This window comes from Cynocephalus volans, chromosome 5, assembly GCF_027409185.1.
Source record: "Cynocephalus volans isolate mCynVol1 chromosome 5, mCynVol1.pri, whole genome shotgun sequence".
NCBI lineage: Eukaryota > Metazoa > Chordata > Mammalia > Dermoptera > Cynocephalidae > Cynocephalus > Cynocephalus volans.
In genome coordinates, this window is record NC_084464.1 from 118116025 (window position 1) to 118174488 (window position 58464).

Below are 58464 nucleotides of genomic sequence, written 5' to 3' on the forward strand. Positions count from 1 at the left end.
CTCCCTTCTCCCTTCCCCTCTCCCCCCCAACAATGTCCTTTCTGTTTGCTTGTTGTATCAACTTCAAATAATTGTGGTTGTTATATCTTCTTCCCCCCCCCCCGGTTTGTGTGTGTGTGTGTGTGTGTGTGTCTGTGTGTGTGTGTGTGTGAATTTATATATTAATTTTTAGCTCCCACCAATAAGTGAGAACATGTGGTATTTCTCTTTCTGTGCCTGACTTGTTTCACTTAAGTTGTATCTTTTTAAATAAAAATTATTTCTACAGCTAATAATTAAATAAGAGGACTTTGAAAATATTGTATTTGTTCTCACTATTACTTTTTGCTCCCCTGTCTTTCCTCAGGGTTCTTTTTTCTTCTTGCTGAAATATATCCTTTAGTAATCCTCTTAATGAGGTTCTGTGGGTGGTAAATACCCTTAGTCTTTACATGTCTTTATTTTGCTCTGTCCAAATACGGTTTAGCTGGTACTAAGCACTCTGAAGTGTTGTCTTCTGGTCTCTATTGTTATTGATGAGAAGTCTGCTGTCAGTGTATGTTATTCTTTTGTAGGTTATCTGTCTTTTCTTTCTTGTAGCTCTTAAGAATATCTATTTTCACATTCTCCAGTTTTACTTTGATGTGTCTAGATGTGAATTTATCTTTATTTACACTTCTCAGAACAACCAGCATTCTTCTGGTGTGAGAACTTTTCTTTGATTCTGCAAAGTTCCCAGTTATTTCTCTTCAAATATTGCTTCTCTGCGTATACCTTCCTATCTTTTTTTTTTTTTCCTAGAACACCTATTAATTGTGGAGTTGCTTATGTCTTTTATTTCCCTCAACTGCTTTTAAAAATATATTATTTTATTTCTTTGTCTTTTTGTACTGCATTTTGAACGAATTCCTCAGTACTGTGTTTCAATTCGCTAATTATGTATTTAACCATGTCCAATTAACAGTTTATTTGAGAGAGAAATTTATATTATATTCACTTTTTATAAGCCCAACCAAACCTACTCTAGTTTTCTTCATATAGAAGTTGTACAATATTGTACAATAAATATTTGCTGATTAAATAAACATAAAAAACACCTTACGTTTCTTGTTTATGGGTACATGAGGGTACTTCAAAAAGTTTGTGGAAAAAATAGAATTGAAAGATAATACTAATTTTTTAATGAACTTTTTGAAGTACCCTTGTATAACTTTATTAAAAAAAACAAATATTACGCTTTCATATAACAAAAAGATACCATATAAACAAATTTGTAGCTTAAATTTTAAAGCAGCACATAGCAATATTCTGTCAATACAAACAAATTTTAAATTTTTATGCAAAGTTAGAATGTTTTTGTTGTGATTTGGCTTTAGGGATATCTAAGCTTGTTCTTTTCCTTTGGGAAATCTTTTAGGATCTTCTGGCAGAATCCTTAGTTTAGGGATGTTCCAGCCAGCCCTAAATTTTGGATTCCTCTAGTATTTAAAAATTTCCTCTACTCTCTAGACAAAATCCTGGTCTAGTACAGGGTAAGAATGTCTCTGTTTTGCTTCCAATGCTTTATTTGCTGGTGCTCTGCGTTTTGTGCCATGCAAAGCAAGCACATGGAAAGATGGAGACAGTTTGCTTGTCAAGAAAGCCGTCCTCTTTTTAGTGGGAAGATATACTGAAGAAGTTTCCCTCTTCACTTATGCCAGATGAATCTCTCAGTTTCTTCCAGCTGTAATCTAAAGTGAATTTATTAGCTCAGGATTCACAAAGTACACAAGGAAAGATGCTAGAATCCTTTAAACATGTAAGGATGTTGGGTCACTTCACCCAACCAGTTAAACCAGTAAGATCCCATAAAATGGTTATAGCTGGTGGAGTCTAATGATCAGAAAGGGCCACAAGCTGATCTGTGTTGGAGCTTCCCACGATGAGCCCAGCTCTCAACAATATTATATCTTCTCTGCAGAGAAGTGGAACATTTATCAATTCTTTAATTGCGGCTTTGACTATTGGTGGACAACGAGTGTTCTCCTCTTTCACGTTCAGCTGTCCCTGTCAGGCTGGGAAAAATTTCTATTATGGTTCTGCTTTTCTCATCATTCCTGCCTTGATCTTTCTGATTGCTGGTTATGCTTTGAGAAGCCAAATGTGGACAATGACCAGCGAATACTGCTGCAACTGTGTCCCTCCTCGCCGGAGAATCAGCCCCCTGGAGCGCAAGCTGGCTTGCCTTAGGTTCTGCAGCATCACCGGGAGGGCACTTGTTGCTCCGTTAACATGGCTGGCGGTGACTCTGCTGACAGGCACCTACTATGAATGTGCAGCAAGTGAGTTTGCCTCTGTGGACCATTACCCAGTGTTTGCTAATATCAGCACCAGCAAACGAGAAGAGATACTAGCTGGGTTTCCATGTTGCAGATCAGCTCCTTCTGATATGATCTCAGTAAGAGATGAAGTAGCTCTTATGCACAGATACCAGTCCCAAGTAAGTTGGTTTTTGTTTGTTTTTTCTGCTGTGCTATCTCATAGTAACTACAGTTGCTGGAAATATTTCACATTCCTTCTGCTTCTCATATTGTCTGATTATAGAACACAAACTAGATGCCATTCATCAAATTGAGTTCTACTGAGCAGCTGTATCAGTATAGTTATGATGTTGAGCTTCGGAGTCAGCAGACCTGGGTTTGAGTTTTCTTTGATGCTTATTAACCTGCAAAACCTTGAGTAAGTTGTATAATTTATCCTTGCTCCACTTTCCTCAACTGTAAAATGGGGATATTAATAGTATCTACCACACAGGGTTGTCATGAGGAATAAAGGAGCTAATACATCTAAAGTGCTCAGTACTGTCCCCAGAATCTATAAAAAAAAAAAATGAATTTTAGATATTATTATGAATATTATTAGTACTATATTACTAAATCCCATCTTTCTGCATATATGAGTATATATGCTTAAATATGCATTCTTATATAATAAAATCTCACCTAAAATTACAGGAAACTTGATTTTGATTTAAAAAAAGACTCTAATGGTGATTTCTAAATTTAGTGTCCATGGACAGGTTTGTGTCAGAATGTAGGGTGGGAGGAAAGCCTGAACCTACTACACTTACAGGTTAAATTTTAAAAGCGCCATTGCTGTTTTGTCAGTTGAGAAAGCTATTGGTTTTCATTAGTTTCTCCAAGGGATTTGGGGGAAAAATTCACTTTTAAACCACTGCAATAAAGCAAAAACACATTATTTTTTAAACTACTTATTGCAAAGGCATATGTATTTTTTGATCTCTGACCTTTCAGCTATTAAAATTTAGAAATGCTAATACTACTTAGTTGAAAAAATTACTATCAAGGCACAGCACACCAAATGGTGCAATATGGCCTAATTTAAGAAAAGTTAGAAATCCCATAAAGATATGCTTTGCCTCAACTTTTAAATACCAGCCCTAAAGCTCAGGCAGAGGACCTATGTGCAGGTATGTTAAAAGTCAAAAAATCAATGGGACAATTATAACTTTCAAAAATGTTCTTGCTTAAGAAAAACTAAAATGTAATACACAATGGTAAGATTTTCTTAAAGTCTAAATAAAACGTTTTATTAAACGTATACACAGACATCTGTGAAAAGACAGTTTTACAATTCTGTGTACCATCACTGGTAGATATTTTGCTTTTGTAAAACAAAACATATCTATTGAGATACTTATCATATACTGTGTAAATATCTCATATCTTAACTTTATTCCTCATAATAATGAGAGGCAGATATTATTAACTTCATTTTACAGATGAGTAAACCAAAGCTCAAAGAACTTATGGAACTTATGTAAGTTCATAGAGCAATTAATGGCTGATAAGATATCCAGAGATTATGCTGTTTCCATTTCACTAGGCCATATTCTCAACTACCTTGAACTTCAATCTCATTGGAGGAATATGAGGGTACTTCAAAAAGTTCATGGAAAAATAAATTTAAAAGATAACATGAATCTTTCCATGAACTTTGTATTCAGTTTTTCTGCTGGACTTTCCTGGGTTGACCACAAGATCTTCTTTGTGCATGCCCCATTCTAAAATATCTTCTTGACATAGTTTCACCCCATTTCAACTTGCCTTCTACTCACATGCCAAATGCATTTTTCTAAATACAAATTGGATGATGAGATTCCAACCCCCCCACCCCCACAGTCCTTCAATGATTTTGTACCAGCTTAAGCACAAATCTAAATTCCTTGACACGACATACAAGGTCCTTCAATATCTGTCCCTTGACCACTTTTCCACATGACTCCCATGACCCTGGAAATCCAAATTTCTTGAGATTCTCCGAACTCTTCATGCTCTTATTTTTCTGTCTTCTTTTATTAGAATTCTTCTCGACTTCTTGCATCTGAACTTCCTTTTACTAAATTAAATCTGAGCATAATCTCCTCTAAGAAGTATTTCTTGAGGATCCTCTCCTTAAATCAGTTCATTTCTCTTCCATTGTGCGTCCTCAGGTGCTGTGTTTACTCGCATCAGAAACTATCACATTGCACCATATTTTTTGCCTTGCTCATTTTTCTCCCCCTTCAGGCTTAATGACTGTAGAGAGAATGAATGTACCTTAAAATTATTTACATCTCAGTCCCCATTACCAAGTACCAAACACTGCATATAGTGGAAGGTAAACCTGGAGCTCAATAAATGATAATCGATGAATTAATGGGCATCTAAAATTACTTTTCCTCCACCATATTGGCCTCTATTAAGTTAAATGGTAACGAATATCACTTCGCAGGTTTTAGCCTCCATAGAGTGCACCTCTCCCACTGTGCACACACTGCTAACTCCAGGCTTGCTGGGGAATCACAAGACGCAGAAGAGGCCTTTGCTGCCCAAACTCGCTCCATACTGTTGGCTTCCCTACATGTGTGGAACTTTTCTCTCTCACTTAACATAACAACCACTAAATACTGAAAAAAGAGTAAAAAAGAGACAAAAAGGATTCTAAGACTAGAAAACAGCCATTTACATCAGTCTTTAGAAGCTGACACTAAATAGTCTCAGGTAAAAACTAGTTCATTTTCCTTTCAAAGTATGTTTCAAAGACATGTAATAAAACTGGTCAGCAAATTACCATTTGAGGGGGAAGGCAATGGAAAGGAAACCAATAGGTACTACAAGCCACGGTGACTTTACCACCAGTAATACATTTAGAGACCTGAGTCTGCTCATGACTTTCTTCTTTGGCTGCAAAACATAAGAGAAAAGAGCAACTCAGGAAGAAATATCAATAAATACTTGCTGGCACATCATCGAAGACACCTAAGGAGGCTACCATTATTACCTATCATATAATCATTTTCATCACCATCATTATCAAATATTTATTAGGCGCCCAAAGAGTGCATGGGCCTGTACCTGATAATTGAGAAGTAAGGTTGAGCTAAAAGCAAAGAACACTATTTATGTATCTTATGTAAGGTTAATTGGTAGGTTATAGCATCTGTCACCTAAAACAAAAAGGACAGTGCTTAGAATCCATTCCAAAAATCCATGCCCAGTTAACTGGGCAAATTCCTTTGTAATCCAAAATCCAAGTTGAAATGCCTGGGCCTATAACCTCCATTAGACCTATTTCCACATCAAATGAGCAGCAACTTGTTAATATATTAAAGACTAGAAAAACACATTTCTTATTCACATTTTAGTTCTCAGTTTTGTAGGAAACCCTCCTACCAAGTCTGTCTCTTGAATATTTGATGTATTGATGCTTTCTGTTTTTCTTTTAATAATTCTGTGAAGATGCTGGGCTGGATTTTGATCACCTTGGCAACCGTCACTGTCCTGGTGTCCCGCTGTGTGGCGAGGTGCTGCTCCCCCCTCACCACCCTGCAGCATTCCTACTGGACCAGGCACCTCCAGAATGAGAGAGAGCTCTTTGAACAAGCTGCAGAGCAGCACTCCAGGCTCCTCATCCTGCGGCGCATTAAGAAACTATTTGGCTTCATTCCTGGGAGTGAAGATGTCAAACACATCCGAATTCCTTCACGTCAGGACTGGAGAGAGATTTCAGCACCCAGTTTTCTGTGCATGGGTGATGACTTGCAAGGTCACTATAGCTTCCTTGGAGACAGGGTGGAGGAAGATAATGAAGAAAACAAACCAGAAGGTATTGAATTAAAACCTTGAGAATATCACATTTTGCAATTCAGGTTACTTAACTGATACTTCGTTTTTATGATGATGGAGTTTCAGTGTAATCTCTTCATCTGTTTCTCTCTCTTTGATATCTGTTTACTTAAGTCCATCCAAAATATTATTTCAAAAATCATTTTATCTGATAATTGTGCCAATAACTCCCTCTTTTTGAAAATTTTTTTTGGTGGTCTAATAATACCTCTAGTGTCATATTGGCCTAATTAAAAACAATATGGAACTTGAAGTCATGTCAAAATTTGCATCTTAGTTCTGTTCCTTATTAGCTGTGTGAAAAATAGTATTCCTGAGTGCATTTTGTCATCTGCATAGTAGCTGCCTCATAGAGCTGTTGTGAGGATTCAATGTGATAACAAGAGTTTAAGCAGGTTTCAGCACAGTGCCTTTCATAAAATAAATGCCAATAAACATTACCTTTTCCTTTCCTCTTTGCATTCCACATCTTCTATCACTATTTTCTCTCCATCTAATTTCTAGTTTTCTCAATTTCTACCTCCATACAATATCCATGAACTTTTCACTGCCTCCTCCTTTTTCTTCTAAACTGGTAACGTGTGCAAAGAGGTCTTGAATCATTCTGCTGTAACCAGAGGAAGATGATCCATTATTGTATCACCATTAGTATCATAAATGTTATTTGCAGCACCTCCATACTAGGAGCATTTTTATAGCTACTACACATAAAGTGTATTCTAGAAAGTGTATTCTAGAAAGCTTCACCTCTGTGTCCACTACGGGGATACTATCTGTGCCTTTTTGTTATCAAATTGCACCTTTGCCCTCAAAATCTATTTGGGGAACCAAGACTGCCACCTATACTTGTATATTCATTATCTAGGACTCCAAAAGGGGCTAATATCTGCCCAACTTTTCTCTGCTTAGTTTTGCTAAATGCAACCTCTAGTATTTGATGGTTTTCTACTTATTTTTAATATTTCTGTCATATGTGTGTATATGGTGTCTCATGCCGATTTTTGCCACATTCACCTAAGCAATTGGCTCATTGGCTTAAATAAGCAATATGAGGGCTTTTATTTATTTATTTAGCCAAATGAACTGCCAATGATCAACCCAACTTTCAAGATTCACTTTCAAGGAGACCAAACAACTTGACTATCTAAATGCAGTTGTTACTTGGTAATCTACTTTTACACAATTATGGAAGATTCTATTTTGTGTAAAATTCTGGGCTCTTCAACTTAATAGAAACAAGCAGAAAATGAATTTTTAAGTAAACAAAATGTTTTCAGGTTTTTGTTTCCTGATAGGAAACTGCATAGTGTAGTACTTTGCTAGGATAGGTGGCCTGACTTGCCATCACCATTACTTATTGTTACTTAACCTTGGACTAGTTAGTTCATCTGTCTGGCCTTAATCGTTTCATCTATAAAATAGAGAGAGAGATACCTTACCTGCTGGAAGGCAAGGAACTGAACTAAATGAATTCTTGGGGTCCTTTTTAAATCTAACAAGATTTTTATATTTATGCTTATATGTATACAGATCAATATGTGTACAGCCTTCTGGAATGGTAGTAGGCCCAGCTCATTTATTCTGGAAGAAAAATACCACTGAATTTGACTCTGAGCTTTCTCTAAAGATATTTACTGGCATTTTACTTCTAAAAGAATGTTAATTCATGGATCTTTTTCAAGTGGTCAAGAAAAGCTATTCCAATTTGTCAATTAACTCTATACTAAGTATGATATGTCATAACAAGAAACATGTAAAAACAAAAATAGAAGCACCTTCTGGAAGGCAACTGGAGTTCTAGTTTCACTCTGATATAATGTGCTATATCAATATGGAAGGTAACATTCATTTTGCTCTCTAAAATCTCCTACAGCTCTAAAATTCTATGGCTCTATTTGAAAAATTTTGAAATTCCTGCATTAAGACATACAAGTTAATTGAACACTTTACACAGTGCTCAGAATTAGTTTATTAGTTTTCAGGAACTATACCACAGTTAAGACTCTTCAATAAGATTTTCAGTTAACAGCAAAATCAAAGAACATATGAAGTTATAGCATTACATCTTCTGAAAGAAGATTAAAGTTGTTTATACCCTAATGCCAGGAAACTTTATTTTCACTAGCTTCTGAAGCCCTTTCTACATCAAACTCTTTCAGAGTATGACACATAAAGTTTACATTTTGAGCCAGTTAATCATGATCGTCCACTATAACTTTCTGGCAAAGGATTGTAAATATTCTTTTGCTCTTCTACATGGCTTCAAAGTGCTTTATAGCATCTGTGTGAACATTTAAAGGGTAGTACGTATCCTTGGAATTTCATTGCATATTATCCACTTCAAATCAAATAAATCGAATTCCTGGTCTTTTTTTTTTTCCTTTTTGTCTAGAGTGTTCTTTTGCTCCACAGCCAGCTAGACAAAACTTTTCCATTAAGAACATGGTATTTCCTTTCCTTTATGCCTATGAATTTATGTAATCACAAAACATATAATTAAAATCAATTATGTCTAATACTACCTTATATTTTGCTACCAAATGCTTTTGGCTACCACATCAAATTCTATGGCTTATATAGACTTGTTCATTTTCTTAACTTCAACTCTGTCAGCTCTGCCACTCCCCCACCACAATCTAGGTTGCTTCCTTCCCAGGAGACAAATACAAACCCAATGTTTAGATTTGCTCAGCTTTCTTTATGTTTCCCAAAGTTGAATGGCACAACTGCACTTATACTGTTATCCTCTTTGTCTCTTTTCTGTGTTCTCAGTCTTTAATTATTTTTTAAAAAATCCTAATGCATGATTGTAATAAGAAACAACTATGTGATTTTGCTAAGTGTTTTCTTGCATTTGGCTTATAGCACAAAGGGAAATCACATTAACACTAAAACTTTTAAGTATCATAGCCAACCAAATGCAAGTCTGAATGCAAGACTAGGTAGCTATTTGTTACCTCAAAAATATAGGGTGTAGAGATATCACTTTAGCTTCTAAATAGATTATACCGAAATTTAGCACTGGTCAGTAAAGAGCAGATATTGGCAGCTGAGGAGAGTAGAAAGCTACACAACTGGCTCCTTGAGCTGGGAGTGGGGGTCACAAATCCATAAATGTGACCCCTCGACCAAAGAGCAAAGACTGGTATTTCCAGAGAGGCAAACTGCATTACTCCTGACCTGAATTATTTTTCTGAACTAATCACCCAGTACAATTAAGCTTCTCTAATCTCAGTGCACCAGTACTCAGAAAGAAAATGGATTTTTAAGTACGGTTTCCTCTGCTGCCACCCAGTGGTCCATACAAGTGTCTTCATTCATGTGTAGTGGAGACAGTGAAGTAAAATAATATGTATGTAGTGCTCACTACACACCAGCCGCTTTAAACTAATTATCCTACTTACCCCTTACAACATAGTCCCAGGTAGAGTCACATATTAGAAAATAACTTTCTGAAACGACATTAAATAACGTAGAAAATGTGAAAGAATTTTGTAAAGTCCTTTACAAATGACAGGCTTTCCTATTTATAAACTGTAATGATTTTATTAGATAACAGCTGAATGACATCCTCTGGATTGAGACAGACCTCTTCAAGGTTGTTTCTTGCACAAGCATCCTATGATTCTATATGCGATGATGTTCCATCTTACACAAAACTGTTGCTCCTGGAAAATAAATATCTATACATAGTATTTTATAAATAAATAAAATATGTACAATGTGTTCTGATATTTTAAGGTGTTCTTAAGTGCAGAAAAAACCGAATATAAAATTTTTATATATTTATAGATGTTTCATCTTAAGCTACAAATGAAAACCATTTAAATATATTTTCCTTGTGTAATTAATTGCCAGTTAGTGGTTATCAACAGAACGTATACTATGGACTATTTGATAATGTAAACATATTTCAGCATTTGAAATGGGGGAAAGCATATGCCAAAGCCAAAAAAAAAAAAAAAAAAAAACCAATCTGGATCTATGTGGTGTTTTATTGATTGTATGAATTTCGTATATCATGAGTAGTTGACCTATTACTGATATGTTTATACCTACCATTCTCTCATGTTGAGATAACTTGAATTTGAGAAAGCTGCGTACAAAATAAGCATCTTTAGCCAATAATGATTCAATAGATCTATGAGGAAGATACACATTTTGTGGGGAAGATAAAGCCCAAAGCGAAAAACACCCAAGTTACTCCTGGCACAGCTGGAGTAATAACTATATAATCAGTTCAGTACTGGCCGCCGTCAGGGCGCCCCACGCTGGACCCCGCCGCCTGGGCTCGTTTCGGCCCTTCTCCGCGCTCCCTTCCTGTCCCAAGTGGCGAGCCCCGGGGGCTGTGACCAGAGGTGCCAACCCCCATCCACAGCGCGGGAGCCGACGAAGTGGCGGCGGGTCCGTCGCTCAGCGCGCTGCACCGCGGCCCGGGGCGCTCTCCTTGCAGGCCGCGCGCTGCCTCTCGGGCTGTCCGCCGGGTGGCACTTCTGCTACGTCCTCGGAGTGCTTTCCACCGGCCTTCCTGGCTCCTGATGAATGGGGTGGGGCTGCGCTCTCCCGGCTTGGTCAAGGACATTCCTTGCGCTGGAATGGGACCACTCGTCCGGCGCCACCCACGGGCACCTCGCCAGACCTCGCTCCTGGTGGACATGTGTGCAGCCAACATTAAAAGAGATCTCATTCTAGTCACTGAGATGCAGTTACTGTGACCTAAAGTATTCAAGAAAAGACACGGTGGGAAGCTGTGTGGTAAATTTAACTGACTAGAAAACAGATGATCATTCACATTTTCCTGCACACTTATGGTAAGATTTGTATTTCTGGTCATCGTCAAGTAGGCACATTTTTTCAGGAAGTCAATGGGAGCCAGTGTCAGAAGCAGCACGAGGGATGATGGAGCTTAAAGAGTGACGATGTGACCAGCATTACATAAATAGTATTAGGATACTGCAGAGGCAAGAAAAACTATATTGTTTCAATACAAATGACAAAAAGCCATGGCATGATGCGTAATAACAGCTCTGCCACTTTTTTTTAGAGCACGGTGAGAGATATGAAATGAGACAGGAACGGAGCATTTGAGAGTAAAGAACACGAAGAGACAGTTTGTCTACCCCAGCAGGAAGAGCTGATGCACAGATGCTACAGAGAATCTTCATGCATGCTGATTAAACAACAAACAAATGTATATGTACCTCTGTTATTTCTTCTAACTCTTCATCAGTAAGTCACTATATCTTTCAGGGGGCCATGAATTTTAAAACTACATTTATTTTTTATTTTTTTGGTGGCTTGCTAGTATGGAGAACTGAACCTTTGACCTTGGTGTTACAAGACTGCGCTCTAACTAGCTGAGCTAACCGGCCAGTCCAAATTACATGTTTAATACAATTAAATAAAATTGTTTATATAAACAAGGGCCCCCTCAAAATGTTTGCAGCCAGGACACTGCATATCTTAAGAGCAACCCTGACTCAACCCTTCATTATATTTTCTTGCAGGAAGCCAAAGAATTGATGGCTTAAATTTCAGTTTTTCATTTTAACTCTCAAGTTTTTCTTGTGTATATTTTAAGTCATTTATATTGCATTTCACTAACCCTATCTTCTTCCATACCTCTTTACTTCTCCATTTTCTCCTCCTTCCCCACCCAGTCCCTTTTAAATCCAAAGCAAAGGTGTGTGTTTGTGTGTGTGTGTATGTGTGTGTGTCAGAGAGAGACAGAGAGGAGGAAGCAGGTAGAAGAAAAGAAGGAAAGTCAAAAAGATCAATATTATCAAAATGGTCATTAGTAGGGTGGGAGAAAAGGAACATGTACAAATTCTATTTCTTGTCTGCCTTCCTCACTTTGTTCTTACATACAAGGTAATGTTATAAGTGTGGCCCACTTAAAACTACGGTTGTCCCTCCTTTGTTGCTGCTGCCCGCAATTGAGGCGCCCATCTGCTACATGGTTCAAGAACATTAGCATCAAGGAGAGTAACAATTCCACCCATAGAAACACTACTCTTATGGCCATGACACCTTGGGTCAGAGAAGTTAACTGCCAGTTTTGAAGTCTGGTTCCACATAACTGGCTCCAATATAGAGCATGATCAGAAGAATCATAGGCTTTTGCAACTGGAAAGAATCTCAGAGATTATTTCATGCAACTCCCTTATTTTATAGATGGGAAAGCTGAGACCCAGTGAGGTGGGGTCTTACCCAAATTCATATAGTAAATTAATAGTAAAGAAGACCTACAACTGAGTCTTATAACCCCCTGGTCCAGTGCTTTTAGAACCATACCACTCCATTGGGTTCATTCATTCATTCATTCAGAGAGTAAATACAAGGGGGTACTTCAAAAAGTACCCTCATATTTTATGAGTGCCTACTCTGTTTTAGGTACTGCTGCATGTGCTAAAATATAGCAGTGAAAAAAGATCCCTGCCCTCATGGAACTTACATTCTATTAGGAGGAGAGAGTGTTATCAACATAAGTCTAGTGTAAAACGCCATGGGAAAGATAAAATAAGGTCAAGGGAGTAGGTAGTACTGAGAAGAGAGTGGTTGTAATTTTGAGTACCATGGTCTGATTCAGGTAGCTTCATTGAGAAACTGACATTTGAGCAAAGACTTGAAGGAGGTGAGGGAGTGAGCCATGTAGGTACAGAAGGAGCAGCATTCCAGGCAGAGGGAATAGTCTTTAGATGAATGTGACCTGCATGTTGGAGGAATAGCCAAGAGGCTAGTGTGGCTTGAGCAGAGAATAGGTGGCATAGTAATAGGAGATAAGGTCACAAAGGAAATGAGCTGCAGGTGAGGGTCAGGGATCCAGATTCTATACGGCCTGTACTGTAAAGATGTGGGCCTATAATCTGAGATGGGGTGGGGGACAGTTATGACCAAAGGAGTTACATGACCTGATTTACACTGTAGCAGGATCACCCTGGCTGCTGTGTTGAGTCAGAGTAGACTGTGGGAGATATGCGAGGGAGCAGGGAGGTCAGTTCGGCGAGAAGGTATTACTGAGATTCACTACCCTTCAAGAAAACTTCTCCTTGTCAAACTCATTTTGTCCTCCTCACTTGTCATTCTTTTCAACAGAACTTCATCTTTCCAGTTGTAGCCAAAAATCATCCTTGACTCCTCTCTTACAATACACATCAAATCCTGTCAGCTCTTACCTTCAAAATATATCCAGAATTTGATCACTACTTCTTCACATCTATTACTGCTGTTCTGGTCCAAGTCATCACTGTCTTTTGCTTTGATAACTGCCATAGCCTCCTAATTGGTGTCCATACTTTCAGACTTTATCCCCCTTAAGTATATTTACACCACAGTGACCACAGTGGTATTTCTAAAGTAGAGTCAGATTGTCACTCTCCTATTTATACACTCCAATGATCCTACATGATCTGCAATCACCTCTCTCTTCTCCCCCAGTTCATTATGCTCCAGTCACACTGGCTTCCAACATGCTAGGTGGGTTTCCACCTTAGGACCTTTGTACTGGCTGGTCCCTCTGCCCAGAAGCTTTCCCGACAACAAATCATAATTCCTCATAATTCCTCCAAACTGAGGCTATCCACAAAAATAAGCACTTTATATTTGCAAAGTTACTTCAGGTATTTTATTTGATTCTCACCATGGTCATGAGAGCTTCCACATTTTTCCCTGAGAGTTTAAAAGAATGCCCCAAATCAACCCTTAATACTTAAAACACGGAATCAATACTAAAGTGTGACTGAATATGTTTGTTTTAAAGTATTCCTCTGCTATAAGTAAAAATATTTCCCAATAAGAGATCAAAATTCCTTCTGGCCCATGGGACATCATCATTTTAACAAGAGAAAACTTCAGAGCATTCATCATTAGGGAGTTTTTTATTTAAAAAGTGTTGCCCCCACTATACAAGTGAAACCAGCTTTAATACACAAAACAAAACAAAGAAAAATACAGAACAGTGGGAAAAATCTTTTAACACGTTAGAGTATAAAGATAAATATAAAACTAGTTGTTTAATATTCTTCTCATAAAAGTACCATATTTATTTAGCCATTTTCTTAGCTTTCTGCCACCATGTTTCTTTGAAAATTTCTCCAAGCTGCCATGAGCATGGAGATGACAGATGTACATATTTTAAATACTACTTCCTCAGATTTATTCTCAGAAGTGATATTACAAAATCAAAGGTTATGAACATTTTTCTGGGTATTGCAATTTTTGCACTGCACACCAAAACTGTCACTGAACTCTACATCCCCTCAACAATTCACAGAAATGTACAATCTCAGGTATCTTTAGGTCTATGTCCAGTCACGTTCATTTCACACATTCAAAAGTGAAGCCTAAAGATCCAAACCTAAAAGCCAGATCTCCGGACTCAGTGGATTTCTCCCCCGGATTGACCAGGACTTTTTAAGCAGTTGGACCAACCCTTCTGAACCAGCCAGACGCAGTAGCAGAGGTTTTGCTCCTCTGCTCACTGGATTCTACGCTGGTCCCAGCCCCTCTCCCAGCTCCGTGGAACCCCAAGCCATTTGGAGTAGAGAAGCGCAGAAACTTCTCCAACACCACTCGGAGACACCACTAGGCTGCATGTCTGCGGCGCCGGGGCGACAGGGTCGCAAACCGGAAACTGGAAAAGGTGACAGTTGGCTGACGTCCTCCGCGGCCCGCCACCAGCTACACAGTCCGGCTTAGGTGCGCGAGGCCGGCCTACAGCCCAGACTCATCGAGCGAGGATGCCGCGCTGAGGGGCTTCTCAGGCTCAGGCCCTGCAAAACCCAGGAGCCGGTTCTAGGTGTCCCTGGCGAATGCCAGACAGGACCCCTTCACCATCGCAGCAAATCCTGAGCAGGCGTGGGGCAGGCGGCAATCAGTGCCCCTCTGGCCAGGCCGAACGAGTCGAACGCAGAATTAGGGAGCGGGCAGAGGCCGGCGCGGGGCTGTTGCTCAGCAGGCCGGGCCTGGCGTTGGGCCCCGGGCCTACCACCCGGGAACTCTGCGCCTGCGCCCGCCCGGCCGCCTCCCGCTCTCCTGGTCTCGGCTGCAGCGCGCCGCCTGGGTGTCTGGGCGATCCATGGGCAGCAGCGAGGGCCACGATGACAGATTACGGAGAGGAACAGCGCAACGAGCTGGAGGCTCTGGAGTCCATCTACCCCGACTCCTTCACAGGTGACTTCCGCGGCCGGGAGCTCGCAGCCGTCTCGAGGTGGAGTGGACGGGCAGGAGGCGCTGCAGCCCTCGGCCTCCCGGATTGGGATGCAGAAGGGGGCAGCGAGGCCGTGCGGCCACCTCCCCCGCTACCCTCCTCAGGGTTTTAAGTCACTTATCAGTAACTTCAATGGCTGTTTCCCCATCTGCGCTTGTTCTCTGAAATCTGAAAGTCGGGTGACGCTGGTGAGGTACCCGGAGAGTGTCAGGCCTGGAATTGAGTCTGGAACACTTTGGTTTTGGGGTAACCCGCAGCAACCCGAGGTTTAGTGAAATACGTGAAAAGGAAAGATTGTCCAAGTGAGATTAGTTTTTCCAGAGCCGCAAAGGTGTCAGTTTTCACATTTTCACCTTTAATGAGGTAGAGGCTGTTTTTCTTACGATGGTATTGAAGTTTGAGGGATTCAGAGTGCTGTTCTCAGAATAACCCAGAATCGGTTTGAAAGTAGCATAGTACCTGATGTTTGTCGGTATTCTTTTTTTTTAAAAAAAAATATTTATGTATATTCTGGCATTCTGCAGAGTGCCTAATGAATGATTTGGCTCAAATTTCTGTTCCTCTGTAGATTCATAGGTTGTTAGACTGGAAGGGATATTAGACACCATCTAGTCTGGGACTCCTGCTACACACAAGGTAGTGGAGGCTCAGGAAAGGTAAGTGACTCCGTCATCGAGTTAGCGGCAGAGCTGGTGCTAGCAATTTGGTCTGGAACTCTCTCTGTTCCTTCACCTTCCAGACATGTGGGACTTGATATCCAGCTTCAGCTGAGATGAGGGGGAGCTGAAGATTACTTGGTAGGTTGGGCTGATGTAAAATATTGTTAATGAGAAGTTCATTAGGTGTGTTTTAAAGTAGAGAATTCTTCTGTATTAAGCCATGCTTCAGATGATTCTGAAAATGCTACAAGATAACTGTATCAATATGGCTTCTCTCAGATTTGAGAAGTGGTCAAATAAAGCCTATAAAAGTGAATAGAACCGAGATTTGTGGGGTTTAACATTCCCCATCCCTTCCTTTGAGTGTTGTCCATCTTTGATTGTCAGAATTTAGTGTAAGGTATGTTACCCTAACTCATAAACTCCAACTCCTCTGCCTTTCATTGTTTAGCTTAGTTTTCTTGGCTCTAGCTTTTGACCACTGCTTGCAATGGTAGCAAATTTTGTTCTGCTTTGCCAACAGGCAGATGTCTCTCAGCTACCCCTGTATAGCTCCAGTCCTGTTCATGTTCTCTCTCACCAGCAGTACAGCTGTGCTGTGAGGATGTTAAGGGAATGAGTGAAGAGGGGTTTGAGAGTGTCATAACTGGGTGAGTGTGTATGGAGTCTGGCTCCCTTCTCTATCCTTGCTTATTTGTCGATGTCTAAATAAAATAGAATATAGGGTCAGTTGTTGGATATATTCTTAACCACGATGTTTAGTCATTTCCAGTACTTTGGAAATATAACAGGTGTGAACACTGTGTAGGGAGAGTCAAGAAAGCATAGGATGTGCTATTTTCATTTCTTTGGACAGAAAGTATCCCTCATTAAATCCTGTGCATATAAGCATGTTTAAAAGTAATACATTTTTAACTTTAAAACAATCTTCTCTGAGTATTTCAAATTGTACTAGGCACTGACAGTTCTGGTATAGTTCAGTATGTAAAATTCTTGTCAGATGCACAAGTGCTTGAGGATTCTGAGCCAGGGTATAAAAGACAAGTTATAAATCTTTTGATGCATTCAAGTATTCTGCAGTATCAGTTGAGCCCATCTGCCTCTAATTCCTGTCAGCATCCCTACAAACTGCAATAAGTAAATTAAAATAAGATGTTATGATTTATAATTCTCAGGGAACTTTGCCTTGTTTGTGATCATGTTCTTTATGAAACCTTGTAGGGAAAGGCAGAGGACTTTGAAATAAAATATTTCCATGTCTGATCTTTTGAAATCTTGAGGATTGGCAAGGTTTGCTGTTTTACAGCCTTCTTTTGTGTTTATGATTCCATACTTTCGAATTTTCATGCCAGGTTTAAGAAAGAGAGCTTGCTTGTGTCAGTTAGCCAAGGAACACTAATAGGAAGTTTTTTAACTTAGTAACATTTAATATTAGATTTGGTAAATGCTTAATGTTATTGATGAAGGAAGTAGACAAGACTTTTTTTTTTTCTTTAAGCGGTATAATTGAATGCTTGACAAAGAAGCATTTGTTAAGTTCACGTGATCCCATGTGGATGCTGAAGAGGCACAGTCCAGCCCATAGACCTAGCCTAATCTCAGAATTAATTGCTTGACTATTTGCAAAGAACTTTTGGTCCAATGTTGCATTTGTTGTGAATTATAACAAATCATAATACAGTTTCTTCTTTTTGCCTATTCTGTAGCTTGATTGCACATTGATCCAACCCTCCTAACAACTAGTCTTCCAAAATATAAATGGACTCTCCTGATACCACACTCTCCTTCAGTAGTGCTTCACTTGACAAGGTCCTGCTAAGGTAGTAGAATTTGGTTATTTCCATTTCTGTATCAAAATTTCTGCTGTGGGGAGTTTTGTTGGAACAAATTGGTTGGCATCATGTTAACCAAAAGCCAAGTTCCCATATTTCTGTTTGCCTTACAAGGAGGGGTACATAATCCTGTATTTGCTGTGTGCATACTTCTAAGTAGCAGCCATTAGCATTTAGCAGTTATAATTGTTTCTTAGAAATAGGGTAGAAATCATCTTGTAAAAGCAGCTTTTCTAAGACATACTTTTTGAAAGGACAGAGACTCCCTAACAGCTAAAGAGATTTGTTTTAGTAAGGGCTCTCTGTTTCTTTGTGAAAACTAAGGTCATTTGTGTACTCCTTTAGTGTACCTTTTAACCACTACCTCCATTATTTGTTTTTGACAAAATTCTTAATTTTGTTAAGTTTACCATCATTTATCCCTATTTCACCTACTATCTCTTCTGCCCTTACACTGGTTCCTTCCACAATGCCCCAAACCTTATTCTTTATCTCAAAAGTATTTTAATTACAATGGTGGAAGTCTAGCATCCTTAGTGAAGACTAATCTTTCCTCTACTTATCCCAACTCACAGTAATGCATTAGAATGGTATTATTCCTTTATCAAAATTCAGGAATCATCTATTTCTGAAAATCCAATTAAGTAACTTTTCCATTTCTATTTTAGTTATTGCCTGACTTTGGAATATTACTCCTTACCCTGTATTATCATCATTATTATTATTAGTAGTAGTATTTTAGGATTAGGTTCAGCTGTGACAGAGAACGTCAAATAACATTCATTTTTAAAAAGGTGAAAGTGTTTTGCTCTTGCACATAAAAGAGAGTTGTGGCAGCTCTGGTCCAAGAATTCCTCAGGAATCCAGGTCTAACTTAGCTCTCTGACATTCGTAATGGTCAAATGGCAGCATTCCCTTTCCAGACAGTAGGATATTGTATTAGTCTGTTTTCTGTTGCTTATGCCTGAAACTGGGTAATTTATAAAGAAATGAAATTTATTTCTTACAGTATTGGAGGCTGGGAAGTCCAGGCTCCTGGGGCACATCACGTTGAGGGCGTTCTTGGTGGGAACTCTCTACAGAGTCCTGTGGTGATGCAGGGTATCTCGTGGCAAGAATGGCAAAAGTGAGAGCACTTTAATGTGCTTACTTGCTCTCCTTCTAAAGCCATCAGTAACCCTCCTGTGGCAACCTACTCATCCATTAACCCATTACTCCGTGATGGGTTAGTCCATTCATGAGAGCATAGTCTTCACTACCTTTCAGCACTGCCACATTGGGAATCAAGCTTCAATAGATGAACTTTTGGGGAACACATTTAAGCCATAGTAGGTAGATAACAAATGAGGATAAAAAGAAGTAAATGATGGTTTCTTAAGGAAATTTCCTGGAAACTGTCAAAGGACACATCTCCTATCTTGTTAGCTGCAACTTAGTCCTTTGATGAGACCTAGCTGGATGGGAGGCTGGGAAATGTGGTCTTTGTTCTAGGTGGTCAGTATGTCAGTTTATAAGGGTATAACTATAACAAGGGGAGAGTGGATATTGGGGGACTATTAGCAGTGTTCTCCAATATCCTTCTTGTACCTAGTTTACATTTTTTTCTCAATAGTGGCAGCATGGTGTAGTGTCCTTGGACAAATCATATCACCTCTTCGAGCCTCAGTTTTCATATGGGCAATAATGTAAGTAAATACTTTATAACTGTTAAACAAATATAAGATACTCTTTACTAGAAATTTACCATCTTAGTTGTTGATTCTTCTAATAATGTGGCTTCACAACTACTGTCTTTATCCACTAACAATTTTGATTGCCACTTCATTCAGCTGCACCTGAGTATAGACATAGGTTGGAAATGCCATCTCCAAAAGTTTGGCCTCTGAAATTCCTTTCTGTCCATAATCTTTGTAGTCCTGCAACTCTTGTTTCTGTGCTTTTACTGAAAATGCCTTTTATCATGATTTCTCATAGATTGATAGTTCATCAGCTTCTTTCTGGTCCATCTTGCCTCCCTATTCTTTCTGCCTCCCAAGGGCAGGCAGTTCACTAATATTCTTGCCAACATCCCTATGTCCTTTTGGTTTCCTCATTTACCAAATATATATTATACGCATTTTTAGGAACTCAGTCTATAGGGAAACAGATGTCATGTAAATTTAGGGAGAGGGGACAGTCCAAGTTGTTTTGGAGAACTGAGGCATGGTGAGGAGCTAACAAGTGGATGACATGGGGGAAAGGGTATTCCAGGTCCATACAGCATGTGCAGAAGCAGGACTCTGAGAGGTCAAAAAGCGTTCAAAGGACAAGTGGTTTGTTATTTCTAGAACGTCAAGTGAGAAGTGAACGTCATGGAAAATGAGACCTGACAAGTAAGCAGAGGCCAGACCACAGAGGGCCTTTTCAGGGATTTAGAAATGATCTTGCAGGACAATGGTTCAGTGCCCATTTTGTTCCCCACCATGTAGCTTCACAGGCAGTGTGGTACACATTGTAGACACTGCCATGTCAGACCCAGATCCTGATAGGGTGGCTTCACAATAAAATAGGCTTTGGGTTTTGCATGTTTTCTAGAGTGTTAGCTACGACTCCACCTCTTTCTCACATCTGATCCCAACCCACTGTGTACAGATAGAGATCTGCTGCTACAGGCAGCTAATGATGTGGTTAAATCTGCTCAGTAGAAAACTCTGTGACAAGAGACAGTGGGCAGGATGGGGTGGGATGGAAGAATCATCCCTCACCTCTTCCCAGTTCTCTCTTTCCTTGATTTTCACAACACTGTTGCCTCTTGAGTTTATTATCTGTTGTGGCTACTACTTTTAATCTCTGGCAGTTTTTCTTCCTCTTACTTTGTTCTCCAAATTGAGGATTCCTTACAAAACTGCTGTTAGCCTTTATTTTTCTCTACTGTGTTTTCTCTCTGATGATCTCATTTAGTCTAATGGCTTTAGCTATCACCTCTCTGTAGATGATCTCAAAATGAATCAAAGCCCAGCTCTCTTTAGCTCCATTTGTCTGTTTCTGACTGCCTACTCAAATATAACATGTCTGATTTTTCTTTTGTATTCCTCATTTGTGTTAGTAGCAGCACTTCCTCAGCCTGCAAATTCAAAATGTTGTCAACCTCTTAGCTTCCTCCATGTTTCCTGCTATTCCCATCACTATCAACCTAGTTCAGAACCTCATTACCTTTGCCCTGATTCTTATAATAGTTGTTTAGTTTCATCCTGCCTAGAGTCTTGTTTTCCTCCTTCTGTTTTATGCACGGTTGATAAATGATTTATCTTACTATGTTTAGAAATACAATTCTGGGTGCCGGCCTGTGGCTCACTTGGGAGAGTGTGGTGCTGATAACACCAAGGCCCCAGGTTTGGACCCCTATATAGGGATAGCAGGTTAGCTCACTGGGTGAGCATGGTGCTGACAACACCAAGTCAAGGGTTAAGATCCCCTTACTGGTCATCTTAAAAAAAAAAAAAAAGAGAAATACAATTCTGACCATATTACTGCTAGAAAACTGTTATTGTCCACAACTAAGCTTTCAACTGTATTTTCAGTCAGGTTTCTTCACCCACATATAGGTCCACCAAATGGAATAATTTGTTATTCCCTTCTATTCCTTTAGCTTTCCCATTATTATGCCCTTGCTGCCATGGTACCCTCAACTACATTCCCCATCTCTATCTCTGTTTGCTGATATGCTGCCCATATCACCATTTATAGCCTACCGAAAAACACTTCCCTGGAACTTCTCAGCTGGGAATATGTTTTTCTTTTTAAATGAAGCTCTATATAGTTTATTCAGTTGTGCTAGTTACTAGCTGTATAGCCTTGGACAAATTATTTAAAAGCTCTGTGTCTCAGTTTCCACATCTATAAAATTGGAGTGATGCTATGCTATGTTTGTTTCTTAGACACATTTTTTATATCTTAACATCTCTGAAATATGAATTTGTCTTGCAGTCGATTACATATCATAGTTTAATTGGCAGCTTATTTTTCTTTCTTAGTAGTACATAAAGTAAGGTGTATCTCATACTTGATGACATCTTAAATTTGGTGAAATGTAGTTAGTTATAGTATAAAATTCTGGTCCAGCTGTCAGAATTAGAGGATTTTCATGTAAGTGCATAGCACAGCACAGGCACAAAGTGATACTCAATAAATGTTAGCTGTTGTTATTGGGTATAGGTTGCCCCTGACCTATAGCCTCATGGAGTCCTAGAAATGGTAACGAGTTGGAGTGTCATTGTGTTGAACACTTATTTCTATAGTGACAGTGTTTTCATTTCATGACATGTAAATGCTAAAGTTGGTCATGAAAGGAAAAAAGAATGAAATACATCAAATATATTTTATACACATTTGTTAAAAAAATAGGTAAAGCCAGTCATATTATGAAAGCTATGTTATAAAGACCTTTCAGTGTCTTTACCAGCACAGGCTGGACTGCCTGAGACCTATTAAAGTATGAGTCCAATGAGTTTTTTATCTTCCTGGCAAACACCTTTCTGGTAATCATAGGTGTTCATCATTGCTTCAATTAAAATGAAAGCATCTGTCTTGAAAATATTATTATATATATATTTATGGCAACTTTAGAAAGTTCCAAAGTAAGAAAAGCTGAGTAGTTTTCTTGGTGACTTCTTCAATGATCCTGCTTTTTCATTTCAGAAAAACTCTCCAGAGCTGGTGCCAAACTTGGCAGGTACCAATGCTTCCCAGGCATGGAGTGAGACATAGGCTTTTCTCATACGCTTAGCAGCCATTCTTGTGGCTCGAAGTTTCCTTGTTTACTCTTCAGATGATTCTGAATACAAGTTTCCTTTGCTATTGTTTTCCTCCTTTCATTCTATTGTTTAGTTCTTCTTTCAGTGAGCCTATATTTATTGAGTTTCTAGATACCTCCAGGCACTCATCTAGGAGCTCTCATAGGCTTTTTATAGTATTTTATGGTGGGGAAATAGATAATAAACAGAGATACAGGTTAGCTAGACATCAGGCTGTAAAATGACATATAAATCTTTCTTATTTATGTAAATGTTGACTTAATGTCTTGTTTAATAAACTTTAAACAATGTGGTGTTTAGACTTATAGCTAATTCATTTTACAATTAATTCCAAGAAAGTTGGGAGAGGCCCAGTAAGTATTTGTTAAAGAATAAAGTTTGGTTCCAGAGATGATATGGGAGAGAAAGAGCAAGAAGACACAGACACTAACAGATCAATATTTATTATTTGTTTGCCATGGAGATTCTGACTTATACCTCAGAATATATAAGTATAAAGATCAGTGGTAACATGAACATTAGTGGGTAGTTTCTGGGGAGTAATGTCAAACTCTTCATTTGACATTTCATTTGGGATTTTTAAGAATGTAATTTTCCATATGTATGTGGAGATTATGAAATAAAAGATAAACTACTTAATTATTTTAATTAATTTGGTAAAACACCAAAAGGATTATCTACTATATGTACTAGTTTCCAGATTAAAGACAACCCTCAATTTCCATGGAAAGTTGATGGACATTTTTGTTATTTCAATGTTGTGCTCAGTCCATATTTGAGGAAAAGGAAATACAGGCAAGGGACCAGTTTCCAGGATTAGGTAGTGATAATTTGCTAATAAAGAAAAGCCTCTGCCTTTGGAAGCATGTTAATATAACTTAATTTCTGTATATATTTTCTTGCAGTATTATCAGAAAATCCACCCAGCTTCACCATTACTGTGACATCGGAAGCTGGAGAAAATGATGAAAGTAAGTCTAATAAAAATACTTGTGGTTTTTCTAAGTACTCTCAGGAATTTCACTCATTCTGTAGCAATTGTGCTGGGCATTGCAGGTATGGAGGTGCTAAGGTGCTGTTAAGAATCTAGTATGAATGTGGTGTATTTCCAGCCAGTATTACTGTGTAAACGTGACTCCTAGAGAAATAGAGAGGAAGTTAATGAGATACAGGCTGGTACAATAAGCTTAGTTTTAAAAAGTGAAACAGAAACATTAACAATACAGCAGATGGAGAAAAGGTAGGAGATTTTTGTTCAAAACAAGACTTTGCATGCAAATATGTTTCAGTGGTTGTGTGGTATTCCACTGAGTGACTATTATTTTTCCATGGCTCTTGTTCTCTTTGGACATTTAGATTGTTTACTGGACATTTGCTGTTATAAATGGGGCTGGATATACACCTATCTGCAGGTCTTTCTCTAGGATGAATATTCTGATGTTTAATATATGTAACTATAAAATCATTACTTTGTGAGATGATGGTTATGTTAATTAGCTTGATTTTAGTAATCATTTCACAATGTAACATGTATATCAAAACATCACATTGTATACCTTAAATATATACAGTTTTTATTTGTCAAATATACCTCAAGAGAGCTGGGGAAAAAATAAAAATGAAAAAGTAAAAAAACTTGTTCTAGCAATAAAATTAGAGATGTGTTAGTAAAGGAAGAAAGAAAAATGCCAGAAGACACCGTATTTTTTACTGACCTGTAACACTGAATCTTTTGCATTCATTGACTCATAAAATTCTTTGTTGACATTATACGTGAAAATTAAAACAAAATATCAAACCTGCTAATTTTAAAGTGCTTTTTCCCCCTTCCATAGAGAGTAATATAGATTTGAGTTACTTCATCAGAATCAGTAGATTTTGATAATTAAATTGTGAGTTACAAGAAAGATGAACTCTAGGAGGAATCACTATGAGTAATAAAAGTTTTAAAAAATGTTTAGCATTACTGCTTAGTTGCAAACTGTCTAGTGGAATTGAGAACTCACTTGGCTGGGCTGTAGAGAGATACCTTGCACTAATATGCCCATGAGAATTTTACTCCTACACAAGTGTCAGATCTTTAAATTGGCACAGGCCAAAAGAGTGAATGAGAGTGTATATAGATGAATCATGTTAAAACTTTCCCAGATAACCTCTCAAACTGTCCAGCGCAAAACTGTGTCCTCCAGCCACCAGTTAGCAATGCCCTGCTGGCATTGTGCAGATATAAGTATAGATTCCAGGGCTATAGCCAGGTCTTCTGAAGCCAGGAACTGGCTTTGGTGGAGGCTGAGAATGAGCCTATGGTAGTACTTTTTCTGTGTGTTACATTTAGTGCCTTTGTTTAACTTACGGAGAGTTTTTTGTTTTTTGTTTTTTGTTTTCTGCACTGGCCAGTACGGGGATCTGAACCCTTGACCTCAGTGTTATAACACCACACTGTAACTGATGTTGGAAGTCGAGTCTGGCGGTGCCCATAGATGGCCTCAACCTACCCTGTCTTCTTACCAGCTTCTTAACTCCACCACAGGAAAGAATTCAAGAGCAGGGTCACAGTGAAAAATGAGAACAGGTTTAATATAGTGAATAAGAGATACAGGTTTCACAGAGAGAGTGTGGCATAGCTCTAGAGACTGAGCAGGGCCCACACCAAATTTAATACAAAAGTAAGAAATACTTAGAGATCAGTACGGACTGCAGGCTGGCTCAGGAGAATGAGCAGCTGCTTGCTAAAAGTAAGTTTGATTCAAAAAGAAAGAAATACTTACTCCACAGGCAGAGTGCAGGCGGGCTCTAAGAGAGTGAGCAGCAACCCCACCTTCTGCTGGGATTTGGCTTTTATAGATTCTCTATCTAATGAATATTCAATTAAGGGGGTGGTCCCTGGTTATGTAACATTTAGTCTTGCACATGCTCAGTCGGTCCCCTTTTGGAGCATGTTCATTGGTCAAATCCTGTCACATGCACCAGGCATATTCAAGAATGTTCTTTGCTCTCTAGCAGCTCTAGTGGAAGGTCATTCAGCTGCCAGGGTTATATGACCCTTCTCTACTGAGCATGCCCAGCCACTAGATTTGCATAAGCCAGCCCCTTGTGGTCTCATTTTCCTGGTGTTGGTGCAGAAAATAGGTCTCATTGGCAGCAGTAACATTCCTCTAGGGGAGGGTCCACATGAGAGGCCTGAGACCTTGGGGAGTGGCTTGAAACCCAGAGTTGTGTCCTGAAGTCCGAGCCCAGGGAAACTGAGCACCTCCTATCATTACCAACAGAGCTAACTGGCCAGCCCTGTCTTAGGGAGAGTTTTAAAAAGGGTGGCTTTTATCCATCCTCTTTCTCAGACATGTAGTATGATAAAATACCAATAAGTAATATAAATGTATTTCATGTGTCAGAAGTAATTTTTTTTATTCCTATGATTTGTTTCACTTATCTCTTTGTGTTATGTATTGCTTATTATTAGTGATTATCTCTCTGGTCTCTTAACCTTAGTTTTCTTTGTAGAAGTTCTATTGTACAGTTTTCATTGACACATTGTAAATTAATTACTGATTCAACAAAGATATTAACTCCTGTACTTCGACAATATTCACATCAAACTCTTATCTTGTGTCTTAGCTGTCCAGACTACCCTCAAGTTTACATACAGTGGAAATTACCCAGATGAAGCTCCCCTTTATGAAATATTCTCCCAGGAAAACCTAGAAGATAGTGATGTCTCAGACATTTTAAAATTATTAGCATTACAGGTAAGGAAACAGTTTTATGTTTTGTAGTGGTTTTATTTCATTGGTCTTAAATATTGTACCTTAATTTTAAGAGTTAGGCAGTGCTATTAAATATGTGTAAACAGTACATTGGCCAAACAGAATTCATGATACATAAGGGGGTGGTCCCTGGTTATGTAACATTTAGTCTTGCACATGCTCAGTCAAAAGTATCTTTATTTTTTTACCATCCCTTTAAAATTTGAGTAATAGAAGTTGTCCTAGTGCCCCTTTTTGAAATTCAGTCAGTCCCATGACTTTTCTGCTCACTCTTAAGTGGTAAAAAGTCCAACAGGTACTTTAAGTTGTAAACACAATTTTGATTTGGCTGTTAGAATGTCTAGTCCCATGTGTAACTAAAAATTTCAGCTTTTTAAAAAAATTAAAACTCACCTCTCCTCTGACTGGTTATGAGCTAGTTACCTATAGTCTGGGAAGAGAACTGGTGGTTGATTCCCCCCCCCACCCCCATCTCCTCCTCCCTAAGTTTACAAACAGCAATAATGTCTTATGACCCCTCTACGAAAGGAGGGTATATGGAAGAGAGAATGGATATTGGAAAGTTCCTACTGAACTAGTTCTGTTATGGGGTGTGCTACTCACACTCTGGGTTTGGCAGGTATTTAATGTTCACTCATGCTTGGGTAGAGAGTTTTCATGGGTTCTTCAGAGTACAGACTAGAGAGGGCAAGTAAAATCCTTATTACTCCACCATCTTAAAATCAGAAGTCCTACTTCTCTTTATTTTAAGAACAGACAGAAAACATGTCTCCACCTTAGATGTGACTTGTATATTCTAAGTCCCCTTGTATATATATAGTCCCCTGAATGCTGGTGTTGTAAAAATATCTGGAGCTATTAGAGAATGAGATGTGAAAGAAGATATATAGGACAGGAATTTTTGCTGACCCTGGGCCCTGTTCACTCTGTTACCTGCATGAAGTTATAATAATCACTTGGCTTAATGTGTTTCATTTTAAAACACTGTAGAGAACCTGGAATGGTTGTGCTATATTCATTCAGTTGCACATTAATGTAAATTACTCAATCTGAGTGAATTTTTCAATGTGTTTAATATTGTATTTATACTCAAACTCTCCTTTCAAAAAGGCAGTTTTGATTTCTTTGACTCTTGCCTGAGATCAGTTGTATTAAGGGAATATTTTTGTATTTTCTCCAAAAATAGTTGTATTGATTTTCAGTTATCAAAATAGTAAATTCATGTTACAAAAACTCAGAAAGCACAGAAAATCATGAAGAGGAAAATAAAGATTATTCTTAATCTCACCAACCAGGTATAATTGTTTATTAACATTGTGGTGTGATACGGTTCCAGACCTTATTTCTTATGCTTATATGCTAGTCCCCCTCTCCCACTCCAAGATAGATTGTTCTATACAAAATGTTTTATAACATCCTCCTTTTCACATAACAATATATGTGGGTATCTATCCATTTCATTTAAACATGATACGAATTATTATTTTTGATAACTGCATAGAATTTCATTGTATATGTAGTTACACATACCTTTTTAAAAAAAATCTTACAATTGTTTCTCATTTTTGCCTGATTTAGTGTATAATTCTTTCAACATTTTTATATATCACTAGTTGTAAGTCCTTATATCAGGTTCTCCTTTGTATGCCTAGTTCCTGGCACAAAGTAGACACTCAAATATTTGTTGAATGAATTACTAATGAGTATACTATTCCAGTGTTTCCCAGAAGTAGGATTGCTGGATTAAATGGTATGCATACTTAAGAATTTTCTCTGTACTGACAAATTGACTTTCAAAATAGTTGTGGCAATTTATGATCTCATCGTAGCCATTGAAGTGTCTGTTTTCCCACATTCACTAACACTAGATATTTTCATTTGGAAATCAAAAAAAAATAGGACAAGATAAAAATGGTAAATAGTTATAATTTGTATTTCTTTAAATACTAGTGATATGGAACTATGTCTTATGACATCTGAATTGTCTAGTTTCCGTGTGAATTTTTTTTTTTTTTGCTTTTCTATTGGAATGCTTTCTTTTATGAAAGGTATCCTACTAGGATTTGTTTTTGAAATGTATTGAGCATTAATTAGGTTGAATTGCCAAGACAAACACCATCTCTAGTCTCAAAGATTTTATATTTTGGTGAGGAATATGGAAATCATTACTTTGCTTTAAAAATGCTGTGATGGGTGAAGTACAGGATTATATGGGTGAACATAGACTTGAGGCAATGCAGAAGCTTCCAAGAGGAATATGAGACCTGAAGGAGGAGTTTGCCTTGCAACTTAAAGAGAGTTGAAGAGTTTCAGAGCAGAGGAACAAGCTTGTTAAAGGGCATTGAGATGAGAGAGAGAGAGAGATTGATGGATTATTTCCTCCTGGAATTTCCAGTCATATAAAATTAATTACCTTAGAATTAGAAGTGTTGGTAGTAAGTGGAGGAACTAAAGAGGTTACTTCCTTTTTAAGAATTGTCTTCTAAACTGTTTAAAAAATATGAACTTGGTCCTGTTTAGTTTGGAAAGCTGCTGAGGTGTTTTAAGCATGAGACCGACTGGCTTAATTTTGTGGTGCTTCAGCTTATAAATTAGATTAGCTCTGTGTGTTTGTGTGTATTGAATGGTCATGGGAGGTTGATGTTGGAGGAGACAAGATCATAGGTTTTAAGAAGACTAGTTAGGAGGTTCTTATAGTATTTCAAGCTGAAAATGATGGTGTCTTGGGCTAGGGTAATAACAGTGTTGGCAGTGAACAGTGAACGGATTTAAATGATATTAAAGAGTAGGTTAAGAGGCAGTGGTAGAGCTTATGATGGGATAGCGATGTTCAGACTGGGTGGATGGTGGTGTAATTTGCAGAATTTGAGAAAACAGAATAGGTTTTGTGGAGAAGATGATGGTTTCAGTGTTGCGGTGATTGCGGGACAAGTCACCGTCCAGTAGACGGATTTAATATGGGTTTAGCACTCAGAAGAGAGATTTGTTCAGTCATTTGATTTAGGATGGTTAGCATAGAGACACCACACAGAAGCCCAGCTGAGGAGGATTACAGGAGCTAGCTTGAAATCTAACACTCATGGAGCGCCCAGGAGATGAAATATCCATTCAAATTCTGCTGAGGCCAGCCCTATCAAAGAAATGCTTGGTAAGTTCGAGTTTCTGACTAGTATGACTTGAAATTATTTTTTTTGTCTACTTTATTGAAACCCTATTTTGTTTCTGTGGGGAAACAAAATATTTTGTTTTATCTTATTTTGCTCTCAAATGCCCAACTTCCTAATAGCCAGTCAGTTATATCTCTTGTATGAGTCAGAGATGCTTTTACATTTGGTTTTAAACCATTTCTAATTTAAAGAAAATGTAGGTAAAGAAAAATTACAAAAGCACCTACATTCTTTATTATTTTGTTAGATTAGAAAATCACTCTGGCCTCAAAATTCAAATGCTGGCAAGGATGTGGAGAAAAGGGAACTCTTGTGCACTGTTAGTGGGAATGTAAATTTGTACAGCCATTATGGAAAACAATAAGGAGATTCCTCAAAAAACTAAAAATAGAACTCCCATATGATCCAGCAATCCCACTGCTGGGTATTTATCCAAAGGAAAGGAAATTAGCATACCGAAGAGATATCTGCACCCCCATATTTATTGCAGCATTATCCACAATAGGCAAGATATGGAATCAACCTAGGTGTTCATTGACAAATAAATGGATAAAGAAAATGTGGTATATATACACAATGCAGTATTACTCAGCCATAAAAAAGAATGAAATCCTGTCATTTGTGGCAACATGGATGAGCCTGGAAAACATTATGTTAAGTGAAATCAGTCAGGCACAGAAAGATAAATACTGCATATGCTCACTCATATATGGGACCTAAAAAAAAAAGCCGATGAGCTTGTAGAAGTAGAGCATAGAATTGTGGTTACTAGAGGCTGGGAAGGGGAGAAGTTGGGGGGTTAGGGAGAGGTTAAGGAGTACAAAATCACAGGTCGGTAGGAAAAATAAGTTCTTGTGGTCTACAATGGAGCTAGGTATCTAAAATTAACAATAATTTCTTGTATGTTCTCAAATAGCTAGAAGAAAGGAGCTCAAATGCTCTTATCACAAAGAAATGATAAATTTTTGTTATGATATATATGCTAATAACCCTGATTAGATCATCACACATAGTATACATGTCTTGAAATATAACTACCCCATAAACATGTACAATCAATACGTGTCAATTAAAAATGTTCTTAATTCCACCAAACTATATACTTAAAAATGGTTAAAATGGTAAATTTTAGTTGTGTATTTTATATCCATAAAAAAGTGAAGAAAAATTTAGTTTGTTGTCACAGCTCTTTAAAATACAAAATAAAAAAGCTAAAATAATGAACATGCTGGAGAAATGATGTTGCTAGTTACTAAAGGAAAAGATTTTCTTTTTTTTTTTTTTTGACTTTGGGAAATTAAATTTATTATTATTTTTATTTATTTATTTATTTTTTTAAATTTTATTTTGTCAATATACATTGTGGCTGATTATAGCTCCCCATCACCAAAACCTCCCTCCCTTCTCCCTCCCCCCTTCCCCCCAACAATGTCCTTTCTGTTTGCTTGTCGTATCAACTTCAAATAATTGTGGTTGTTATATCTTCTTCCCCACCCCAGTTTTGTGTGTGTGTGTGTGTGTGTGTGTGTGTGTGTGTGTGTGTGAATATATTAATTTTTAGCTCCCACCAATAAGTGAGAACATATGGTATTTCTCTTTCTGTGCCTGACTTGTTTCACTTAATATAATTCTCTCGAGGTCCATCCATGTTGTTGCAAATGGCAGTATTTCATTCGTTTTTATAGCTGAGTAGTATTCCATTGTGTAGATGTACCACATTTTCCGTATCCACTCATCTGATGATGGGCATTTGGGCTGGTTCCAACTCTTGGCTATTGTAAAGAGTGCTGCGATGAACATTGGGAAACAGGTATACCTTCGACTTGATGATTTCCATTCCTCTGGGTATATTCCCAACAGTGGGATAGCTGGGTCGTATGGTAGATCTATCTGCAATTGTTTGAGGAACCTCCATACCATTTTCCATAGAGGCTGCACCATTTTGCAGTCCCACCAACAATGTATGAGAGTTCCTTTTTCTCTGCAACCTCGCCAGCATTTATCATTCAGAGTCTTTTGGATTTTAGCCATCCTAACTGGGGTTAGATGGTATCTCAATGTGGTTTTGATTTGCATTTCCCGGATGCTGAGTGATGTTGAGCATTTTTTCATATGTCTGTTGGCCATTTGGATATCTTCCTTAGAGAAATGCCTACTTAGCTCTTTTGCCCATTTTTTAATTAGGTTGCTTGTTTTCTTCTTGTAAAGTTGTTTGAGTTCCTTATATATTTTGGATATTAATCCTTTGTCAGATGTATATTTTGCAAATATTTTCTCCCACTCTGTTGGTTCTCTTTTAACTCTGTTAATTGTTTCTTTTGCTGTGCAGAAGCTTTTTAGTTTGATATAATCCCATTTGTTTATTTTTCCTTTGGTTGCCCGTGCTTTTGGGGTCATATTCATGAAGTCTGTGTCCAGTCCTATTTCCTGAAGTGTTTCTCCTATGTTTTCTTTAAGAAGTTTTATTGTTTCAGGGTGTATATTTAAATCCCTAATCCATTTTGAGTTGATTTTAGTATACGGTGAGAGGTATGGATCTAGTTTCATTCTCCTGCATATAGATATCCAGTTATCCCAGCACCATTTGCTGAAGAGGCAGTCCCTTCCCCAGTGAATAGGCTTGGTGCCTTTGTCAAAGATCAGATGACAGTAAGTGTGTGGGTTGATTTCTGGATTCTCTATTCTATTCCATTGGTCAGTGTGTCTGTTTTTATGCCAGTACCATACTGTTTTGGTTATTATAGCTTTGTAGTATAGCTTAAAGTCAGGTAGTGTTATGCCTCCAGCTTTATTTTTTTTGCTCAGCATTGCTTTGGCTATGCGTGGTCTTTTATTGTTCCATATAAATGTCTGGATAGTTTTTTCCATTTCTGAGAAAAATGTCTTTGGAATTTTGATGGGGATTGTATTGAATTTGTATATCACCTTGGGTAGTATGGACATTTTCACTATGTTGATTCTTCCAATCCAAGAGCATGGGATATCTTTCCATCTTCTTGTATCCTCTCTAATTTCTCTCAGCAGTGGTTTGTAGTTCTCATTATAGAGATTTTTCACCTCCTCGGTTAACTCAATTCCTAAGCATTTTATTTTTTTGGTGGCTATTGTAAATGGGCAGGCTTTCTTGATTTCTCGTTCTGCATGTTCACTATTGGAGAAAAGAAATGCTACTGATTTTTGTGTGTTGATTTTGTATCCTGCGACTGTGCTGAAATCATTTATCAATTCCAGCAGTTTTTTTGTAGAGGTTTTAGGCTGTTCGATATGTAGGATCATGTCATCTGCAAACAGGGACAGTTTGACTTCATCTTTTCCAATCTGGATGCCCTTTATTTCCTTCTCTTCTCTGATTGCTCTGGCTAGTACTTCCAACACTATGTTGAATAGGAGTGGTGAGAGTGGGCATCCTTGTCTAGTTCCTGTTCTTAAAGGAAAAGCTTTCAGCTAGGAAAAGATTTTCTGATTTCTATCTATATTTATGAACATTAAGCAGCATTTGCTGAAATATCTGTTTCAGGTTGGATCTGGCAAATTTATATGACTTTTAAGATAGAATATTATTATTTCTATATATGCTCACTTCTTAAATGATTATTTATCCAAGTGCATGAACATATGGCTTAACTGAATTAGTCATCATGTTGTAAATGTATGGGATTTAGTGATTATACCAAAACATTTTTTTCATTCATTAGTTTTAGTTTTTATTTTTTTTTTGAGATGTTTCTCATCACCTTTTTTTTTTTTGTTACATAGGCTGAAGAAAATCTTGGTATGGTGATGATCTTTACTCTAGTGACAGCTGTGCAAGAAAAATTAAATGAAATAGTAGATCAGGTAAAAACTAGAAGAGAGGAAGAAAAGAAACAAAAAGAAAAAGAAGCAGAAGAAGCTGAAAAGGTATATTTAAGAACCTTGTTTTCTTTCATTATTCTTTACATTTGTTTTGGGGTTTTTTTTTGGCACTTTTATTTTATTTTATTGTATTTGAAATTACAAAATAAATAAAAGTAAGTTTGAGTAAAGTTTTACAAGGAGTGAAGTTTTAGAATTCTCTCATTTGGTTGGTGGCATAGCATGAGTAATGACGATAATCAGTTAGTAAAGGTTATGCAAGTAGGACCAGGAAATATGAATTATTTCAGCTGTGTATACAGTTTAGAATTATAAAGCCCCTGCCACAGTGATTTAAATAGTTATTAATGTAAAGAAAATCTCAAATTCTGAAATGAAGTGTAAAAGTTATGATTTTGTGTTATAAATTAATGTGTATTCAAAACATATTAATACTGAAAGTAACAACTTTCTTCTTAACAGCACATAGCTATGGTGAATACATTGCATATTATCTTTGTTTTTGTAATAAGAATCAAAAATGGACTTTTTCAGAGTAAGTTGCCAAAACCAATGAGAGTAGCTAGTGCAGGCAGAAATCAGATTAAATATTTCAAAATTTCAAACATTAATTTTTCTGTTTCTTTCTTATGTGGTTGTGTTTATTTGTCTAGCAGGTATTATTAGGCTTTATTTGTTAAACTGTTGTCTCATTAATCTGGTGACATGTCGTTTTTTATTTTCTAAGCAATTATTCCATGGCACTCCTGTTACAATTGAGAATTTCTTAAGTTGGAAAGCCAAGTTTGATGCAGAACTCTTGGAAATTAAAAAGAAACGAATGAAAGAAGAAGAGCAAGCAGGAAAAAATAAATTAAGTGGTATGATTCCCCTCCCCTCATTCCTGTTACTCCCAAACCCTCCTGTATTATTTCTTATATAGCAAGAAGATCATTTGGACAGATTTCTTTAAGAAAATAATATACTTAGGCATCTAGAACAAAAAGAGAAGACATTATATCTACATGGTGATCTTTGTTCATACATACTTTCTAACTAATTTATGGCTTATCTTGGATTATAAATATTGCAATTGATAAATCCTGAGATATAGGGACATTAAGGATCACAAGCCTTGGAAGGGGTAGAGTCAAACCTATTTGTTTTCCAGGACTCTAAGGCAGACTAAGTGTTCACTTGTTCCATTTTAATGCAAATATATTTCATGTGCCTCTTAGCTACTGAGTTCATAAGTTTATTGAAATTCACAGAAAATAAGGTATTCAGACTTGTTTTCTTGGATTATTACACTTTTAAAAGGGTTTCTGGGAAGACAGAGGAATACTATGCCATTCTAATTAAACATACTTATTTCTTTTAGGGAAACAGCTGTTTGAAACAGATCATAATCTTGACACATCTGATATCCAGTTCTTGGAGGATGGTAAGATAACATTAAAATTTTGCATGTACATAGTATGCTGTCTTTAATTTTAAACCATGAAAATCAGAGTGATAACTTTAATTTAAATTTTTTCTCCCAAGGCTGTTAAAAAATACATTTTGAAAAATTCTAATGGTTGATCAATTTGTACATTTGAACTGAATGTTTTAATTCTATAGCAATGAATTTTTAAAAGTTTTTTCATAGCTTAATATCAAAGATAGCAATAGACAATTATGGTCACAATAGCCTCTAACAACTAGTAAAGTGGGCCACTGTGACTCAGGTGACCTGCTTTCCTCAAATTTCTTGTGTTATAAATCTATGGAAACTACTCCATGGTCTGTTGTGGAGCTTGTAAAAACCTCAGTCATGGAACTCCTAGCATTACCTCTAACTAAAATCTTACCTTTCCTATTGTTCGTGTCTTTGGAGCATCTAGTTCCTTGTGCTTTCCTTCTCCTCCTTTTTCTCCTACCCCTTACTCTTTTTCGGTCTTCCATCTATTCATCATCCACAAATAGTTATTGCACTATCCTGGCCACGGATGATGCAGCAGACAACAATATAGACCAATTCTCTGCCCTCATGGAGCTTACAGCCTACCTGTTTTTTTCTGAAACTGGGCTTCATACTTAGTTCCACCTCTGATAGCACCCTTGAGTTCTACACTTTACCAACCGTCTGTTATGTCCATCTTGCCATTTGGGGATCCTTTAGCTTTTGGCCTTTGAACCTTGTTCTGGATTACCTGCTGGAGAAGGTTAAGAAGCAATGTTGATAGGGCTCACTGCTAAATCATGTTTCCTGCCCTAAGCTGGGCCCTTACAGACACTGAACTTTTTTTTTTTTTTCTTATTGGGACATAGTTGATGGTACATATCTGTGGGGTACAGCATTGAATATCAATACTGGTGTGCAATATATGATGTTCACATCGGGATAATTAGTATAGTCATCATTAGGCAATGTAATCGATTTTCATGGCACTTTACCAATTCCTCCTTTTCCCCAGTCTCTCTCCCCCTTTCCTACCCCTTGCAACTTCAGGGGTTCTGAGGTTCTGTTCTCTTCTGTTGAAAAGTTCAATATATTATTGTGATTGTTGTGTCTTTTTCTTTCTCTATTTGTTTATGTATTTATTTATTTTCTTATTAGCTCCCACATGTAAGTGAGGACGTGCGGTATTTCTCTTTCTGTGCCTGGATTATTTCACTTAACATAATTTTCTCTGTATTTATTCAGATGCTGTGATTGGTAGTATTTCATTCTTTTTTATGGCTGAGTAGTATTCCATTGTATAACTATGCCACATTTTCCTTATCCATTCATCCGACGATGGGCATTTAGGTTGATTTCAACTCTTGGCTATTGTTAATAGAGCTGAAGTAGACATAGGAATGCAGGTGTTCCTTTGACATGATGATTTCTATTCCTTTGGGTATATACCCAGAAGTGGGATTGCTGGGTTATATGGCAGTTCTATTTGTAGTTGTTTAAGGAACCTCCATACCATTTTCCATAATGGCTGCAGCAATTTTACAGTCCCACTAACAGTGTAGGAAGGTTCCCCTTTCCCTGCATCCTCACCAGCATTTGTTATTCTCTGTCTTTTTGATAATAGCCACTCTCATTGGAGGGAAATGATATCCCAGTGTGGTTTTGATTTGCGTTTCCCAGATGCTGAGTGGTGTTGAGTGTTTTTTCATGTGTCTGGTGGCCATTTCTCCTTAGAGAAATGCCTATTCAGTTCCTTTGCCCATTTTTTAATTGGTTAGTTATGTTTTTTGCTGTTAACTTGTTTGCGTTCCTTATATATTCTGGATTTTAATCCTTTGTCGGATGCATATTTTGCAAATATTTCCTCCCACTCTGTTTGTTGGTTGTCTTTTCGTTCTACTAATTGTTTCTTTTGCTGTGAAGAAGCTTTTTAGTTTGATATAATCCCATTTGCTTATTTTTTTGTTGCCTGTGCTTTTGGAGTCATTTCCTAAAGTCTTTGCCTAGTCCTACTTCCTGAAGGGTTTCTCCTATGTTTTCTTTTAGGAATTTTATAGTTTCAGGACATATATTTAATTCTTTAATGCGTTTTGAGTTGAATTTGGTATACGGCAAGAGGTATGGGTCTAGTTTCATTCTTTTACATACGGATGTCCAATTTCCCCAGGACCGTTTATCAAAGAGGCAGTCTTCTCCCCAGTGTATATTATTGGTGCCTTTGTTGAATATCAGTTGGCTGTAGGTATGGGCTGATTTCTGGGTTCTGTATTCTGTTCCATTTGTCTGTGTGTCTGTTTTTATGCCTGTGCCATTTTTAATCTGTCTTATTACATTCTCTGTAGCTACTCCAAGATTTTTATAATCTCAAAAAAAAAAAAAAAACCCGAAAACAACACAAAAACACACAACCCAATGTGGATTTCCTCTTCTTTCCTCCTCTCAGTTTATAAGCTCATTTTATCTCCCATTTTGCTGAGAAATTCTAGCTCCAAAAACCTTCATCTCATTCTCTCTTGTACTTTAGAAGTTTTGGTATCTTCACTCATTCTTGACTCCTTCCCTTTCTAACGTATCAAGTATCTCCTAATATCCAAAAAATTACCAAAAACCTCCTACTGATTCTGCCTCTGAAATGTCTTCTCAGCAATTTCCTTTCCTGCTTTGAAGCCTTTATCATTTCCACCTGGGCTTTTGTGGTAGCCTCTTAAATTATTTCCCTAAATCTGTTTGTCTTTCTACTGCCCTTACTTATTCCATACTCACTACCTTTGAAGTTGTATTTCCAAAACCCCTATTTAGTCATAAAATATCTCTCTTTAAAATCCTTTGATGGTTTCCACTGCTTCAAGGAAAAGGTTGACTTACACAGTTCTTCTCAATGTGGCCCTTATCCATGTTATCTCCAGGTATTTTTCCTAAAGCATGTTGTTTTCTAGTTAGAAGTGTTTAAGGTCTTATCTTTTTTCTCTGCCTTTGCATATAGTTCTACCTAGAATTTCTTCATCCTGGCCCCTTTTCTTCTCAGTGAATTCAAATTTATTGTGAGGACATCTCAGACTTCATCTGCTCTGTTAAGACTTCACTACCTCAATCAGACAGAATCAGTTATTCTTTGGCCTGGACTTAGCAAATTGTATTTTATTACTGAACTGCTCATAGGCATGAAGCATTCTTTTTGTATTCTTGCTGAATTGAATGACAGTGACCTGGAGTCTGAGAGGGAAGGAAGATGAACAATTTTTGGTGATTTAATAATGCTGTAATATTCTACTTTTATCTACTTCAGACTAACTGAAGAGGAAGATGTTTAACACAGAGCCTGGGTATTGCTTCTTGTAGGGCTTAGACATTTGGAATCTTGGAAAGGCATACCATTGGTTACAAGAGGAACTGGGGTAGGGTTAAGATCAGGTTAAATCTATCGATTAGATAACAAGGATAGTTGAGCTTTAATGATGCGCATGTCTGCCGCTATTGGAAGAGATAGCTACAGGTGCAGGTCCCATGGTCAGTGATAATCAACTTTGTATAACCAGGATAGCATATCCTGGTTAAAGTCTTCAACTTATAACATGGCACCTTATAAATAATTCATTCTAGTAAGGCTTTATATATATTATATATATACATGTATATATAAAGCCTTACTAGAATGAATTATTTATACTACATATATATTATGTAGCTGTATCTACATATATACATATATATGTAGTTGTATCTTTATATATATGCATATATATATATGTAGTTGTATCTTTTATTCCTGAGTATAAGATTGAAGGTGAAATTTTTTTTGCCTTTTGCAGCTGGAAACAACGTGGAGGTAGATGAGTCTTTGTTCCAGGAAATGGATGACTTGGAGCTGGAGGATGATGAGGATGACCCAGACTACAATCCTGCTGACCCAGAGAGTGACTCAACCGACTAATGGACTGTCTCCATCTGCAGAGAGGCTTGACTGCCACAGCATCTGTGGCTATGCTGAGAGGGCTTTGATTTTCCTTTCTTTTTTTCTAAGAAAAAATAATTTTCAGGAGAATATTCTTCTGATAGCTTTCTTCATTGAACTTAATAAACTGATCTTAAAATTTCAAATACAAAATGTTCAGTTTCTCTTATTGGTGAGCAGAAGGTTACATATTTAAAATCATTTAGTGTTGGAGAGAGATCCTGCCTATGACACCAAGACTTGGAGGTAGGCTGCTCCAGTGCACATGCGTGGGTTTATAAACAACGAATTGCAATAATTTGGAATATCTATGCTGGACACGGTGGTTACATTTGGATTCCAAGTGTTGTCATTCATATGAAGTATTGGGAGACTAAGGTGAATAAAACATTAAACCTTCTGGATTCCAGCTTCCAGACATAAGTTTAAGTCTTAACAAAACCAGAAGCCCATATTATGGTCAGGAATAAAATAGATTTTAGTACTATAGAAGTATTTGAATCAGAATCATTTGTAGAGTTTTTAAAGGTGTGCACTCCTAGGCCCTTCTCAGGTTAGATTCATAAACATTGAGCCCCAATCTGAATTTTAAAACAGAGAAATCTCATACCAGTTCTACAGGTGTTTCTGATGCATACTCCTGATTAAGAACCACTGTCCTGCAGTTGTGAAGTCTGTATAATTTGGTGTTTTCCCTACCTCTCCTAATTAACCAGTCTGAAGGGATATAAATTTGGGGGATTCTACATTGTCTGCAAGAGAAACATACCTCTGCATCCATGCACAAATGAGTCCTTTTTCTTAGTAATTTGGGATAATTGCCTTGGAGGCTCCAGGTTGGACAGCCAGGCTTCATGCAAGTTATCCAGTCACTGCAGTTTTGGAGAATTGACTGTTAATCCCGGTGGGAAATCACTTGTGCTATTGCAAAACAGTTGCCTCCAGTCAAAAATACATATGCCACTTACCCACAAACATGGCAAAATCAATCCTACATTTATTCTTGGAATCAGACAAATTATTTAAGATAAAACTATCACTGGAGAATTTAATACTTCTCAAGGAATCTTCTGGTCAGCCTTGATTGATCCCAGACCAATAGAATGGAATAGCAGTAATGTTCAGCATTTCTATGCAGAGAGAAATCGAAAAGTTTATGTGAGATTTTACTTTCCTAAAGAGAGATCTTTCTTGAAGCTAATCAGGTGCATAAGCACCTGGGAGAAGCCCTCAATTAAGGCTAAAGCACTGGTGAGCAATGCGGTACTGAGGTTAATGAAGGTTCCCCCTCCCCTTCACATGATTTTTAAGGATAAGTTTTATACTTTTTCTCCAGGTATTGAAGTGGATTTCCAACTTTACCAGTTCAGAATATAGGCAGAAAGTAATGACAAAATGAAGACAACCTAGTTAGCTATAATGACACTCTCAAGTATTTTCATGTAGAGTATTAACTATTGGCTTTGTATTCTGGGAATTAACCCAAGACTTAGTTTCTAAAAGGAAAAACATTTCCAGGATGTGAAATGGCATGATTAGTGTATTTGAAGAAATAATTGGCCCATCTTGGACTGGGAAAATTTTTGTTTTTGTTTTTCTACTTTAGCCAAGTTGTATAAAAATTTTACTAGTTAAAAATAAACACAAATATATTTATTCATTACCGCATCCCTGTAACAATGCCTGGCAGCAGAGTAGGTACCTAACATTTGTTGAATGAATGAATTTAGAATGCAAAATTCTCAAGTATTTTAAAGATAAAATAGTTCAAAGAAATTTTGTTTTTGCCATCTGCAACTTTGAATAATGCCCCTAGAATTTGCATTACTTCAGGCTCTTGATAGCAGGGGTGCCTCAGGGAAAAAGTTGTATAAATGCTGATGGAAGGCAACACATCTAAATGGTTACATGAACATTTTCCAGTTGAGGTAAAACTAAGAGAAGTAATCAATAACTTCTCATCAATGAGAAGAATGAATTCATTGATTGTACTGTCACAAACTCCAGAGAGGTATGTGTCAAGAAGCAAAGAGATACATTCTTGAGTTCCAGAAAAAATGATGATGGTGATTTTTCAATATTTGTGCACTAGTCCTGTGCTAGATGTTGTACAGTGCAAACAGCAAGCAGATACTGCCTCAAGTAGCTTGCAGTGTTTATCGTTCAGAAAACATATGAGGGTACTTCAAAAAGTTTGTGGAAAAACGAAATTGAAAGATAATACAAATCTTTCCATTAACTTTTTGAAATGCCCTCATACATGTCAGGCAGCAAAAGTAGGAGATATTGTATGATTGTGTGTTAAAATGAGTCACACACTTCAAGAACTGTTTAAACTAATTTTAGAAAGACCATGTGAGTGGTAGGGAGTTTTTCAGAAGGGAAGAGACATGCAAGTGTGAATTGATATAAATATGTAAATGTGAATGGCCTTGTTCATTGCTTTAGGAACTGTCAGGGTAACAAATCAAAGAATGCTGTCCAAAGGTGTATGGTTAAGTTTTCAGGCTTTGGTTGGTGAAGTTTAATGCACGTGTAGTCAAGTTACTTGTGTCAGAAGCTAGATAAAAGGGTCATTTTAGTTGCTGGGAAAACTCATCAAGGGACTTTTCAATTTTTGTCATCAAAGAAAAATGGCCAATGATGTTTTAAATTTTGCATCTAGAACTAATTTGCACTATTCTATGGAAGTGACTGAATCTCAGATCTCATTTTTGGGACCAACTTTTACCACCTTTAATTTCATTAACACCATGGATAGCAGAGTAAAAAATACAAAAATTTGCTTTGCAGTTGTTGATTGAGAATCATCACGTTAAAAGATCCATTAAATAAACTAACTTATTGAACCATTCTTTATCATTAAGGCAAACAGTTGATTTAATTAATATTTGAATGCTACTATATGCCAGTCTTCCTTTGTTGTAGTGTTAATGTCTTTTTCCCCTCCTTCCATTAAAGGAAGAAAAAAATACAATTCAGCCTTGAGTTTTAATATTCTAACCAGCACCTTATCCATTTGTGGACACACCAACAAATATGTTCTGTAAGACCAAACTTTCAAAGTTACTCCCCAATATGAGCAAGTCCCATACCCAGCGCTAATGCTGCTGTCCACGGTTCTGAACCGTGAATGTTAGTTAGCATTTGCTTGTTTTTCTTTTTCCTGGGATGCAGCTAAATATTCCAGGAATACTAAACCAAGTGAAGAGAAAGAGACAAGTAGATGGGAAGGGAGACAAGAAGAGAGAGAAAGAGACAGATTAACTGACACTGTTGGAAAAGTATAGCCTCTAACAGCAAGTTTCGAGAGAAAAAAGACAAGTGGTGACGTTTTCAAATAAATGAAGAAACTAAAATATGACAGATGAGTTACATTCAGTCCAGCAAAGTTTTTTCATTTCCTTATACACTTAATTAATGTGATGAGTTTTAAAATAATTGTTATATTTTACTTTGTTTTTCCACCTACTGGTCATTTCTACTAGGCATTTGTTCCTCTTAAAAATACTTCCTAGACGTTCCTCATATAGCTACTGCCCCATCTCTGACTTTGCAGCCGTTGTCCTTGAAAAAATAGTCTCTATCGGCTTTCTTGACTTCTTCATCCCCTTGTGCCAAGATGAAGGGTGTTTAGTTCTGAGAATATTTTACTGTTAAACATTTAGGTTGTTTCCAAATTTTACATAATGAACAATGAACTGTGGGATTAGTTAGCTGAAAATAATTGAAACATAAAAAAACTTTTTATCTTTTAAAGATAAAATATTTACCAAGGATATAGGGTTGCAAAACTATTTCATTATGCACCAGCATACCAAAAATAAAATTAAACTTCACAGCAACAACAAAATCAGTAATCGGGAAATGATAGTTTTGATGAACTTGGCATTTCAATCAAAGTCATATTTGCCACTATTCTCTCACTCAATTAGCTTTAGGTGAATTTCCAAATTGCTTTCAATAAGTTAGTTTCAAATTTCTAATTTTTTCAGTCAAATTTCCTGGAGAACAGTGATTGTAGGTGTTTACCAGAAAATTAGACAGGAAAATTATCTTGGAGCCATATCATGGTAGGCTAAAGATATAGGATGGGAGCAAAGACCATGTCTATTATATGGTATACCAAGCTGTATTCTGTGCAAACTAATCCCTTCCTAATACATATACTACTGAGCAATTATTCACCTGTTATGTTATCAATAATTAACAGTTTTTCTTACTATTACAACTGTATCATAAAAACACCCAATAAAATGGCCAGGTCACTGATATTCCTGCTTTCATCAATTATAAGGTAATGTACCAGTTCCTCAGATATGCCTTTGAGCAGAATAATGGAGCTGAAAATTGATCTGAGATTTCTTTAAAAGAGAGAGAAATCTTCCAACAATCCTAAATCTCAGATTTTTAAAAATAGCATTTTTATTGTTTGAGTGTGGCTATTTTCCTATTTAAGATAAGAGGAATGCTTATTTACATGGGAAAATCAAAATGCAAAAGTACATTAGAAAATTTATAATCCCATCCATGTAAATATGCCAGATATTGATATAAGTTCCCAGATCCCTTTCTAGTCATTTCAATTCAAAACTGGGATCTGCATGAATGCACACTTGATGATGGACTTTGTCAGTCTGCTCCATAACTGTATTGTTAGTACTTGAATAAAGCCTAGCAGAGAACAGGCATTCTGTAAATACTTGTTGAGTGAATAAGTGAGTGAGTCCTTTAGTACTACTGTTTTGTAACATACTGTAATTTTAAAAATACACAAATTATCAGAAATATGGGTTGGGATAATTGAAAATGAATCTGAAAAAAACATTTAGTTGAATTGTTTTTGACCAAACCTTATGCTTACATGCTAGGCAGTGGGATCGTAACAGATAAGAGACATAGTCCCTCTTTTTGAGTAATCCTTGTGTTTCTGGGGAAGATAAATACAGTACTGGATGAAAACTGCACAGATGTTCTGGGGCCACAAAGGAGGGACATCTAAGTTAACTTGGGATTGGGAGGGCCCAGGAGTCTCCTGAAAAGAGGAGCTGCCTGAGCTGACCAGTTGGAGGGCAGGAGCCATGTTTTATTTGGCTTTATATTTACAGTATAGTAGAGAATCTATGTTAAATAAAATCAAGTTTAAAATGCAGGGAACCATGTTTAAAATGATATATCCTGGAATTTAAGCTGGATGGAAAAAAACAGAAGTCAAAGGAAGCATTTATGTGGGGAGAAAGAGGAGTAGAAATCTCTTTAAAAATCAAAGAAAATCCCTAATGAAAAATAAGGGAAAGAGAAAATTGGAAGCATGGGAGGGGTGGGAGTGAGATTAGAAGAGTAAGAGAATTTAAGATTTATGAGAAGCCTTTTCAGATAAGGATAAGTTCCAGAGTGGTCCTGTGAGGCAGGAGTTGGCTGAAATGGGGTGAAAATAATATTACTAGTTAAATTAATAAATTACGAGGTTAGGATGTTGACGATGGGTTATATACAGGATATTGAAGTTGCCAAAGACAAGTTAGCTTTTAGATATATTAGTTGATCTTAACTCAAAAGATAAAAAGTCACGATCTTTGATTACTGGGATTTGTGCCAGATTTAAAAGATAGAAATCTGAGGTCAAAGATTTAGAAATGGTTTACTTTGATTAGGTGCTTCCCAGTGACATATTAAAAAGGTAGAAAGAAAAAAGAAAAAGAAAAAAACCCTTAACACTTAAGTTTTCAAGACATGAGATTAGGGGTGCTAAACCTGTACAAAAAGGAAAAAACCTACCTTATTTTCTTTACGTCTGCTGGAAAGATGCCTGGCCAGGGGTAGTGGTCTCTGTGGAACCACATGGGGCTTTCTGGTAAGGGGGCTTCTTTGCTGAAAATGAACATGCTCAATGGACAAACAAAATGAAACCATATAATTTCCAGTCCCAGGCAGACAGTTAGGCTAAAGCAATTAAAGATCTGAAAATTACTGGGATGTGAGTTACTGCTACATGCCCAAAACATTAGAAAATAGGTTACTGACTTTGATCATACCCAGACCAAACATATCTAAATGTGATAAATCATGAAATTAAAGTGAATTATACTCCAAATATGGTGGTAAGATTAATAGATTGATTCTTATAGAACTAAGACTGTTTTGAAAATATGGATCTAGAACATGTTTCACCTACTGGAGGTTTTTATAAAGTAAACCATATATCTATAACTCAGTAATTTTATTTCTAACTATTTATGCAAGAGATATTAAGATGCATATACAAAAAAATATCTTGTTCTAGATTATTCATAGCAGCTTTATTCATAATAGCCCCAAACTGGAAACAACCTAAATGTCCGTCAATGGGTAAATGAGCAAACAAATTGTGTTATTTTTGTACAATAGAATACTACCCAGAAAAAAAAAAAAAAAGGAATGATTAGAACATGGATGAATCTTAACAATATTGTGTCTAGCAGAAGATAATTGATGCCATTTATATGAAGTTTTAGAACAGAAAAAACCAACCTATGTTGATTAGGAAAATCAGAACAATGGTTGCGTCTGAGGAATGGGAGATTGACCGAAGAAGGGAACTTCCTTGGTTGATACGAAGGTACATATTTTACAAAATCCATCAATTGTATGCTTAACATTCATGAGTTTTGTAGTATGTAAATTATACCTCAATTAAAACAAAAAAGTATGGTGGGGAAAAGGGAAAAAAGTAAAAATGAAAGAGGTAGGAATATGATGGGGTTGAGAACTGTTTTTCTAGGATTTAAAGTTCTACCAATTTCCTGTAAAGGATTAAGAAGGACTAAGAGAATCTACTGACTACAAGGGACCTGGCGTAGGGACAAAGAGGCTACTTAGTGTAAGGAACTTGAAACTTTAGACAAGGGAAGGTCCATGGTCACCAGCAGTAGTTGCCAGTTCATGTAACAAACACCTGTGTGGAATGCACAGGTGGAATGAGACACATTGTAAGGCCAGCAAATATCAAGAAGACAGAACATAGAGCAGACTTGAAGAGCCTCCCTCCACTGACGTATGGACACTAAGCTTCCTTGTGTGTATAGCATGCCACTTTGGAAAGTAGGAATAGGAAGGAAGATACATTGAGAGGGAGGAACAGCCCTGACAGGGAGTTTAGATTGTCTTGGTATTTATTTAAAATTCTGGAGGAATACGTGACCTTTAATCTATAGATTTAACTTTTTTTTTTTTTTAGTTGTGGTAATGAGGATTTGAGAATAAGATAAGATTGGTATATTGGGTATATTGTTTCCCCCCATACTCCCAACATACTGTTGAAGCGTAGAGCATAACTCTTATATCAGGTTGTAGGAGAATTAAATGTGATAAAATAATTAAAACCCTAGACTGGAATTTGAATGAGTGCTAGGAGGTGGCTTCTAGGGAGAAAATCACTTAGCTAATATATGAATAAGCATAGCGGACAGTCCTGTTAAAGATTCCTGTAAATATGGAAATCATGCAGGTCCTGCGGTTATCCTTGAAGAATGTTGTGACTATATAGCTATAAATCTATATATCAAAGACAGCAGTGCCTGTGTTGGAGCAAGTGTGAGTTTCTTTTCTTTTTATTGTTCCATATTTTTTTTTTTTTTTTTTTTTTTTGTCCTTTTCATGACCGGCACTCAGCCAGTGAGTGCACCGGCCAGTTCTATATAGGATCCGAACCCGCGGCGGGAGCGTCGCAGCGCTCCCAGCGCAGCACTCTACCAAGTGCGCCACGGGCTCGGCCCATTGTTCCATATTTTTTACGATAAAAATAAGCAAAAAGTAAGCACATGCCTAAGTTTTTCTGAAACGGTTGTAAATGGGAGAGATGAGATTAATGTGAATTTCATTCTGAATTATTATGTAATACAAATATGTGTATATTATTACCTTAAATAAAAACTTTTATTGTTATACCAGTTTCTTTTGCCAAGCATAGGGTATATTCTTTATAATGATTGTACTGTGCATATGCAAATAATATTGACTTTAAATATCTCTTCTTTCATGCAAAGGACACTATCGCCATCTGTCAACCAAATTAAGTAAATTTGTCTTGAAAGTGTTGTGAACACGAGTGTCACGTAGAGATTAAAGTATTTATTGCGTCCTAGACACCAGTGTTCTTATGCAACTGTGCCTGGCTTCAAGTGGCAAAAGATAAAAATCAAAAACAAGCAAAAAGGGAAAATTTATCTCCCACCCTGGCCACTTTGTCTTCCCTCCATGATATGCCTGCCTTTGTTTTACTTTTCAGTATCCCTGGCTAGTTGTGATTTTTGGTATTTGTTCAGAGTTTACAGATGTTTGAGAGATGGCCTCAAAGGGGTTTACGCTGCCATACTGGGACTGGAACTTGAGAGAGAAAGTTTTGATTCTAGGATTTTATGGAGCTTTGGTAACCACACTGAGCTTTACGCTCCTCTAGACTAGATTGATTTGACATTGACAAAATCCTGACCTAGTATGGATAATATTTTTCACCAGAACAACGGGCACCTGTAGTTTTTCTTTGGAATCTGCCTTTTTTGGGGTTCCCTGCCTAACTTTTCCCAAGTGCCTGCTTTTTCCAGGTTACAATTGTATGGCATTTAAATCTCATCTCATTTAGAAAAAATTCTACGGGTGAGAGATTTTTTCAATCACCCCCATTGAAAGGAGAGAAATAGACTCATGACATTCTTGAAGGATGACCTAAGAGTTTGAAACTTTCCCAGATTAATGTAAACCAATTTGCATGTTTTTTGGCAATAGAATGTATTTCTCTTCTAGCACTTCCTAAGAGTCCCACGTATTTCAGGGTCTGTAGCAATTTTTGACTTAAGTAACACAATCCACCCAATTTCCTAAACCAGGTACAGGGAAGATATTTCTTTTATCCTTGCTATGGCATCCATAACCCAGTAATCACCAAATCCAGTCTGTTAGGGAATACTCATTTCTTCCGTTCTCAAGCTTTTGGTAGAATAGGAAACTTCTGCCCATTCCCCAGAAGGGGAAAACATTAGAATAAACATTTCAGGTTCGCTTTCCATTCTTCACCCTTAATGATCTCTCTTTGAAGGAACCAGTTGAATTGGCCTTTGTTATCAGTGGGTGTCTAAGACTTTGTCTCACTCTCTTTTCCTCTCTGGGACATTTTGGGTCTGGGCACAGTGGGTTAGCTTTGTGCCTCTAATCTTTATGCAGCAAGCACACTAAAGTCTTTCTGCTAGGCCTTGCATGTGTAGGCCCTAGCTTCTGTGCTACCAATTGCTAGATAAGGCAGAGCTTCACAAATACTAAAGTATTGTTTGGGGACAGAGGTACAAAATCCCCACACATTTTCTAGGGTAAACAAACAATACCTTTTTTCATGTGGCTCAGTACTTTGTGCATATATCCAATAGGCCAGAATCCTGGAAGGGATTCCCTGTGGGGAAGGCTTTAATCAGTCTATTCACCAAATCTAATTTTCAGGCAGAAGAGTTTGATTATAGGAGCTTGACTTTGCCCTGGTGTGTGTTCTCCATGCAAAGCGAGGGATCTTTGTTTTATTCTTCTACAGGATAATATTCACTATTGCTGTTTTCTCTATGAAATAAACAAACTGACCACCAAATTAAAGTAGTACCCAGCAAAACCAGTAGTTGGACTTCCATAAACTTCAACTATTTGGATTTTTTAACCTAATGAAAGTGAAATTCAACATGAGCCTGAGGCATCTTATAGAACCAGAATGTAACAAGGTGTTTAAAACACCAAAGGATGGGGACATGATAAAGGGACACAGGAGCCATACTGAAAGAGCTACCAATGGCCAAAGCTGGAACAAACCGAGCAACAAAATAAATAAGGTAGAACTGGACTACAACACAAAATACAAAATAAATATTTCACAGTACTAATATAATAAATGGTTAAGTAGAGAAATAAATGAGGAATAAGGGAAAAAATCTTCCTTAGAGAAGAATTTCCAATAATATATTTAAATGGTTTCCTTGTAAGAGGTGGTGCTTAATCACCAGGCACCCAGCTGAGCATGAACTGGCTTAGGGACTTGCTTTCAAAGACTCGGGTATGGAAAAGTAAAAGTAGCAATTTTCCAGTGGAAAACCCTGGCAAACACAACCTTAAGCACGTGATGAGGGTTAACATCAGTAATGCTATGTGGATGTCACGTACCCTCTGAAATTTTGAGTGAGAATCATACTTCATCCTTGTGGTATTATTTTTAAAAACCCCTATAACTCCAATATAATAATAATAATAATAATAATAATAATAATAATAATAATAATAATCCATGACAAAAGCAGACTGGAGGATACCTGGCCACTCTTTAAGATGGCCAAAATTGTCGAAAACAGGAAAAGATTCAAAAACTATCACATGAGCCCAAAGAGACATGACAATTAGTTGCTGGATTAGGACCAGAGCAGAAGGAGGACAAGGGGAGTTCAGCTAATAGTAATGTAACAATGCTGTCCACTGAGTTTTGACAAATGTAGCATGGTAAGAAATATTAATAATAGCGATATCTGAGTGACCATTATATGGAAACTCTCCCTACTATCTTATCAACTTTCCTATAAATATAAAATGGTTCCAAAAATGTTATTAAAATACACAAAGTTTTGAAATCTCATAGCCTTTAAGGGCTTAGTCACTGTATTCATTTTTTCTCATACAGAGGATTAAACCATCTATATATCAGAACCCTTTGATTTAAAGTTAGGTTTAAAACTCTTAAAAAAAAAAGTCCTTAAAAGATATTGCTCCACTATCTTCTTACTTGTGTTACTTCTGAATCTTCTCTTCAGCCATATCCTGCTCTTTCCTCCCCTGTATTCAATGAGCGCCACCCCCTTTTTCTGACTATGTTTACAATTTTCTCTTTGTGACTTTTTTGAGCAATGTGATTATGATGAACCTGGGGTATTCTTCATCATGTTTCTTGTGCTTGGGGTTCATTGACCATTTTTTAGTTCCATGGGTATATTGTTTTAGTCAAATTGAGAAAAATTTCGACCATAATTTATTCAATTTTTTTTCTGCCCTTCCTCAGGGACACAAGTTACATCTATAACGGTATTTGATATCATTTCACAACTCACTTAAGCTCGACCTAGTTTTTGACTACCTATTTCTGTCTTGGTAGGTTTTCAAGTTCAATCTCTTCTGAGATATCTCTTCTACCATTAACTGTCAATCTGGTGTATTTTTTATTCACGCATTGTCATCATCATGAATTTGATTAGTTTTTTATAACTTCCTTGACTCTATTACCTTTTTATATACAATAACTGTTTTAATGTCTTTGTCTTCAAATTTTAACATTTTTATCAGTTCTGGGTTCAGTTTTAATTTATTGGTGTTTTCTCATTATGAATCATTCTTTTTCCTGATTTTTGATCATGTAGTATTTATTATTATTATTATTGTTTGATGCCAGACATTGTAAATTTGATATTGTTGAGTGTGGTAAATCTTTCCATTCATACAAATATTATTAAGCCTTGCTCTGGAATTCAGTTAGGATATTCGGAAATAGTTATGTCCTTAGGCTTCATTTTTAATCTTTATTTATATAAATAAAGACCCGAATGTGCTTAGTCTAGGGCTAATCCCATTCTCATCACTGCATCATGATTTTTTGGTTTTTTCTTATTTTCTAAACCCCCTCCCACTTGTCTTCACCTAGTTAAATTGTACTCACTCCGTAATTTTCAGCTCATTTGTCATGTTCTCAGTTAATCATTTCCTGACCTCCTGACTATGTACTACTAGAGATTTTTGTAGCCCCAAGTAAGCCTTCTTCTTACTACTGGTCAGAGTTTTAACTTTGTACATGTTTGCATGTTATTTCATCAATGTTTCATTTTCCCTTAGAGTATGGTCTCCAGAAAAAAATTGAGATTACTTTTTCTCTCTACTGACTAATTTATTGCCTAGTAATGTCTGGCATACAGGATACAGTCATTAGTATTTGTTGAGTGAACATACATTACCAAATTTCTGAATTACCTGTATAGTTGTGAACTCAGCACCTATATGGGTTTCTCCAAGAATTAGTCGGAAGTGGTTGTCACATAATTAATCCAGCCAGTGAATGCACAAGTTTGTTAAATTTATTTTTCCACATTAGTGGCCTGACCTCTGCCCTTGGCTCCTGGGAAGTAAGGTCTAAAACTTAAGGATGTCCTGTCTAATAAAATTGTCTTTATATTCTTGGGGCCCTTGGGCTACTCTACATTGTCTAAAACTGTTATTTAGATTGGGAAATTTGGGCTATGACAGTGTGATCTAACATGAGGGCTTGGGAGTAATGTGATTTTAACTCGACTTACACAAGGGTTGGAGGCCGGGTTTAGCCATGTGTGTAGACACACAGATCTATGTGATCAAGCCTATTAAAAACTCTGGACACTAACACTCAGATGAACTTCCATGGCTGGCAATATGCCATGCATATTGTCACACATTTTTGTTGGAAAGTTATATTTTCCACAGCTGTGCCGAGAGAGAACAACTGGAAGCTCTGCATTTATAACTTTGCTGGAGTCTTCCCCAAGCTTCTCTTCCCTTGGCTGATTTCAATCTATATTCTTTCATTGTATTAATCTGTAATCATGAGTACACCAGCTTTCAGTGAGTTTTATTAATCTTCTAGAGACTTATAAATATCTATCAAGTGAGAAAAGGAGGTCAAAAGACCCAGTGATAATGTCACAATTTTCAGCTGATCAGAGGCAAGAAAAGATAACACTGACTGCTAAATTTCTTTTCCAGAACTTTTTGTGTTTTATTATACACTATTTTCTTCATTTGCTGTTAGTCATCAACTTAAGAAAATAAGACTATGGCTTGGCTTATTAAGGCAGAGAATGTAAAGATGGATTATTAGTGAGTTTCCTAACAGAAAAATTAAAAAATACAGGAACATAATGTTTCAAGATTTAAAATCCATTTTGTAGGCAATATGCCTACAAAGTATTTTAAGTATTTTGTAAGAATGTATTCCCTATTTACAGTTGGATCATATTATATATTCTCAAATGTGGCTTGTTGCACAACAGAATCTATGACATCATTACAATTTTTTTCCTGCAAATTTACATATTTTTAATACAGAACTTCTGAGATCCTGAAAGAAATGTAAATTTAAAGTCAGAAAAAAAAAGTGTGGGGATTTTACACTACATGTGTAAACTTGTGATAATGTTTATTACAACCATTAGTTTTATCATCTTTAAAATGGGGAAGCACCATCTACCAATTCAGTGTTGTGTATGATTTAAGGAAGGTAAGAAAAACAAAAAGAAGGACCAAAAGCATACAAAATAGACGGCAGCTGCATCACAATTATTGCTCTGAAGTTCTAGAAAGTTCTGAATGTACACAGGACCCATTTAACATTTCTAATTACAGATGACAACATAAAAAGATATTAAGTTTGACCGGCTTGTGTGGAATTCCATTACAGATTGAGATTGATGATTGTCATATGGATCTAAGGAGAGAATATGATGGTTTGCTTTCAAAGGCCTTAAATTAGTCTTTGCCTTCATTAAATATCCTATTTGCTTTCTGACCAGAAATTTATATAATATTTTTTCTGAATGAATATTGATTCTTTGAGTGCCCACAGGGATCATACCTTGAAGCAGTATTCCTCTTCACTCAAGTATAAAAAGAGGGGTAAGGAGAAACTTTGGATTTCTTTAAACAAGGATAAGAAAAACATAAGTTCTAGATTTGGACCTGAAATTAATTCACTGGGCCTAAGACAAAGTAACTTCTCAAATGTACGTCTGATGGCTCTGGCCTTTCTCTATGTTTCTACTACCCCACCTCACCCCTTCAAAGTTGTACAGAGATTTCTCTAGTTTTCTTCACTCAAGGGTATGATACAGACATTAATATATTCCACACATTGTTCTATGAGCATTATGTAAAGCAATTTGTTTTAACCTTCATGGTAAGCACAGAAGATTGTCATGATTTTCATTTTTACAAATGAGGATGCTGAGACCAACATCCAGAGAATGTGTAATTGGCAGAATAAAATTGAATTCAATGTCACTGTCATTCTAAAACCTACTCTTTAGAGTGATTTCCTCCAATTTTACGGCCTTTAAACTCCTTTGGATATGATGCTGATTTGCACAATGCTATTGACTATGTTCCTGTGTGGATATAGTTAAGTCTTCTTTGGGGCTGTGTTAATGTAGATTGAGCTGTAAATGTTATCTGAACTTACCGTCTTCATTTCCTCATATGTTGTGAAAAGAATATTGAATTCATGTTTGTGTTCATACCAGCCTCTAATGTGATCAAACCAAAGATTGTGCACCACTGTGGAAAAATAAGTCAGTGAATATATGAAATAATCAAGTATATTCCTTCTACAATACACATATCCCTGGTACAAATGTAAGATAATATTTCCAACCCACATACCCTTCACACACAATTCCATTTTTCCTGCTTAATATTTGGGCCAAAGAGTATGCCAGATAGTTGCTGCCAAGGGGCGTCCCTATAACTATTAGAGAAATTGGTGTCCTACTATTGTGTCCCCTGAGAAAAAGATGAACCCTCTCATGTGAGCCAAGAGACTGGAAAATAAACTCTATTTCTCATATTAATAAACTTTATTTCTATATTCTCCTTCCATGTATATTTACCAGCCATTCTCTTTCTGGGTTCATTCTCAGTACAAGGACCCTACAGAAGTTGTGGAGAAAGGCATCTTAACCAAAATACTAAGAATAAGAAAATTTCTGCGAAAGTCCTGAATCTCTTGTAGCTATTGTCCTCTGTACTGTTTAAACATGATGAGTAGATCCACCCATAGATATGACACATACACTGAGAAGGAAGGAGTGCCCTGAGCTGCCTTGTCTCTCTTTACCTATTTCAGAACATATATTTCTCCAAAGTAACTGAATTACAGGACTTTCTATAATTCTTACCTGAGGATACAAAAATATTTCCTAAGCTAAAACTTTTGGCAAACTATGTATCCATTAAAAAAAAATTGTAAAATGCATATTATTGAATTTACCTGACATTTCCTTTAAAATATTCTCAGCACATTCCCCAGCGAATTTTGTAAATTCCACAGTGGTAAACATATCATAAAAATATTGTTTGTTTTCCTTTGATAGAAATTGAAATCCTAATTAGTTACCTTCTCTTTCTAGAAATTTTTCATAAATTCCTGCATGGTGTTTGTAGGTCAGAATTGTCAGCATGTACAAAAAGTTATAAAAAGAGTTCATAACATCTTTAGGGTTTCTACACACATAAATAATCTGAAAACAAGTAAACATGCAGATATATATTTAGAAAAATAGCATATCTTTATTTGATCAAGTTTAAAATTCATCAAATTGTATATATTTATCTCTGCTACAATGCACTGTCAAAGGATTTCAGACAAAAGTTGTGAGAAGCAGAGAATAAGAGAGAAAAAGCAAATGTAACAGGACATTAACCACAGATGAATCTAAGTAAAGGTAATATGGGCATGCATTGTGCTATAATTTACAGGGTTTTTGGGGGGGTAGAAAAATGTTCAAAAGTAGGAACAAGATTTTAAAATATATCATTTTTAGAAAGTAAAACAAGAAATAAATATATTTTGCACAGAAACACACATGATGAATAATTTTGAGCCTGTTGATGACTTAGGTCATATAATTTTATTATCTGTTTAGTCAATGGAACCCAAAGATTTATTAACTAAAGGTAGTTGGGGGCCGGCCCTGTGGCTCACTCGGGAGAGTGCAGCGCTGGTAGTGCCCAGCCCGTGGGTTTGGATCCTATAAAGGGATGGCCAGTGTGCTCACTGGCTGAGCGTGGTTTGGATGACACTGAGCCGAGGTTTGCGATCCCCTTACCGGACAGAAAAACAAAAACAAACAACCCCCCCCCAAAAAAACCCCCAAAACTAAAGGTAGTTGGCCCTAGAAGAAAGGGCAGGTGATATTAATAAAGAAAGAAAGAAACTTTTAAGGGGAAATGAGGTTGTGAAAATATGTGTCTAGAAAAATTAAAACTTGGGATCAAATTCTGATAACATAAAACTGTAGTGGTCACAGTTAAGGTGAACAGTCTCTTACAGGAAAAATAGCCAGGTCTTTTCTAGGATTATAAAAATGAGAAGTGGAAATTCAGTATAATCATATGTAAAATAACACGTTTTCTGAAACATGAAAAAACTGATAGTCATAATTGGATAGCTTAAGATTCTGAAAAGGTATGTATTTCAAGGGAATTAAGACAAATTTTGTTACGTAATTTGAATGGATTTTTAAAAATATCTTGGAAATTTTAAACAAAAGGTTATACTTTTCCCATTGTGTATTTCAAAAGCCTAGATGTAAAAAGGCCTGTCTGTCTTTGTCTGTCTATCTATTTACACACACACACATGCATAAATTATCACCAGAAATTATTAATGATGGTTGACTCATGGACAGAATATGGTGAATAAATGTCAAGAAAGAGAGTCAACCAAGAATTCTGTATCTAGCAAAACTAACCTTCAAATATGAAGGAGAAATAGTCTTTCCAAGATAAGCAAAAGCTAAGGGAATTCACTAACACTTTATTATTAATTATTAATTATTGCCTTACAATAAATGCTAAAGGATTTCTTGTGAAAGTATAACAAGAAAACATTTGAAGGTACAAAATTTTCTAGTAAAGTAAGTACACAGTATGAAGACTAAAGAAAAAAACCAACAAGATAATAACAAATTCAGCAACCATATAAGAGATAGACAATATTAAAAGATGAAACTCAAAACAACAAAATGTCAAAGAGTAGGGGAGGATAACATCAAAGTGTAGAGTTGGCTTGCTTTTTCTTTTTCTTAGTGATCAAAGTTAAGTTATTAATGTTTAAAGTAATCTAAGTAAAACATTTTGTTTTTGGTAAATGCCTCATGGTATCCATAACACCAAAACCTGTAATAGACATACTAAAAATAAATAGTGAGAAATCAATATATACAACCAGAGAAAACCAGTTAAGCCAGGCATAGAAAGACAAATTCTGCATGATCTCACTGATATGTGGAACCTAAAAAAAAAAAAAAAAAAAAAAAAAGTGGTTCTCATGGAAGTAGAATAGAATAATGGTTACCAGAGGCAGTGGTAGGGGAAGTGGTGGACTAATGGATGCAAAGCTACAGATAAATAGGAAGAATAAGTTCCAGTGTTCTAGGCTGTCTGGAGCTAATATTACTATATTGTATATTTCTAAATAGCTAGAAAAGAGGCTTTTGGCTGTAATCATCACAAAGGAAAGATAAACGTTCAGGGGATGGACATGCTATGTACCCCAATTCAGTATATTCATGTATTGAAACAACACCCTGTACCCCACGAATGCATACAATTAAATTTTAAAATAGTTTACATATCATTTTGTAATATCACTGTTGTAATATTTTACAAAGTTTATGTATTTTTTTCAAAAAATAATTTTACAATTTAAACCTTTTAAATTTAGATGGAAGATAGAACTTCCGGAATGGCATAGTGAGAAGGTAAGCATATTCTCCACCTCGCCCCCCCCCCAAACAATGATAAAACTATATAAAACTGTCAAAAACATTTTCCAGAATTCTGGAAATTAAATTTATACAACAAATTTAGAAGTGTTTATTCAAGAACAACTAGTGAACCTTGGGTGCAGAGAAGACAATGTTAGACCTCGTAGGAAAGCACAGCTGGAGTAAATTTTAAACTGCCTGAACTTTGAATGTGTTCTCCAACCCACACACAGATCTGTCAGATGACTTCATGGTAAGCCACAATGTTTCAGCACGACCTTTGACCAAATATCGGCTCAGCATAAACAATGCTGACCAGATGTCGTCCCAATGAAATTAGTCTTATAAATTAAAAACAAGAATTAACAGCAACAAAAGCAACAAATAACTCTAACCAAAAATATTAACTGCTACTCACCACAGGGGAGAAAATCTCTTTAAAATTAATTCATACAAGTCACAAAACAAAGTAACAAAGAATAACAGTAACAAACACCTAGTTGGCGGATTAGTACAAAAAATTGCTACAGTATATTAACTACAATTCCCAGTTTACAATAAAATTACAAAATATGCAAAGAAACAAGAAGAGTGACACATAAGCATAAAGAAAAATAAAAGTCCATAGGAAGTGTTTTCAAGGCTGCCCATATGTTGGGTGTAGTAAAGAAAGATATTCAGTGAACTATCTTGAACATGTTTAAAATTGAAATGGAAACATGTTTAAAAATTTAGAAACAACTATGTTCCACCAAAAAAGTAAAGAAAATAGAAATTAAAGAGCCAAATGAAAAGTCAGGGAGTTGAAAAGGCAATAACTTAAATGAAAAATTCACTAGAGGGTCTCAAAAGCAAATTTGAGTGGCAGGAGAATGAACCAACAAAGCTAAAGATAAATAAATAGAAATTATTGTGATGGGTGCAAATCTGTAAATTTATTCTTCACGAAAGAATGAAGAGCACCAGAAAGTTAACTACTTATACAATATTCTAATCAAAATTGAGAAAGTGCAAAGAAATCTTCAAAAATTAAATATATAATACTGAAATTTAAAACTCTAGTATGTCTGTTTTAATAGTATGGTTTCTTCTAATTTGAATATGTTTTTAATAGCTTTTTTGTTTGCTAAATCCAGCAACTGGGTTTATTCACTGTGAGAAAAAGTCAGTCTGAATAGATACAAGGTCAAATTTCAGTCACATTAAACCCTTATTTTCTTAGCATTAAAGATTTCTCAATAAAAGGAGAAGCCAGAGCAAAAGGAGAAATAACACCTTTCTGATCAAATTTTTATACTGTAAAAAGTGACAATAGGGAAGACGAAACCAGGAACTCCAAAACTACTAAGAATAGTGCTCAGTGAAAAAGGACAAGCTGGCTTTGCCTGGTGAGGTGTCTGCAGAGTAGGGGTGAGGGGGGATGGGTTAGGTAAAGCCTGAGTAACTTCTGTGTGCCAAACACTTGTGCTTTATTCGATGAGGATATAAAAATAAAAAATACATAACCCTTACATTGAAGGGTCAGAAAAACACATCCCAAATTTTACAACATGATTTGAGAACATTTTAGTAACTTATTCTTATTCTCATGTATTTTTATAGTTTATGAAGCACTTCCGCGTGCATTAGCTAGTTAGTTGATTTAGGGGCAGGAGAATGAAATTGCTCTCTCTGCCTGGGGGAATTAAAAAGAAGTAACTTCTGAGATATGTCTTGAAGGACAATGAATAGTAACTAAGCCGAGCATGTAGGAAGTGGCATTGCTGAGAAGGGGAAACTAAATGTAAAGAGGAGGCCTGAGAATATACACGACATGGTTAGGGAATTGTGAAAGCTTACAATATTGGGCTTAATTCAATTGCAATGTATTCAGGTGAAAATATGATGAATAAAAGCATCAGGATCAGTTTTTGTTTTTTTTTTAAGATTATTTATGTATGTAGAAACCCCAAGGACATTATGTGCGCATATTTTTATTTTTAAAACATATTGACATTTAAAGCTATAACTACAATTGAGGATTTCATGAAACTATTTTTAGAAGGAAAAGGTAACTGAACTTATAACCAAGCCATATATTTGCTGTGCTGTGGTGAATTTTTAAGCT

At 36.6% G+C, this 58464-nt stretch overlaps 2 protein-coding genes across 2 annotated transcripts; both read left to right on the forward strand.

Moving 5' to 3' along the window:
• The first annotated feature begins 1900 nt into the window (after window positions 1–1900).
• Window positions 1901–6146, forward strand: CALHM4 (calcium homeostasis modulator family member 4). Its single transcript, XM_063096134.1, has 2 exons — window positions 1901–2458; window positions 5760–6146. Exons 1-2 carry the CDS (start codon window positions 1901–1903, stop codon window positions 6144–6146), a joined length of 945 nt encoding a protein of 314 aa, XP_062952204.1.
• Window positions 6147–15046: 8900 nt separating this feature from the next.
• Window positions 15047–38952, forward strand: RWDD1 (RWD domain containing 1). The gene is made up of 7 exons (XM_063097704.1): window positions 15047–15317; window positions 23544–23609; window positions 26254–26384; window positions 33326–33469; window positions 34152–34284; window positions 34785–34847; window positions 38657–38952. Exons 1-7 carry the CDS (start codon window positions 15245–15247, stop codon window positions 38776–38778), a joined length of 732 nt encoding a protein of 243 aa, XP_062953774.1. The 5' UTR covers window positions 15047–15244; the 3' UTR covers window positions 38779–38952.
• The last annotated feature ends 19512 nt before the right edge of the window (window positions 38953–58464 follow it).

Excerpts from the sequence above, each read along its gene's own strand:
- RWDD1 (XM_063097704.1), top strand. The coding sequence starts at position 15,245 with ATGACAGATTACGGAGAGGAACAGCGCAACGAGCTGGAGGCTCTGGAG. Across the intron at positions 26,385-33,325 it reads TAAAATTATTAGCATTACAG|GCTGAAGAAAATCTTGGTAT; the intron begins GTAAGGAAACAG and ends TTTGTTACATAG. Across the intron at positions 34,285-34,784 it reads AGGAAAAAATAAATTAAGTG|GGAAACAGCTGTTTGAAACA; the intron begins GTATGATTCCCC and ends TATTTCTTTTAG.
- CALHM4 (XM_063096134.1), top strand. The coding sequence starts at position 1,901 with ATGAGCCCAGCTCTCAACAATATTATATCTTCTCTGCAGAGAAGTGGA. Across the intron at positions 2,459-5,759 it reads TGCACAGATACCAGTCCCAA|ATGCTGGGCTGGATTTTGAT; the intron begins GTAAGTTGGTTT and ends AATTCTGTGAAG.